Raw genomic sequence first — 62,383 nt, forward strand, 5'->3', positions numbered from 1 at the left:
ATCCAAAACACAGAATGCTGTACTTTCTTCTTCCATATATGTTATGAAATATTTCACACATTTAAAAGAAAGTGTTTCTTCAGAGTCTTGCACAATTATTTCCATATACCTCAGACTAAAATGACAACATATTCTTAAGTTATTTTTTTAGTATGAATTTACAGTGTTTTTATGGAAATTTTTGTTAAAATGTCATTAAGATAAATTTATTTGCACACTCTACGCTTTAACTATTTCCCCATTTGACACTATTGAAAGTTTTTATTCATATCTTATTTATTTTAGTCTGCTAACAAAACTAAAACATCTAAAGAATAAGTTATTTTGAATATGTTTACAAAATATACGCGAAATTTTTATTTAAGTGAAAACGTCTATATACTATTCGAGAATTAATAAATTATCCGAAAAGTTTATGTGCGCTGAATGCCGCGCGTCTATAAAATAAATCTTTAAAAAAACAGCAGACATTCAGCCAGTGTGTGCGATAAACGCGCCAAAATTGGTAGCGCGTTCCCTCCCTCGCCAAGAGAGAAAAGTTGGTGATTCAGCCTGGTTTAGAGGAGCCTTACCCAAAACCAAACGAACTTTATCAAAACATTGTTCAGACAACTCAACCCAAAGCTTTTCTGCGGTAAATAAAAAAAAAAAATCGTTGAAGAATTAGAATGAGTAATTTCTATGAAGATGGTAATTCCTATGAAATTTCTTTTTGATGTGATACTTTATACTTAATTTTCTTATGCATAAATTTTGTTATGAGTTGAAAGCTGTTATCTTTTCTGTTATTTCAATGGCATGTGTGACGTATCCACTGTGTGTAAGGTGATTCATCCTACGTTTAGAAACTTATGTCGGTTTTGGGTGTCTTTTATTTTCAGAGTTACACCGTGTGTTAAGCTGGATACTTAGTTATTACTTCTTTCATTTATGGTAATTTCTATATACTTATTGAATTGTATGTATAAATGTTCTTGTATTTATAAATGTTCATGGACATAATTTAATTAAAACATATTAAAAATATGTCGTTTGCAAATCCAATAAATGGTTGATTAAGTGTCCTGTAATAATTATAAATATGTAAGGTAGAAACGTAATTGTACTTATAGATGTGTGTGTCGTTTAGTAAAAATTTAAGATACTTGTATATCATACTTCTGTAATCATGTTTTAAAGTTTTGATATCTAATTTATTAGTTAAAGTTTCTTCAGAAAAATCTCATGAGTGTAGTTTAAAGCTTTCAACTTTATGGAATTGTCACAAAAATAGGTAATAATGTAGCTCATCTTCTAGATTAGAGATTTTTCAAGCCCTTAATGAGAGCTTTTAATTCAAAAAATTTAAGTGACTTTCATATACTTAAATTTCAAATACTCTCTTTTTGCATCAGTAGGATATTTGTGATGGTCTGGCAACTGTTTGACTGACAGCTATCTTAAATTTTCGGTTGATCTTTACATTATGGTAACTTGGCGATTTTTTGGCGAAAATTTGGCAACCAACTCTCCTACAGCAACCCTCTATTTTTTTTCCCCGCCGCCATTTTGTCTTCACGAAGTAAAGACATGTTTCTTTTCTTTTTATCTACTGAACACTTCTTCCAACAATCTACTAGCCGAATTACACTTATGCTAGAAATTTTATCAAACAAAACTGCTTAATCATGACAAATATTCACTGCAAAATTCGGAAAAAGTGCACAATACCATACACCTTACGCGTTTTTCAAAATAACACATACACATAAACCATGTACATGCCGACTTATTTTTACTTAAAAAAACATCCCAGAATTGCACAAAAATGGCATTGCGCACACTCTTCACTATATCCATGTACACTGCTTTTTTCTCATAAATTAGAAAAATTTCACGAAAATACATGACAATTTTCTCAATCTTTAAACCCGGTAAAAAGAACATATATGAAATTACCTGATCGCGAAAAAGTACTTACCCTTTCCAAATATGAACATTTCCACATATAAAATAAATAAAATATCCAAAAACTTTTACCTCTAAATCATCTATTATATTATAAACGTCACCAACGAATTCATACCGCAACCATTACAAATACTTAGTGTCAGATATTTAAATTATTTCCATGCACGTTTACTTCAACTAAAACGTATACCAAATTCCTACAAACATAAAATTCACAAAATAACTATAATTTCATTAAAATATAATTAAATTCAAAAACACTACTTAAAATATAAATGAGCACATACATTAAATTAATAAAAATTACCTTACAATCCTAATTACTTTAAACTAAATCATTGCTAATAACAATTTTCCCAATAATACCAAATTCCTTTCCACCTTACATTTAGAACAATGCATAAAAATAATATCCTCAAATAATTAAAAATACTAACTTACCTAATCTTCTTCAGAATCTTGATTACGCGGCGGATACACTTTTCTAATTCATTCAATAAAATTATTAAAAGATTTTTTCTGCGAATTTTTCCTCCATACTTCCTCCGCTAAATAAAAAGCAAACTTCTCTTTATCACAATGCCTAAATACCCATTTCGAATTCACTTTACTTAGGGCCATGAGATCCAAAAATTACACAACACTGTTTTACACAACACAGAATAAAGCTAAATACAAAATTTCCACATTTTTTCCCGATTTCCCCCCTTTTCCGATTAAAGAACCGTAATTCGTCCATTAATATCACATGACATATCCCATGATCTCTCATTTCCCTCACGCAAAATAATGCGTAATCGGAACTGAGTACTGCTCACATTATTACCAAAGTCCCAGGTAGTAACCTTTATTGCCTCCAAAATGTCGCCAAACTACCAGTTACCATATTGTAAAGATCAACCAAATTTTCTTTTTTTTTAATCTTGGAATTTCTGTAACCAAAACTGAACTCGTTAAATGGCATTAAAATGTGGGAACCTGCCAGTTGCAATCTTTAGTGATTGTAAACGCTATAATCATATTGGCTGTATATTTGATAAAAAAAGTCAGTGGATAGCTTGGGCATTTTTAATATCTCTCATTGCATACCCAAAATTCTATAAAGTGTTAAAATAACAGAGAAATAAATAAATGATGTGCGTTTAAAGTTAAAACTTTAGATTAGTCTATATTTTAGGGTACCCCTTGGGACTAATCTTTGGATTATGGTAACTTGGCGAAAATTTGGCGACCAACCCTGCTACAGCAACCTGCTAGTTTTGTTTTGGACGCCATTTTGTTTTCACGAAGTAAAGGCATTTTTTTTTTTACTCAAAATTTTTTCTAACAATCTGCTAGCCGAATAACGCTTATACTAGAACTTTTATGGAACAAAAATGCTTAATCATAACGAAGATTAGGTGCGAAATTGAGAGAAAGTGCAGAATTGCCCACGGCTTGCCGCGTTTTTAAGAACTGCACATACACGGTATCATCCATGTACAGGTCGACCTATTTTCACTTAAAAAAAAAAAAAATCCCAGAATTGCACAAAATGGCATTGTGCACACTCTTGACTTTATCCATGTACACTGCTAAAGTCCTAGCTAGTAACTTTTATCGCCTTACCAAAATGACATCCAACTACCTGTTACCATATTCCAAAGATTAGCCCTTTATTTTTCTCAAACCTATTTTTAACAATGGAAGTTTTAACTACATCTCCAGGGTTCATAACCGTCCTTACAAGTGCTTATAAGTCCTTATATTTGAAAATAAAATATAAAGGCCCTTATAGGTGCTTACTTTTTCTAAGTCCTTACTTTTTTGTTTTTAGTGCTTATTTTTTGCCTTTAGTGCTTTTTTTTTAATGAACATGCATTTTTCCTCCCGTACCAAAGCCGAAACAATGCCGTCCAAACAAAAACTGGGAGGTTGCTGTAGCAGGTTTGGTCGCCAAATTTTCGCCAAAAAATCGCCAAGTTACCATAATCCAAAGATTAACCAAATAAAGTAATTTCTGCACCATTCAGGAATTCAACTGGCAGTTCTCAAAATAATACTTCAAAATATGAGCGTAAACCTGTTACACATTTCTCTCAAAATAAAAAAAAAATTGCTGAACACACGAAACATTTTCCGATTACTGTAAGTTTATCTAAGCACGAATCTGCCACTGTTCATAACATATGTACAAAAACTGATTAACATGTCTTTTTTTTTTTTTTTCCTTAAACGATGCAAGTAATAAAAATGTTTGGTAAATCTTTACATTACGGTAACTTGGCGAAAATTTGGCGACTAACCCAGCTAGTTTTGTTTTGGACGCCATTTTGTTTTCACGAAGTAAAGGCATTTTTTTTTTTTTTTTTAAACTCAACATTTTTTCCAACAATCTGCTTGCCAAATTACGCTTATACTAGAACAAAGTGCTTAATTATGACGAAGATTAGGTGCGAAATTGAGAGTGCCTACTTGCCGCGTTTTTAAGAATTGCACATACACGGTATCCATGTACACGTCGACCTATTTTCCCTTAAAAAAAAATCCCAGAATTGCGCAAAAATGGCATTGCGCACACTCTTGACTTTATCTATGTACACATTGACCTATTTCCACTTAAAAAGTCAAAGAAAATAGACAAAAATCCAATTCTTCTTACTCTTGTAAAAAGCGCCAAACAAATAAGTGGGCGGTTCTGCACTTTAGCAGCGAAATTCTTTCTAAGTGCTTATTAGCTAAAATCACGATCAGAATTTTCCGGAAAATGTCACATTACATGTCTCAATCTCTCATTTCTCCGAGACAAAATAATCTGTGATTCGAACTGTGTACTTCTCAGATTATTGCTAAAGTCCTAGCTAGTAACCTTTATCGCTTTACCAAAATGTCGCAAAACTACCTGTTACCATATTCTAAAGATTAGCCAAATGTTTTTTATGTGTAAGGTGTTTTTGTATTGCTTGCATTTAAGAATTAGTAACTATTTAAAGTTAATTCATTATTAAAAACTATATTTTTATCATTTAAAAAGTCTTTTTAACATTGTGAAAAATCTCCTGATTTCTTAAAATAATTTCCTGATTTTTGAGTATCGTAGGTTGGCAAGTATGTATATGTTGTTTTAATGCTTGGCTGATTGTACTCAGAGTTGTATTTTGTGTCATGATCGCTCTATCGTCAGTTTCTCGCCAAACATTTTTGGCGAGAAATTCCACGGTGCCATATTACTATCTAAATTTTTTGTCTACATTTCGAACTTTAAGCCTAAAATGTTTCCAAAAATGTGGTTTTTGCACATGCAAAAACTGTGTTTTGAACACTCAATTTAAGCTAAAAATTCGAAATAAAAAGAAAAATTTAGGTAGCAAAAACGTAAAGTTTCTAACCAAAAATATTTGACAAGAATCTATGTGCACAGTGATATGTTTTAACTTAAAAAAACTTCTATGAATTGTATAATCTAGGCAGTGAAAGAAACTATGAACTAAGCACACTTCGCTTTAATAAATTAACATAACAACAATAAATTTCAAAGAATACCATGTACACAACATTCTGTTTAAACTTAAAAAAACATCTACGAATTGCACAACCTAGGCATTGTGCACAAATCAACAAAATAAACTAAAATGAATTACAAACAATTCAAATAACAACAGAAATTCATAGTAAAAAAAAATGAACATAATCTACGAAATAAAAACAAATAAAGTGCATTTACCATAATACGTGAATAAAATTTCGCCAGTCACACAGCGTCTGTCAACAAAAATGCCACAATTTTGCTATATCACATATCTTTCTGTGATTCAAAATTTCGAAAGTAACGATAAAAACTTCCTCCAAAGATAACTTACTACATGAAAACCACAATCCAAATCTTAAACTCCGCTGACAACCACATACGTTACCAGCAATCATTTGACTGCAAACCCACTCAAGTCTATCAGAAATACCATTCTTCGTCCGAGTTCTCATATCATCTTCGCATTTCGGACATGCCAAACTCTGTTTTAAAAGTCCTGACTCCCACAGAAATTCCAAACATGCACTTCTATCTGCATAAACACACCCATGAACAAAAGACTCGTTTACAACTCCAACATCGTATCTTTTAATACTAAATTTACTTTGCACACAATCTAAAATACGCAACTGAAATCTTGCCGCCATGTCTCTAAGTTTCAACTTCAAAAGGGTTGCCATACAAACAGCATCATCCACCAAACCATCCCACAACACCGAATCGCGCCAAAAACCGGCGCAGAACACGTATGGTGATCTAAGGGCACATATAAGAGTAGAACCAAAGTTATTACCGAATTAAGAGTATCTCGTTCAAAAGTAAAGTTTTCAACATACGTTATTCAATTTAATTCTTTTATTTTGTGTGTGAGTGAGAAAGAGATACAAATTGAAATCTGCTGTGCGACGGGAAGTTTTTCTATTTGTTGCGTTTAGAAAATGAGGTTTCCCATTTTTAATATTGCGATTTTAGAATTGTAAAGATTTTGAGTAAGGTAAAATCATGTCAGGCTTATTCTTAACATACAGAGGAGTAAAGTTTTTTATGTTATTACAGGTTTGAATAATTTGTAAATGTAATTGTATAAGGAAAATTATGTAAAATATTAAAAAAAGTTAAGAAGGGTATTTAATTTCCAGGGTTCGTAGCGGTCCTTACAAGTGCTTATAAGTCCTTAATTTGAAAATGAAATGTATTACTTTTTCTTTAAAGCCCTTATTTTTTTGTTTTTAGTGCTTATTTTTTGCTTTTAGTGCCTTTTTTTTAATCCTTTTTTTTGGTTGATCTTTACATTATGGTAACTTGGCGATTTTTTGGCGAAAATTTGGCAACCAACTCTCCTACAGCAACCCTCTATTTTTTTTTTCCCTGCCGCCATTTTGTCTTCACGAAGTAAAGACATGTTTCTTTTCTTCTTATCTACTGAACACTTCTTCCAACAATCTACTAGCCGAATTACACTTATGCTAGAAATTTTATCAAACAAAACTGCTTAATCATGACAAATATTCACTGCAAAATTGGGAAAAAGTGCACAATACCATACTCCTTACGCGTTTTTCAAAATAACACATACACATAAACCATGTACACGCCGACTTATTTTTACTTAAAAAAACATCCCAGAATTGCACAAGAATGGCATTGCGCACACTCTTCACTATATCCATGTACACTGCTTTTTTCTCATAAATTAGAAAAATTTCACGAAAATACATGACAATTTTCTCAATCTTTAAACCCGGTAAAAAGAACATGTATGAAATTACCTGATCGCGAAAAAGTATTTACCCTTTACAAATATGAACATTTCCACATATAAAATAAATAAAATATCCAAAAACTTTTACCTCTAAATCATCTATTACATTATACACGTCACCAATGAATTCATACCGCAAGTATTACAAATACTTAGTATCAAATATTTAAATTATTTCCATGCACGTTTATTTCAACTTAAACGTATACCAAATTCCTACAAACATAAAATTCACAAAATAACTATAATTTCATTAAAATATAATTAAATTCAAAAACACTACTTAAAATATAAATGAGCACATACATTAAATTAATAAAAATTACCTTACAATCCTAATTACTTTAAACTAAATCATTGCTAATAACAATTTTCCCAATAATACCAAATTCCTTTCCACCTTACATTTAGAACAATGCATAAAAATAATATCCTCAAATAATTAAAAATACTAACTTACCTAATCTTCTTCAGAATCTTGATTACGCGGCGGATACACTTTTCTAATTCATTCAATAAAATTATTAAAAGATTTTTTCTGCGAATTTTTCCTCCATACTTCCTCCGCTAAATAAAAAGCAAACTTCTCTTTATCACAATGCCTAAATACCCATTTCGAATTCACTTTACTTAGGGCCATGAGATCCAAAAATTACACAACACTGTTTTACACAACACAGAATAAAGCTAAATACAAAATTTCCACATTTTTTCCCGATTTCCCCCCTTTTCCGATTAAAGAACCGTAATTCGTCCATTAATATCACATGACATATCCCATGATCTCTCATTTCCCTCACGCAAAATAATGCGTAATCGGAACTGAGTACTGCTCACATTATTACCAAAGTAGTAGTAACAGGTAGTAACCTTTATCGCCTCGAAAATGTCGCCAAACTACCAGTTACCATATTGTAAAGATCAACCCTTTTTTTTAATCAAGAGCATTTTTTTTCCCCCTACCAAAGCCGAAACTAAATAAACAACTTTTCTTCCTTATAAATGCAACGTCAGATGGTGAATCATACTCCCAGAAATTGCTTTCCCCCCTTTCTCTGCATTAACGTAACCTATGGTGCGCGCGAGAGTACAGACAGTTGCACGTCGTTCTTTTGGTCAAAAAATTGCGAAAACCGTAGAAACTTCCAGTACATTCGGTATTCTTTTCTTCCCACCCAAATACTACACACGTTTGAATTTCTATCAAGATTTTAATAACTTGCATTATCGTTCCGCGTGGTCAGTTCATATTCGTGTTTATTATGATGGTTATGCTTATATTATGAGCATATGCATGAATATTTATAATAATATAGTTGCAGTAACTGTTGAAGTATAGATAAACTTCCAAAGAATGGGTGTGTTTTTACACAGATTAGCTTTCTGAGGAATAATATTTGTAATGGCTTAAATAAAAGGAAAGTAATCAAATAGTCAATTTTTTTTTTTCCCCAATACATTATACAATAGGAGGTTGGGAGGTTCTCCCCCTTCTCTCCAAAATCTCTAATATTGTAGCAGCGGACCTTTTTTTGTCACTGTCCAATCTGGATTGAATAGGACTAAAAGTTTTCGTGGTCTACCCAACCCAAGCGAAAATTGATTCTATTCTGGAAATTTACCGCAGTCTGTTGAAAATTAGAATCAGAAACACCCCAGATTAGTAAGTCTCTTTCTTTTCCTTTATTTAGTTCTTTATTCTCCGAATGCCAGCAGCTGTTGATTCCGATTGCGTAATATCACATGTGGAGGAATTACGCCGCACGTATTGCGCAATAATGTTTGCGCACATATTGCGCAATAACGTTTGTGGTATTTTGCAGCGATAATTAATTTTGATCTTCAGTCTGAGATTTCTTTATGAATACTTTTACATTGTTAAGAGTTTTACTGTGCTTTCTAAGCAGAATATTTCTTAGTTCCGTTTTTCTATTTTTATATGATGCACATATCGAAATATCAAAATCATTTATTTAGCCGAGAAATTTAAAGAACGGCTACAATCTCCCCCACTCCTCTTTTTCCAGTTACTATTCGGAATATTCAGGTTAGTTAAGCTTTTACTGTTAAAGGATGACTGCATGAAGCAATTTCCCGTCTTCTGATTTCAGAAATGTGCCTCTTTTTTACTTAAATTACTTTGCTTGGAATATATGTTGAGGGAAAACTGTTAGGCAATGAAAATTTAGAAAATGTTCAGAATTTTGATTTAAGTTAAATTATTTAAATATTAATATGAGTGGAAAAATAAATTGTATTTATTATTAGGTGCCAAACGAATACAATTAATATGGCTTATTATTATTTATTTTCTATATTTTGAACTAAAATTTCATCATTAAATCTCCTAATATCGTTTAGTTTTGCATAGTTTTTTTTTTCTCTCATTGTAAACTAATTCTTTAACTTGAACTGTCATTTAAAATTAAAAAGAAAAAAAAAGTTATTTTCCATGCTTGAGGTAATGCTCATTCTCTTAATAAATATTGCATTGCTCATATTTTAAATTGCAAGTCTAATTTATGTTTAAATATTAAATCCTGTCTAATTACATTATACACAAGGTTATGCAGTTGTGTATAATGTAATTAGACAGGTGCTTAATTTTTTTCTTAAAATGTGCTTGAAAAGTGCTTATAGGTGCTTATTTTTTTTAACTAAAATATGGCTATGAACCCTGCTACAACTTTGATAATACAGTAAAAGCCCTACTATCTGCAATTCCTCTAACCAGAATGCTGAGGTTACCAGAATATTTTTGAATTTTAGAAATGAATTTTCTCAAAAAAATTAAATAAATGAGGGATATGTTATGCCATTATACACCGAAGAACCATTACATTATGATCGCCCTCCATCTATAACAATGGGAAGAACAAAAGCCACTGTGCGTGTGCAGCTGATGTTGGAATATATAAAGTGGCTATGCATTGCCTTTCCAAACATAGCACGATTAGCGACATAATGAGAAAAGAAGCTGATTTATCAGACTTGGATAAAGGTCAAATCGTTATAGCTCAGCAACTGGGAACATCAGTGTCAGAAACGGCGTGTTTCATGGGCTGTTTTACGTTCAGTTGTTATGAGCACATATTGAAAGTGGTGTATGGATGGTGAAACAGCAAGTCGTTGCCCAGCTGTGTGTCGTCGATCGCGGATTGATTGCAGTGAGTGGAGATTGCTACACATTGTTCACCATGATGAAAAGCTACAACAGCCCAAAACACCACCAGCTACAACAGTGGCGACCCAGGCAGTGTTTCTCAACACACTGTTCTTGCGTTTATTGCTGCGTATGGGCCTACACAGACGGATGCCGAAGCATGTCCCTGCACTGATGGCATGTCATCACCAGCTGCGTCTGTAATGGGCCAAGAAACATCAGAATTAGACATTAGAAGAATGGCAGAAAGTTGCATGATCCGATGAATTATGTTTTCTGGTCCATTACATTAACGGGCATGTGCTAATACGCTGATTTCCAAACGAAACCCTGGCTCCCAGATTTAGAGTTGGACGGAGACAATCCAGTGTGTGTTTGGGGGAGGTGTTATGGCTATGTTTTTCATGGAGCACATTCTGACCCATAATCTCCATTGAGCAGTCCCTGATGTCTGTGCGCTACATTGCAGACCAGGTAAACCCATTCATGACAACAGTATTTCCGGCAGGGGATAGTGTTTGCCAGCAGGGAGTAGTTCGAGGAACATTCCAGGGATTTTTAAGTCATGTCTTGGCCTCCAAATTCACCTGACATTAATCCAATAGAGCATTTGTGGTTCCAACTAGAAACCAAATTCGTGCTGCCATGCTACCCCTTCGCAATGTGCGGGAATCGCAGGACCAATTGGTGAGTGCTTGGTACCAGATACCTCAGGCTGTGTATCAATCAGTACCTTGTGGAGTCAATGTTGCACCAGCTGCTGTCAGTTCCAGGTACTAGAGGAGGTCCTACATGCTATTAACTGGGTGGTCATGATGTAGTGGCTCTTCAGTGTAGAGCTTGTAATACTATTAATATGTACACATTGTTGCCAAACAGTGTGATTTAGTACAAGTAATATATAAGCATGAGATCATGATACACATCATAAGAGTTTATTTTTGCTTAATGTAAATTCAATTAATTCTTGATTAGCCAATTTAATTTTTGTAAGGATAGATATAAGTTCTATTTTTTCTTTTCGTTTTGCAAAAATTAATATTTTAGATGTCATGAAGTATTTTTAAAACTATGGTATCTGGGCATCAACAAAAGCCACCATATGCTACTCTGAAAATGCATGAACGATGGCAGTGTAATGTAAAAATTTATGTGATTTAATTTTTTTACTTGCTACATATGTAATTTATATTTCTTTATTATCTAACTAAATAAATAATGATCTACTTATTTAATTAAACTCCTGATGATGATTCTAAAATGATGTGATTGTTTAAACTTTTGCCAGAATGATTGACAATATCTCTGCTAACTTTCACGTTTGGCATTATTTCATAATCTGATCAGATGTTTTACTTTCCTGTTTAAGGCCTATGAAATATGTCAGCTTTGATATCCAATTATCTGGAGCTCTCAGGATAGTCAAGCTTTTGCTCTACCTCACTGCTACTTGTTCTGTAGAAGTCGTCCCAAATTTTAGTCCCACCCCCCCAAAAAAAAAGAAGGTACTTCTTTATTTTAGTGGTCCTAAGATTGAATTGCCAATCAACTAAGATACCTCAGCAAAATCTAGCTGTGTGTTGTTATTCCTTGCCACAGGATCGTATATTAGCACGGGCTGCATGTTCGTATACCTTGTCATGTAATTGTATGTTGGCACTGTGTTACATTTTTGCTCTTGCTGTGTATTCTTATATTATTCATTTTTGATGAGGTTTTCTAATTCACATTGCTCATTTAAAAATATAGTCGTTGCTTTTTTTTTTTTTTTCTTTTTTATGTGTGTGTGAATATGACTTTAACAATCTTTAATTCACCAAGTAATGAAGTAGATGCCATATCATTAAAGAAACTTTTATCTGGCAAACAAGTATGCAATAATGGCCACAACATGAAACTTTATGCTGATGATGAAACCATTTGGAAGTGCAGTGTTAAAAATTGCAAAAGAAGGGCCTCCGTGTTGAAAATTGAGTCCCTGTTCCAGAATATCATTCATCACTGCTATTATATTTATGTATTCTTGGGAAGAGGAGTTGACGTGCATGAAATGATATAACAAACAGCTTAATATATGTGAAAGTGCTGCAGTTCACTGGAACAGTTACATGCAATAAAATAATAATAATAAGGATAAGGAGTCTTAAAAATGATTTTAGGAAATGGCATATGAGTATTGTTATTATTAGCCCAAAGAGCATTAGTCCAGAAATGCTACTAATTTAATTTTGACATTTTGTGTTGATTTACTTTCTGCATTGATTCACTTTTTAAACTGTTGCCACCAAATATTACAGCCCTGTATTATATTTAAAGAAATTAAATAATGAAGAATCTGTATAAATGTATGTTTTTCGCATTGTGATAAAACAACAGAACCTAGAGCCATCAAATTTAATCCTCCACTGAATATGGGCATCTGGAAGCCCTAATTTGGAATTTGTTTTATTATCTATTTCATATTTTGTCAGACATTAAAGAATTTTTTTATTTACAAACTCAAGGATTTCAAAGCTAAGAATGGCAACACTGTACGAAAAAAATTCCCGAGACTGTATATTGGAAATTCTAAAGATATGCTCGTTTTAAAATTATTTTGCAATATTGCTGTTGAATTGAATTTTTTTGGTTTAAACACGAACATGATATTTAACAAATAAAGGTAACACACAAAACTTTAAAAAAAAAAAAAAAAAAAAAAAAAAAAAAAAAAAAAAAGCCTTCTTGGGCATAATGTAATTTTATTAGTTTTGATTGTATTTATATATATTTTAAAATTTGTGCTTTTTGCAAGCTTGGTGAAAATATAGTAGGGATCCTGATGCAAATCTAAAATTGCCAAATATTGTTGGGGGCTGCTATAACAAAGAAGTACCAAAAAGGAAATATTAGTTAATTTTTAACTTCCTTACAAAACCCAATATGGCTTACTCGAGTTTAGGGTTACATAAGACCAAAGCAAAATTCCTTTCACTGTGTTGTGACTTCACATCCATTATTGGCAATAAATTGTGCTGTTTGGTGACATTGTTGAGAATGGTTAATGACAAAGTATCAGAAATTATTATTATCAAAATTCTGTAGCAGTCAAAATATAATACTGGTTTCTTTATTGAAAATTAGTGTATTTCTTCATTTTGTTGCAGTTTTATTAAGAGCTGAATTTTATCTTTTTACTAAATCAGCTCTTTTATTAAAATTTATTAAAATTTGTTTTGGCCATTTCTTTTTTAAAAATATGTTAAAGTTTACTGGTATCTTTTTTTTTCTAGATGAATGATGGGGGGCCCTGATGATGTAGCACTCCATTTTTCAGATGATGTGAATCATATTCCCAAAAAGTTTGTATTGCAGAATATTTTTTTCTTTTAATCAATTCTGTTTTTCTCAAGTAATGCTCTATAGCAAAAATGACCAATTAAAATTGATCTAGAGTTATCAAATTATGAAGGTACTTAAAAAGTTTGTTTTGAGCCATGATGAGATTTTTTTTTCTGAATTTATTTTAAAAAATTGAGTTGTTATCACTTGAATAAAACTTTATTCAGATCCTGTGATTACATCTTATTTTGTAATTTGTACTAACTTTGTGAATTTTTTGAATATGACATGATATATTTGATGGAAGTAGTGATGTTCGTCATAATCTGTAAGTGCTTACTTGATGTCTATTTTTAACCACTTGCGCTAAAAAGACATGCCACGCACGTCGAGATGCTTTTGTCTCAAACCGCAAGCGACGTGAACATCACGTCGATAGGCATTTATCGCAAAAATGAAAATAACGTGGTGCACACGTCGCCTAACAATGAGATTGTTTATTTCTCGAGTTACAGCTCTGGATTGCACTCGCAGACGCAGAGTGTCTTAAATGAGACACTTTATTGCTTGTTATATTGTAGCACATGGCACCGCAACTGTGAAGTTTAGTCGTAGCACAAGTGGTTAATGATTTATGAAGTTGAGGACAGTTTGGATGACATTTTGAGATACTGCAGTCCGGGCACCTGTAATTTATTGACAGCATTTAACTGTTGTAGTCATTTGTGTCATTTTTGTGTTTGTGACACTATAGATCAAGTATGTTCTGTTGGGGAAAGATCAGCTGAAAATGCATGCAAAGGCAGAATCTTAATCTGCAGTGTATTAAATGGGTATCAGACCTTGAGTGCAATGTATTGTTGCATATTGTCACATTAATAGATAGCCAGCGGCCGAGCGATAAAATCGCTGAACACTGGTAGTTCAATCCAAGGTTCGAATCCCGCAAATGGGCTGGCTGCATGGGCGTTTTCGTGGTTTTCCCCATGTGTAACGTGAAAGTCCTCCATGAAGGCATTCCTTCCCTTCGGCAGATAGCCCTCGAGGTTTTGCCATAATCACACAAACACATTAATGGACAGCTCTAGAATACTTTTGAAGATAAGGGAGAACCTCAGGTCTTAATACATCTGTAATATAACTTGTCTAGCTAATCAGAGTGCCAGATATGAATACCAGGCTAATGGAAAGCAATCATATCTCTGGAGTTTTTCATTAGTTTCAAAATAATCTTTTCCTACATTCAGTCTGTGGTTCTAAACAAGTCTGTTGTTGCAGGGCTTCAATTGCTTTGGAGTGAGCACTGCCTGTAATTATTCTAAAGCATTGTTTTGAACTAGTTCCAATTTTTTTCCAAGTTGTTTTAGACCAGTAGCTCAGCTCTGTATTCATTAGCAGGTCTGATGTAGGTCTTAAAAATAGTACAAACCAAGTCTTAAGAAACACTCCATTGCCCCTGCTAACTTCTCTAATAATTTATTTCTGGATGTACCATTCTTCTGTGCCATATAATATCTGCTGTAGCTCAGTATGGAATCCAAAGTGATTCCCAAGTAAGTAACATTTTCAGTTTTATTTACTTGGTTCAACCTGCAGTCATTATTCAGAGTTTTTCAACTCGACTATCAGCAGTTGAGTGCATAATTTAATTTACTTCGATTTTTTTCATTTAAAAAGTGATATTAAGCCATGGACCAGATTAAAACAGGCAGTGGGCCATATTTGACTCTCAGGCTGTAGTTTGGTGACCCCTGGCATAAACAATTGGTAGGAGCTCAAGGAAACAGTTGCCAGCTGACCATTGGCGACTAAGAAATTGCAATTGGTGAGTGAGATGTGATAACCTTTGAAATGTCTGGTTAATATTTCCGTAAATTTTTTTATTTTTTTATTTTTTGTAACAGGCAATGTTCTGTTTATAATCAGGCCATGCTTATGATTCCGAATATAAAATAGATTTCTACATTACATGATTTATGGTTCCTGGCCTCATAAAATGCTTAAGCAATTGGTTTGCAGTTGAAGCTTTGCCATGAGATTTTCAAGAGGCATTTTAATTGTCGCTTGTAGTGTAGGGAATTGTTGGAAACGTAAACAAAAAAAGGTCATTTTGCTGTCCACGTTCCATTGTTGCATGCTGATTACATATGTTTGTGAAGTATTTCATGAACTTCAAAAGTATCTTACCAAATTTTGCAGTAGCCATTTATTGAAATTACAATTGTTTATTTTGCTGCATGAAACTAATGTGGAAATGTATACCTGTATGATGCTTTCAATATGATTGTTGTGACTAGCATGCCATGTGGTACTCCGCTGTTTGAGTTGTGATTAAACATGTTTGCTAGTTGTTCAATAGACAGTAATGGTTCAGCACATCTTACAAAGTTCTGCAATAAAACTAAACGCCACATCTAGATTTCTACATGTGTGCTTTAGCTGTAGTCAGCTTCAATATTCATTCTAGTTTAAAAGAAAATTTATTAGAATAACAAACAAATTATTCTAATCTAGAATCTATTTAACATCCCATCAGCAGCATTCAAGCTGCATCGAACAAATCGAAAGCCAGTTCTAATGTTCAGACTGTTGCCACCTAACGTTCTGCTTCTTCTGATTTTCACATTGCCATTCAGAGACAGAAAAAAGTGTCTATTCAAACCGGAGCACCAGTGAATTCACACAAATCCCTTCCCCCTTCCCAGTGGTCATGGTATCAAGAAATCATAAAAGTATCTTTTTATTTTTCTATGAAGTGGATTTTTCAGAATCTTCTATACAATGTGGCTGTGATCATTCTGAATAGATTGTGCTAAGTGAATGTAAAGGAAGTGATACTGCTATCAGTTGTGATATTGCTAAAAAGGGAGAAAGCAAAAGGGAATTCTGAAAGCAGTGAATTTCAGTGGTTATCATAGTGCAGAGTGTATGCAAAGTATCTTTAAATAGTACATAAACATTTGCAAGTTGTGCAAGATTTCAGTGGGCCATTCAAATTAGAAACATGCAGGTTACTCAATCGATCACAACTGCACAAAGGTTGCTTGTTGAAAGGTATAGTTGTTGAAGCTCCAGAGTCTTCACCATTAGCAGTGTGCAAAAAAATAATAGATGAAAGACTATTTCAGCACATAGAAAAACTATTTAACTAAGCGTATTCAACTGCAAAGCAGAACAAGCCATTTTTAGATTTCATAGAGTTCATCTACTCTATTAAATTTGAAGTAGGTATTTATTTTTTGAGGATGAGGACAAGGGACTGGCAACCAGAATTTTTTTTGGGCTACAGAAGTTTTAAAATTATTTTAAGTCGTGATTACGGATTTTAATTAGGTAAACATGACCAAAAAAGGAGTTTTAAGTAGAGCAGTTGAAAAGCTTTTCATAAAATTTGATATGTATAGGACTGTTACGAATGCTATAGCAAACTATAATCATTGTTTCAATCATATCAGTCTCATATGAGTTAGGAATGTTAATAATTATTTTAAAGTAGTCCTTTTTCTTATTTGTAATGTAGTTTATTTTTCGACATTTAGGCATCCTGTAGCAGTATTATTCCACTTAACATTCCGAGCACTGGCTATTTTGGTTTATTTGATGTGTGGATGGTTCAGCAACAGTTTCATATCATGTTTTGTTACAATTCTTATTTTTCTGTCTCTTGATTTTTGGACTGTAAAAAATGTAACTGGAAGGCTTCTAGTTGGCTTGCGGTGGTGGAATTATGTAGATGATGAAGGCAAAAGTCATTGGGTATTTGAATCAAGAAAGGTAAGCTCTAATTACTATTTATAATTGTCATTCTATCTGAATTTTATGTGTGATTCTGTCTAAGTTTTATGCAATTTGCATATTAACAAATCTTATGTTTTATGAAAAATTATATCATTAATAAAGATAAAAGAGAAATACGACAAAGTAAAACATAAAATTAGCAAAGCTACAACCTTATGTTTGGCATTGATTTTAGTCAAGACTATCAATTTTGAAGGCAAGCAGTTACAATTTCCTTTTCATCAGGAGCAAAGAATTCTGAAATGAAAGTTGTTCCATTTTCCACTGAGTGCTGTGTCTAGCTTGCATATTTGCAAATTGTATATCGGCTATCTTGATGTGGGTGCTCCAAGACTGCTGAGATAAAGAAATGCTGCTGAATAAGTCCGGGAGGACAGGATGGCTGTTGAGAAGGAGCTTGATCACTTGTCACATGAGTTTCAGGAAGACAACTCATTGATCGAGTAGATTCTAGTAATGAAAGCTGAAAAGTCTTGAAAATTACAAAATAAACTACATAAGAAAATTAAAAATAATAATACATAATGCAAAATAAGTCCATAAAGCTCTATACAAAATATTTACATCTATATACAGAGTAGAAATGGCATAGAAAAGTCCTACATATGACATATGTTTAACAGTGTTATGGGACCAGGTAACATGGGAGGTCCTGTGCAAGTATTGACTCTGAGGGTGCTGCTTGACTTTGCTGCAAAACAGAAAATCAAAAGTTGCAATTAAAATAGCATTTCTGTAAAAATATTAAAAACTATACTGTAAAAATATTAAAAATTCGTTATACTGTAATTATACTGTAAAAATATTAAAAATTATACTGTAAAAATATTAAAAATTCGTAGTGAAACACACTGTGTTAGTTCATCAAATCACAGTCCTGGGCATTCTTAAAGTATTGATCATCGAATTTATGAAGATATTTTTCTAATGGTTTGATTTTTAAATCATTATGAAGACATTTGTTTCTCGTGAAGCTGTGGACATTCATAATAATACGTAAATACCTGTTTTGCACTACTTGGGGTTTGTTCATTTCTATTTTCATTGCTGCTGCCCACGCAGGAGAAGCATATATCATTATCGGTCTGATGGTATTTAAATAAATCATTCTTTTCTTGGCTAGGTCGAGTTTTGAATATTTCCCAATAACCGGGAATAGACATTTAATCACTTTTAATGCCTTCTCTCTTATGTGATCAGTGTGATGAGTCCAGGTATGTCTGTCATTAATGATGACCCCCAAATAGGTAGACAATAGGGATTGGTTCTTTAAATAGGAATAGTAATTCTTTGATGTTAATTTTTCATATATATTTGCAGATGATTAGCAGTTGAGATTTGGTAACATTAATTTCCACTTTCCATTTTGCATACCAGTCTTCAGTGTGAGGTTTTGACTGCATGATTCACATTAGCAGACTTTACTGCCAAGGTGGTATCATCTGTATAACATAAAACAAGTGAAGGATGTATCTTAAAATGGAAATTGAATACCACTTTACAAAGTTTGTTCAATGAAGTAGGGTTCATTAACACAAACTTTAAATGCCCTGTCTAGTGAAGGAATGAATGGTGAGCAATAGTTCTCTTGCAGAGTTACAATTAATTTGGTGATGAGACCCTCATGCCAGATGCGGTTGAAAGCTTTCACCACATCTAGCATGAGGATAGCGATAATTAATTTATGAAGTGCCGAGCCAGAAAATTCCATTATACATAATAGCTGCTTAGTAGTTGAGAAGTGCGCATGGAATTTAAATTGTTCTGGTGGAAGCAGAGCTAACTAGGAATACATATGCTTCAGAAGAATTTTTTTATAAATTTTTACCCAACATAAATAGTAAACCATCCTGCTGCTTATGATCCTTTCTTTGTTTCAGGAGGAACATGATTCTTTCGACTTTCCACTATTTAAAATAAGAGTGGAAAATACATGCTTTAAGAATACTGGTGATATTACGCACTTTGCGTCTAGGAAGTTTTTTAATAGCAGTGTTCATAATGCTATCAACATCTGCCACTTTTCTTGGGTTGCAGGTTTTTTGATAAACTGCAAAACTTCAGCTGTATTAGTCAGATTAGTTGAATTACTTGTAGAGGGTGTGTTGAACCAATCACAGACATGCAAAAGTATGTGTAATTCAAAGTATGTGTCGATTGGTCATTCATTTGGATAAAATTGATATTCAAGATGTGAGGCAAATATATTTGCTTTATATTGGTTTGATTTGGCCATACTACTATTAAAATAGAGTGGGCAATTAGTAAAAAAGGTAACTTTAAGATTCTTAGAGTTAAAAAAAAAAAAAAAAAAAAGCACCATTCCTGGTACCCAGCTGAAACATCTCTTCGCTACATAATTCTTCTTTATAAAAGGCAGGAAGGAATGTTGCATTTTGCATAAATAATAGCCTGTAATTTGGGATTTTTAGCCTATGAGACTGCTGAGCACTGAGCACGAGTTTCAGTTATGAGTACAATATCAACGTCAAATTATTTATGAATGGTATTTTTAGGTGCATAATCTTAAGATGAAGTTGGTTTATCTGCACTGAGTTGTTTAAAATGTAATGAAGAGAAGGCCTTGGTTGTATTTATACGTAACAGGATTAAAGTGAATGAGAAGGTAGCACTATCTCTTAATTTGCTTTATCAAGGTAGTGTCATTGTGTAGAAACTTTGTCCCATTTTGCAAAAATTTCCTGTGTCAAAAAACTAGGATCATCTTTTTTTTCTGGTCTTCTTCTTCTAAAGGTATTTCCTTGAATCGCCTTTTGTTGCTACTTTTGAAGTTGTAGTTTTTTCAGTTCAGTTGTTGATCTCATTTTGTGATCTTCTTGTAACTCTGCCACATGTTCATTGTTAACTTCTAAACCTAGAGATGAAATATCATAAGTAAGAAGAAAGGTCCTGTATGTCAAACCCTCAACATAGTTTGGCCATAATTTCCTCCAGGCCAAATACATGTCAGTCACTTTCTGCTGGCTTTGTTAATGAGAAAAATCAAGCAACGGAAAATATTAAAATGATGTTTCAGGAAATTACTGAGTGTTAATTCTTCAACGTAGTTTGCCTCAAGACATATTTGAAAATAAAGTATTGTTTGTTTATGAACTAAATTGTTTATGATGAAAAGTATTTGTGATTTGATATTCCACTGTACATATGTTATTTGGTCACTTTTCAATATCTCAGCATAACCTCTTCAATTTTAGAATTGTATCACAATCAATTCAGTACATCTAAACATATTTAATTACAAACAATTCTTGTAAAACCAAATTTTCAAAGTGGCACACAATGTTTATTAAATTCTAATTTTGTTATGATGCTATCCTCCATTCATTTTCTTAAACTCTTTTACTTTCCTTTTTAGTGAGTGAAGAAATGTAAAACATTCTTATAGAATTCTTGTGCACTCTGCCAAGTCATTCAAATTTACAGTACCTTTTAACTGATTTGAGTAAGCTGTGTGTTATGAAGTGCCAGTATGCGCTTTCTGTTGCTCCTTTTTTTAAATATTTTCATTATTCATTATGGTTTTAGCTTTCATTCACTTTGTTTTACACATGTTTTACTTGATTTTGTTAAGCATTGTAAGAAGAATTATGCACAGATGATTAATTGTGCATATTGCATAATTACATTTTTATGAGAGTAAATGATTCCTTTGGAATTCTGTGTTATCTTAGGTACAATCTATTAATTATTGTTTACATTATTAGTAGTTTTATGAGATAAAATTTTTGCTTTTTTAACTGCTAAAATATGCTGTTTTCCTTATGTTCAGGGAGAAGATGCAGCTGTTACAGATTCAGCCGAAGCACAGGTGTTTTGGTTAGCTCTTGTCCTTACACCTGTAGTATGGTTTCTTTTATTGTTTATTAGCTTTTTTAGGCTAAATGTGAAATGGTTTGTAAGTATTATTTTGCTGTCTTCTGTTTTTCTTTTAAAAATTTCTTGCTTTTCTTTGTTCTATTTTAATTAAGTTTTATAATATGTATGAGTTTAGTATTATTTATAAAATACTTATTATGTAATATATCTGCCATTTAAACTCTTATAAAGTACACATGATAAATAGTGAAAATTAAAACTACAATATTTCTTTAAATAATTTGAGAGGAATTTTGAATAGAGAGTTCTGTTTATGTGCTTTAACCATTTATTAGTGTAGTAAAAATAATTTGTAGATATTCTTTATATTTATAGACTGCTTTTTATAGATTTAGCTGATGGCAGCATTATGTCATACTGTAAAATTTGTTTTGATTACTGTACTTTCTTATTTTGAAAACAACTAACAGAAAATTTTCAATAAAACTTTCTATAATTCAATATTACAGAAGCAACTTTCAAAAAGATATTTACAGATTGTTTATCAATACCACCTTCCAGAATTTCATGTCCTATTTTTTCCTCATCTCGGAAAATTACTTGTTCAGGAAGTTACAAAGTTCAGCATTGAATTATTAAAGCGAAGAAGTTTAATACTTACATTTTACAGAATTCTTAATTACCATCATAAGGTGGCTCAGCCATGGAAATAATTGAACTGAATCAAAACATTGTAACAATCAAAGAAATCAGAGCAATTAAGAGCAACTTAATTGCTCCTGTTCAGTTGAAATCTAAAATCAAACTAACTATGAAGAGGAATACAGTGAGGAATCTTGGGAAGGGAGAAAAAACAGGTCATGTCTAGTGTGTAATAGCACCATTTATCCAAATCAAAACAATATTCCCCATCTGAACTCTGTTAACAGTTCATTTCAGTCTAATGATTATTATGTTTGTAAATCAAATATTAAATCTGTAAAATCGTCAAATTGATTTTATTGAAGTAATAGCAAATATATGTTCAAATTCAAATTGTTCAGTTAATAATTAATACAATCAAATCAATTAATGAATATGCTAAGCTATAATTATGAAATAAATAGTAAATAAATTAAAATGCACAGAAAATGTGTTCAAAACTATAATTCTACTATTATTCTAAATTATGTGAAGATAAATGTTAGTATCAAATATATTTTCAGACACTAATTTAAGAATTTTCTTAGAAAAGACTTACTCTGCTTATTTAGAAAGAATTTTTACTGTTCATATCATATGAAATAAAAATAGTAAAAAATAAACAATTGCATAAAACAAACATGTTTGAATCAATTGTTATTAATGAATATATATATGTAAAATATAAAATATAGGACGGCTTTGCTCTATGCAAACTAGCAACCTTTAATTAACTTTCCACAATTTCAGGATCTTCACCCTAGACCACTACTTTCCAGAACATGCCAGCCTATTACCTATTACATAACCGCTTCTATAAATAGAAAACTTCTATTAAACTGTTCAAACATTTTGCATCAGAGAGAGACCGCTTTCTCCCTTTGCTACTAAGGTCTGTGTTGCTACTTAGTAACTTTCCTTTGTTAGAATACTATGATGCATTGAATTCAATCTTATTTAGTAAAGAGTAATAATATACCTTTTGACTTGAATAAAGATATGGAGCTGAAAATTTAAATCCTGCTGTGTCGTCATTTCATTGCCAAGCTTCACTTATGTGCCTGACTGCCAAAATATTACATATATATGTAGGATTTACTTTCAAAACAGAGAGCACGAATATTGCATTTTTAAATGCTTTTATTTTAATAATAAGAAATAGATAAAAGTAATAAAGGTTAAGTAAAAATAATTGTTGCAGGATTCATGTAATGATGCACAGACACTATTAGTTCCTCCGGCGTTGATAGAATACGTTAGTACACGGCTAGCTTTAAATAGTATAAGCAGCTAAAGGCAGTTAACACACAAAAAGACCAAAGAAGACCGTTTGTCTTCTTTAACTCTTGAAGACCAGCGAGCCGTCTGCTCACATCTCCTACTCTCGTCCACGTCTGGACGCTGTCTGGAATGTTCCGCACTGCGCTGTGCTGGAATGACGTCATGATGCTGGTATTCTAATTCAGCATCGGTCGTCGATGGTCTCCACAGCTTTGGCCAGCCTGAAGGGGCATCGTCCACGATGTCTGTTGAGTGGACATCACTATCATATACCTGCAAAGAGAATGAAAAAAAAAAAAAAAAAAAGAAAAGAAAAGAGAGTATCAGGTCCTTAGGTTTTGAGCTGATACAAACATCAAATCAATTTGACCATGGCCTCATATGGTCAGCCGCAGTAGATGTCAAATTCGGTCCTTCATGGCATCCTACTTTTTCGACTTCATATCTGTCACTTGGTCTAACAGCTATGATTTTATATGGTCCATGAAACTTAAGTCATAGTTTCAAATCAGTCCCATACTGAGTTCTCTGAATGGCTACCACGTCGCCAATCTTGTACAGTTTCGGTTTCTTACGTCTTTTGTTAAATTGCTTACGATTCTCTTCTTGTATTCTCAAAATGTTGTTTTTCGCATCTTCTCTCATTTCATCACGTTCTTGCATCAACTGCTTTATATATTCTTCATTCAATATCTCACTAATTCCTAGATCTTCCTTGTTCTTCATTTTTGTGCCTAGGAGAAGCTCAAACGGTGAATATTTTGTACTTCTCGTAGTTGTGCTGTTGATTATTCTCTGTACATCTGGAACGAACTTAAACCATTTCGTTGAATCCTCATATGATAATTTCGACAAAACAGGAATGAAAATTCTATGGATTCGCTCAATCTGTCTGTTACCTCTTGGAATACCGGTAGTAATTTTGACATGTTCTATGCCTTCTTCTGTACAATAAGCTGAAAATTCTTTCGATGTAAAGGCACTACCTCGATCTGAAATGATTCTGGCCGGATTTCCAAATACCGTCTGTTGTTGCTTCAATTTTGAAATAACTTCTTGTGTAGTTGGTGATTTCACTAGATAGAACCAAGTAAATTTCGTAAAAGCATCGACCACAGTTAGAATGTGTTGGTATCTCCTGTTCGTCGATAGAAGAGGTCCAATGAAGTCGACATGGTACGTACTCAAGGGAACGTTTTCTTTTGGTACAGGATGAAGAAATCCTTCTGCTTTTCCTTGCTTCTTGTTGTACAGTATACATTCTATACAGTTAGCAATTACTTTTTCAACTTTACATTTCAGTCTGGGAATATAGAATTCTTGCTCTACAGCATTCGCAGTTTTCTCTACAGCAAAGTGACCTTTTTTATGTACCTTCTGTATGATTTCGTTCTGTAAGGATTCTGGCACTACTAGCAGATCTTTACCATTTTCAAATTTGTACAGAATATCATTTCTCAGGAACAATCAATTTTCTTCTCCCTTCTCAACTAAATTCTTTATCAACTTCACATGTTCATCTTCATTCTGTTGTTGTGCTAACCGAATCTTCTCAGTTACATCGGATGTGTATGATGTTAAAATTAAAGCATTTCTACTTAGAGCATCAGCATGTTTCATTTGCCTTCCTGAACGATGTACAATTTCGTAATCGAATTCTTCAATAAACATTGCCCATCTCGCAAATTTGGGAGTTAAATCTTTCTTATCTAAAGTTTTCTGAAAAGCACTACAATCAGTAACAATTTTGAATTTAGTCCCTAACAAATAGTTTCAAACTTCTTCAGAGCTCTTCTAACTGCAAGGGCTTCTAATTCGTAACTACAGAGTTTCTCTTGCTGCGGTGAAGTCTTTTTACTCATATACTGGATTGGGTGATAATTACCATCATCAGACAATTGGAGTAATACCGCACCAAAGCCTTGACTACTAGCATCAGTATGAAGTTGTAATGGATATCCTTGCTTAAATATGTGTAGAACAGGTGCTTGAGAGAGAATTTCTTTTAATCTGCAAAATGCTTCCTGTTGTTCGGAATCAAACTTAAAACCAATACCTTTTCTAAGCAAGTCACTAAGAGGTTTAGCTATTTTAGCATAATGAGGAATGAATTTACGAAAATAACCTGTTAGTTCTAAAAAGCTTAGTAGTTGTTTACAGTTACGCGGTTGTGGAAAGTTTCAAACAGCAACAGTTTTGGAAGGTGATGGTCGAATAGTTCCGTTTTCAATTATATGTCCCAAAAATTCAATTTTACGCTTTAAGAATTGGCACTTTTTGAAATTTATTTGTAATCCATATTCCGAAGCAGTTTTGAATACTCTTTCTAATTTGTCTAAACATTCATCTTCATCATTAGCTGGTATGACTATATCATCCATATAAATAATTAGTACACCTTCATTTAACAAGTCACGAAATACTGAATAAATATACCTTTGAAAAACATTACATAAATAGTTTTGGACTAATACATAAACCAAAAGGAGCTTTAAGAAATTCGTAAATACCATTATGCGTTACAAAAGCGGTATATTTGGTGCAATTTTCATCTATGTCTACATGAAAAAAGCCATTTTTCAAATTTAGTGTCGTGAAGACCTTTGACTGTTCTAAACGATCAAGTATTTCCGGAATTAAAGGCAGTGGAAATTTGTCTTTAATAATCTTATTTAATTTCCGATAGTCGATGCATAATCTTTTAGAATTATCACGCTTTTTACACAAAACAATAGGTGCTGCATAGTTAGAGTTGCTAGGTTTTATTATTTTTTCTTTCAGCCATTCCTTAATTTGATCGTCAACAATTTTTTGTTCCGCGAAAGACATGTATCTTCTATTTTGACAGACAGAAATTTCATTCCATAAATTTATTTGCATCTTGAAGTCAGATTGTCTATTTTTCCAAGGCTGGTATTAATTAATTAAATTACTGTCTTTCTTTATGTTCTGCATTCGAAATGTGCGATAAATCAATCTCGTTGACAGAAATAGCATTCACCAGATGTGAAAGGTAATTAATTTTCAAGCCACTTCCGCTTTCGCTTTCGGAGTTTTTGTTTAGATTAACAGAGACGACAGGCGATTGAGAAAGATCATAAACATTTTTCTATGGCACAGCAATATTCAAATTTCCCATAACGCAACGAACGTTAGCATTTCGAGATCACTCAGCAGTTATCAAGTTTACATTACTTTTATTCCGATGAGAAATTATTTGAAGGCCATTCTCGGTAAAGGAAAAGTTAAACTGATTCATTACATCCAAACCTAATACAATTTGATTACATAACGACTTAACCACATAAATTTTCGTACAAAGTGAAAAACTATCAATTGAAATATCAGAAATGAAAAAGCCAATGGGATACGTTTGCTTTGATTCAATTCCGTTTAATGTGATATCGCTACAATTTAAATTTGGAGAACCAATCTGCTTGTGTAACTCTACGCTGCATATCGTCACATCTGAACCAGTGTCAACTAGACTATCAACTAAATGATTATTTATTCCTACTGTCTTCATAATTCTATCCTTATCAGAAATTTGTTGTATTAAAGCTGCTTGTTGTGTCTCGGGGTTCTGGCTTTGATTTATGCCCAAATATTTTACATTTAAAACATTTTATACCCTTCAATTTGTTTACACAGTGCGATGACCGATGCCCAAATTCCTCGCAATTAAAACATTTGACCTTATTAACGTTAGATTGATTTCGGTTTGATGACGCAAGCTTACTTCTATGTTTAACTTGAGTGTCTACTTTCGGTTTCGGATTTTTAAACTTATCATTGTCCGATCTTATTCTATCATAAATTTTTAGCCTTTGTTTAAATTCAGATATTGTTTCACAACCATATAATATAGTTTTCCTCACCACAGAATCATTAATACCATCAATAACATATTTAATTAATGAAGCATCTTCATTGTTACCTCGCGGACACATTTCTTTCATTTTCAAAAAATACTCATCTAAAGATTCATTAGGCATTAATTTTCGCTTACATAACATTTCATGCAATTCAGCAGAATTAAAAGCTTTACCATATTCAGATTTCAAAAGCTTTTTTAACTTACACCAGTCATTAACTTTAGGTTCACTCTGAATAAATAGTTTCGCTTTACCTTTTAATGATCTTTTAGCAAAAACTAATTTATGCAAATCACTCAATTTCAAAGAATTTATAACATCTTCAAATTCATCAATCCATTTATCAACATTTTCATATGCATTACCAGAAAAAGGATTAACAATACTTTCAATATCCGAAAAACTAAGATGAGGTTTAAAATGATCTTGAATTGGAAGCTGCATACTTTTATTTACTTGAGACTCGTTAAAACCAGGATTGTCTCTTTGATTATCATTGAGCATTACTTCAGAAATTTTATTAACAGTTTCATCTTCAATATCACTGTTTTCTTCATGCAAAATATTTTCAAATAATACAGATAAATCATATAGGAAAGAGACAATTCGGATTACGACTTCTGATTTTGAACCCTCTGAATTTATGCACAATACATTGCAAACTTTAATTAACTCATTCAAAGTAAAACTATTCTGCACTGTATCTATTTTCTTACTAAATTCTTCAGAATCTGGTTTAAATATAAAGCCAGAAAATTCACGTAATCTTTTCCGGTTATTTCGATCTCCATCAGTATTAAAAAAAAGCTTATGCAAACTTTTGATTTCAGAACTTTTGCTGTTCTTTAAAGCTGCTTCCAATTCTGGAATTTCTACTAACTTCATATTGGAAAGAAAGTTTTGTACTCACCCGACAGATGATCGCCTTCAATTAGGGTAATCCACACACTTAAACAGTAATCCAATAAATCAAATAACTTGTAAGAATAGTTCACTCAGTACACAGTTCATAATGCCACTCGCACACTTGCACGTTGCCCGACGGTTGGTCGCCAAAGTTTGTAGGATTTACTTTCAAAACAGAGAGCATGAATATTGCATTTTTAAATGCTTTTATTTTAATAATAAAAAATAGATAAAAGTAATAAAGGTTAAGTAAAAATTAATGTTGCAGGATTCATGTAATGATGCGCAGACACTATTAGTTCCTCCGGCGTTGATAGAATACGTTAGTACACTGCTAGCTTTAAATAGTATAATCAGCTAAAGGCAGTTAACACACAAAAAGACCAAAGAAGACCGTTTGTCTTCTTTAACTCTTGAAGACCAGCGAGCCGTCTTCTCACATCTCCTACTCTCGTCCACGTCTGGACGCTGTCTGACGCTGTGCTGGAATGACGTCATGATGCTGGTATTCTGATTCAGCATGGGTCGTCAATGATCTCCACATATATATATATATATTTAAAGTTTTAATGGATATAGTTGAACTGGTCTTCCTATTACTGTTCTTTCAGCAAGTTTTAGTTTGTAAGACCAAACTTTGCCATCACTATTAGGAAAAACTTGTGTGACTGTGCCACACTTCCACAGAAGTTTCCACATATCCTTCTATCAGAATACAATTGTCAACTATTAGATAATCTTAAGAGTCAAAATTCTTTAATTGGTGAGCTCTCCAAATATCTATGAAATATTGTTTTTTTCCTCCTAGTCCATAATTGTTTCACCACTAAATCTTGGTAAATCCTCTTTTTGGTCAGAGAGAATTGAGTATGGATGATGGAGTAAAAATCGATAGATTATGTAGAATCATTTCTTCCGAAATTCAAGAAATTGACTGGTTACAGTAATAAAGATTCCTCATGATCGTTGTATACATAGATCAATGGATGAGAATTCGTACAGCTTTCAAAATTCCAAATCCTTAACAAATAATTCTGTTAAAACCATTAATATTTCTTCAGTTGTTTGCAAAGCTTTACTGAGAATTTTCCTTAACATACTTTCACTGATTTTACTTATCTCTCATAGAAGTCTCCCCATAGTCCTACCTTCTGTTATAAATTTCCAATCGATTCATTCATAGGCCAGAAATATCTTGGAATTGATCATTTGAATAAAGTAAGGAAACTTTCAAATTCCATTTTTTCCTTTTTAAACGTTTTTACACTTTCCGAATAAATTATGTATGGACTGTTTCAGTGAGAATATCATTGTTTGCATTATCTGAATTGGTGATTTTATTTAATTCCATCGCTTTTTTCTTCTCTCTAAATTGCTGTAGTTAGATTTTGTCTTCATATTCTAGTGTAGAGGAAACTTCCATTTGAAATTAATCTAATTTAACTTTCAAATTGCACTGTATTTGAGCATCTAAAATCAAGTAGAGTTTTTGAATTTGCGATTAACTGATCTAAATTTTCTTCCAGTAAGTACACTTGTGCAAATGTCATCTTTAGTTAACTCTGTCTTAATTTTTTTAATATCCTGGACACAGTCCTTACCACCTTATATTTTGATTTCAATTTAGGGACAGGAGCTTCCATCATTGTTGTACATTAAAAAAATAGAAAATTTATTCTTACTTTGGCTGCCTTCACACCCTTACTTTTTGCTAAGTACAAGGTTTTTGTTAGATGCACCACACTGATCAAGAGATTGTGAAGATTGACTTCAATTAATATTTACATTTTTGCATAATTTGTAATTGCATTCATCAGGTGGTTCAGGCATGGAAATAATGGAATTGAATCAAAACATTGTAACAATAAAAGGGATTAAGAGGAACTTAATTGTTTGTATTTAAATGAAATTTAAAATTGAACTAACTAGTATAAAGATGAGTGCGGAGTCTGAAAAGGGAAAAGGCATGTCATGTGTAATGTGGCATACTAGTGCCATCTATCCAAATCAATGCAGTTTCTTTCTCTTAATAAAAGCAGTGTCATCATGGATAGCGGTAAAATTATTATTATTATTATTTTTTTACTCCCATCTCAAATATTTTGTTTTGTAAATTTAAACTGTTTAAATTCATGATTAATAGTTTAGAATGGAATCAAAGAAATAAATCAAGACTTTTATATTTCTATACTTGTTCATGGTTTTACAATTTTTCATTGTTGTCATTTCTCTAAAAATGTGTTTTTATTTGTATGTGTTTTAAGTAATATGTAAGTTTGTTATTAATCTTTTAGAAAATCTTTTACCTTGTGAAAATGTGAGGAAAATAGTATACCTGATTAGTGACACTTGAATAGAAAATGTGTGTTGCATGAATGTGGTTAGTTGCTTGTTTGTTTAATTATGGTAACGCATACCTGAAACTGTGGATATAAAATATATGACGTGTTATTTGTGTAATTTATATTAATGCAGTGAAATTTGATTGATAAATTGTACATTTTAAGGCATTATCAATATCGAGTTGTAACGCAAGTTTCTTACCACTGCAAATATTGTCTGCATAAACAGTTCACGTTGGCATGTTTAATCATATTTTGTCAATTGAAAGAAAGGGATTTGCGCTAGAACACTGTGCTGTGAAATTTGTTTAAAATATCATTGTCTGAAATGGAACTATCACACTACCGAAAACCATCATTTACTTCCAGTTCTGTTGCAAAATGTCAGCTACCAAATGGCATCAAATCATGTGTGCAGCTTAGGTACTAATCTTGTATCATATGCCATTGTGAAGGTTTGGTACCAAAAGTTCAGAAACGAGGATTATGACATTCAACCAGCAAAGGTCGCTGGCCTGCCTACTGATGTTGATGAGGCCTGCCTGCGAGAACTTGTGGAAGATCAGTATGCAACCACTCGAGAGCTTGCTAAGGAGTTGGTCATTAGTGCCATGTCTACTATTCCTACTGTGCATCGCATAAACTTAACGTACAAGTTTAAGTTCAAACGTAACCTACAAGTCCTTATCAAGTCAGCACATGCTGGGTGCCACATGAGCTGACTCGGACAGATAAGACGGATGCATCTGGGCCTGCACTAATCTGCTTGAATATCAATGCAAGGACAAAATTCTGGATTGGATCATCACTTGTAATGAAAAGTGGATTTACTTCAACAATGCAAGCTGAAAAGAGTGTTGGTCTGCACCCAGTGAGCCCATAGGCAAGCATCGCAAAGCACAATTTGACTAACAAAAAGATCATTCTTTGTATCTGGTGGGATTGCCATATTAATAATACACAAAGAGTATCTGGGAGAAAAGTAAAACCCTTGTTAGTAAGGTGTATAGCAAGATGGTAGTCCGTGTTGATGCTGCTATTGAGGAAAAATGTTGAACTGAGTTTCAACGCAAAAAGGTAATTTTCCGTCAAGGTAATGCAAGATGAAATGTGTCTGCATTCACTGGCTGGAATCTATACAGACTCAAATGGAATCTTTTGCCACACCCATCATACAGTTGCTCCTTCAAACTTTTACCTTTTTTCACACCTACAGCTATATCATGCTGGTGTTATCTTCCATTCTGCGCATATGGACTCGTGACCACCAAGTTTCTGGGTAGAAGGCTTTGAAAAACTACCAAAACTTGGCAGAAAATCATAGATTTAGGTGGTGATTATTAGCCGCACTAAAGGTACTGCTTTCGTTTTTTTTTTTTTTTTTTCCCTAACTTTATTAAGAAAATTTTTTGGCAGAGAACTATTGGTACAACCAGATATTGAAGGAAATAATAAATTGTACTGCATGTTGCTGAAACATTTATTTGTTTTACATGTATAAAGGGTTTGGGTATCTAGGGGTTTTCCCAAGCTTAATGCAGAACTTAATGTTCACAATCAGTATCCATTGTGTCACCTTAATGAGTGTGACAACATTCCGAACAGTGTGTTGCTAACTACAGCCCTACTTAAGCCTAGTAAGTTTGTGTGTAAACAAGACCATGTCAAGTAAGAATATATACCAGGTAACATAAAAACATTTGTTTCTTTTTAATACTGCAAACTCAAATAAAAGGTATTGTCCTGGAACGTTTTTCACAAAGGATGTACATACATGAAATATTTGAAAATGTAGCAATAAGCTTTATATTTTTAAACTTATTAAGCTTTACATTTTGAGCTTCTTTTCTGAAATATAAGCTCAATAACAAGATAGGCAATTTAATAAAAATGATTTCATCAGTGTAAAGAAAAATATTCTGTAAACACAAAATCTGACTTTATATATGGCCTCATTTCCATATATAAAGTCAAGAATTCCATTTAGTGAAATGTTTTTACGGTTTAATAAATGTAAAAATTTTGTATATAATGAATTTGTGTTTTCAAAATATGCAAAGGTATGAGTATTTCCTATTTTTATACAGTCAGCTAAAAATTTGTGCTGTTACCAGTATAGGAACCATTTATTACCAAAATAACGTAAGGCTCATCATAGCATCTTCGAGAATTCTCTGCCAACATCCATCTATGTCATGATAGGAAAGTCTTTTTCTTCACGCGTCACACGCAGGATGAGGTTATTAGCCCAGGGTCCTGTTTTCCCCTGAGCCTCCAAATCCACGAACCCATAGAAAGTAACAATATTATAATCTTAGAAAGCATCAAGGATGTAACACACTGACTGTAACAATTTAAACACTCTGAATGATGAACTTTTGTTGTTTGTAGTTTGCTGTTCATAAATGGGTATTTGTAATATGATTCATGTTCATAAATTAGTCCTTGAATATTTTTGCCCTTTGTGTTTATTTAAGTGGCCAAAAATGAACATTTTTACTAGATGGAATTCATGTTCTAGTTAAATTTTATATACATAAGTCTTTTGCACTCAGTATTAAGAGTTTTTACAAAATTATCTACTTTATGAGAAATTACAAAATTATAGTTGCATGTATAGGATCAGTAGTTAAAGAAATAAAACTTGCAGTCATCTTTTAACCCTGTGTGTGTGTTTATTGATTGACAAAAAAGTATAGAGGATGGAAAGTTCTAATTGAAACAACTTTCTGGACTGATTTCTCATATAGAATGGTAAACAGTTTTATTTAATTAATTTATTTAATAATGACAAAGCACTTGAGGGCTATCTGCCTAAGGGATGCCTTAATGAAGGACTTTTTAAGGGAAAGTGGCTTATATTATGAATGGGGAAAACTCATGCAGCCACCCCATTTCCTGGTATTTGAACCCTGGGGCAAACTAGCAATGTTCAGCGACTTTACTGCCCACCCATTCGTGAACCTAAGCAGTTTTAATAAAGATATGACCTGAAATTTTTTGGTTAAATTACAACATTTAGTGGAGCTGTAGCATCGCCAAACTGACATAATAATTTGGCTGCATTAATGTGTAATACTTTCATCATTCAGCGTGTTTAAATTGTTACAGTCAGTGTGTTACATCTTTGATGCTTTCTAAGATTATAATATTGTTACTTTCTATGGGTTCATGGATTTGGAGGCTCAGGGGAAAACAGGACCCTGGGCTAATAACCTCATCCTGCGTGTGACGCATGAAGAAAAAGACTTTCCTATCATGACATAGATGGATGTTGGCAGAGAATTCCAGAAGAGAATGATCCAGAAGATGCTATGATGAGCCTTACGTATAACACATTTGGAGCTACTCCGACTAAGTAAGAAAATTGTCATTTCGCTGCTGTATGGATGGAGGAAGGTAGAAATGGAAACGTGAGATCAAAGAATTTAGCTGCGTGAATTTTCTGCAATCTTATTGGTCCGTTGTAGGAGGGGTGAATGTACTTTTCTAATTTTCTGATTCAGCAAAATTTATGAGGAGCATAGCTGCCTGAAAACCTGTCTAATTTCTCTGCTGAACTTTTCGCAGCTCTGATTTGTTCTATGCACGAAATGATTAAGGTTAGAAATGCATTGATCTCGTCATCTTGAATCCATGCTATACCGTCGTTTATGTCCTTCGGGGGGGGGGGCGTAATTTTACATTTCAGTTTCTCACTATAAGTAGCTTGGGGTGGATTTTACAGCCCAGGGAACTTAGTAGCCTTTGATCTAGGAAAATTTTCCTCCATGAATTCTGGGTCTTTAGGCTGAAGTGGGCTGCTTTTCTTTTCAAATCTCTTTTTGTATTTGCTGCATCCTCTATAGCTACTGATGTGTTGTGGATTTGGAGTGATTGAGGGAGAATCAAAACACAATTTATTCTTCATTACTACACAGGACAGGTCCAAAGACGCATTACACTCATCGAAAAACTATGACAAACACGCTAAAACAATCAGCAACATAGCCTTCAGGCTGTAATGGTTCACAGCAAAGCACTAAAGTACAGCTCTCGACTCGGTCGATCGCTCTCGATCTAATCTCTGAACTCAAGACACTACTACTGAATTAAACATACTCTCGATACTCTATCTCGCATACAGGCAGGGTTTATATAGCCTTTGACCTACCAAATGAGTGATTTCTCGCCTTTTTCTGGCAACCCTAAATCCACTCACCAAAACTCTTGGCAGCTTGGCTATATCTTGCCAAATTAGCAAGCAATTTAACATTTACTCAATGTTAAATATGCTCGTCCCTGTATTCTTTCCTTATTTTCCCAGTACAGCATTATTTCCTTCATCGTTTCACGTTACATTATACAGAAAATAAAAGTTTGCTAAAATGATGATCTGTCTTTTGTTCGGAATTTGTGACAGTATTAATTCCCAGGCATTCAAATTTTTTTATTTTTATTTCAGTCATCCTATTTCAAGTACTTTTTTGTAATTTTAAACCTGTATGTTAAACAGAATTTACCATAGTAGTACTGTATCAACTCTATGATTTATTTATTATGCCTCTGTGATTTTACCTAACATTATCTTATGTGCATGTGTGCATTTGGCTAGAAAAAAATTTGTCTTTTTTCTTGAAATGTTCTGTCTTTTTATCTAACATGCCATATTTACTATAATAATTTATGTTGTAAAATATAATCCTTATTCAGCATGTAGATAATAAACTTTATTTTGTATATAAAATTTTTATTTCTAAATAAACTAATGCTTAGTTCATTAGTGTCTTAAAAGTTGGTCAAAATCACTAAATTTTTATTTTACTGTTAAATATATAAGATAGCTAAGCTAATTATTTTTTCAGGTTGTAGTTCTAATTGCTCTTGTTCTTAATGGTGCCAACTTGTATGGTTATTTACGTTGTAAAGTTGGTGGGTCAGAAAATTTTACATCTGCAGTATCGAATATGATGGGTCGCCAAGTGATAAGTAATGTAAGTATCTGAAAACTGTGAAGAATCATTCCCCCCTTCTCTTACTTCATGTTTTAAACAATCTGTCCTTAAATCTTTGAAAATGTTTGCTTTTATTTTACAAAATAAATTTGTGTAAAAATTATTTTATTCATATTTGTTATATATGAATATTCTATACATGTATGTCTATTGAAACGGTAATGTTCCATAAAATTTTGTTAGTTATTAATAATATTTATAATATTATATGTTATTGTTAGTTATTAATAATATTTATAATATTATTAATAACTAACAAAATTTTATGGAACATTACCGTTTCAATAGACATACATGTATAGAATATTCATATATAACAAATATGAATAAAATAATTTTTTAATAATATTTATAATATTATTAATTGTTAATAATATTTTTTAATTAGCTATTAATTTCATTTTGGCATTTTGTGGTATTTCACTTTTCAAATTGTAGCCTCCAAATATTGTCGCCGTGTATTATATTTAAAGAAATTAAATAAGGAAGAATCTGCATAAATGTATGTATGTTTCTCACATTGTGATAAAACAACGGTACATAGAGCCATCAAATTTTGAATAATGTAGGTCTCTACCCGAGTATGGGCGTCTGAAAGTCCAAATTTGGAATTTGTTTTATTATCTATTTCAAATTTTGTAAAGCATTTATGAGTTTTTGATTGAGAAATTCTATGATTTCAAGGCGAGCAATGGCAACACTGTACAGGTGAGGGGGGGGACATTTTTATCATCAGCACGCTAGACTATATTAGGCTTTTAAAATTATTTTGTGATATTCTGTTGAATTGAATTTTATGTTTTAAGTGCGAAGGACATGATATTTAATGTATAAAGGTAACACACAAATTGTTAAAAAAAGTCCCTTTGGGTGTAATATAAAATCTGAAAACTTTCAGATTTTATTTATATTGCATTTTTGTTAATTAATTGTTTATAATATTAATTAGTTTAATTTTTTCCATCCAAAATTAAGGCAATTCCAGTATTTAAATTCAAAATTTTTGAAATAGAGTATTTAAAAAAGGTGGCAATATGTATTTATTAATTTATTTTCATTTTTATTTATTCATTTTTTCATCATATGTCTGTTAATTTTTATTCTTTCAAGTTTGTTAAAAATTGGGCTTTTGGTATTTTATAATATAATTGAGCCTATAATTATTATTTTTAAATTATTAAGAGGCCATCAAATTTCAAAGATGACCTTTATAATTTTTGCCTAGATAGATTTTGCCAGTAATTTGTTTTTGCCAATTTCAGAATTCAGTATTAATTGCTGAATATACCAAAAAAAAAATTGGTAGCCAGATATGCCAGAAAAGATGAATAATATTTAATTATGAAATATTTAGCACATTAATATAGAAATTATTAATCCTGGAGCAGTTGTTCCAAAATATTTAGTCCATGTAGTTTTTTGTGCTGAAAATTGTTGTAAAGTGAAATAATAATTTATGTATCAAATATTTTATATAAGAAAGAAAAATAGGAAAACATTCTTTTGTATACTGCATATAAAAAGCACAAACAAAAATTCTGCAACATATTTTATAAAATTTAGTTAAGCTTATAAACGTTTGATTATGAATGTACTCTTTAAGACCAGTTATTTGAGTTTTTACTCTTTTTATTAATGCCTTCAGAGAATAAATCTTTGTTATTCTTTGTGATATAATATTCAGGTCCTTTAATGCCATTAGTACCTTTTGCTAAGGAACTGCACACAGATATTTCATTGATGCTTATTGTAATTATGTTTCTGTTCAACCCCCCTCTCCATGTCATAAGTTGTTGGCTAGACCCGCAAAATAAAAATGATATATTTTAGTTTACTCATTTGAGTTGCCTGTTTAATGCACTGGTTAAAGGAAATTTACTCTCATGGTGATGAGTATGGATTCAAATTTCAAATAAAGTATAAATGTTTATATTCTTTCTTGCTCCCTCTCTTTCAATATTGCTTTATCCCAAGCTATCCTGCCACAGATGAAGCATTGAAATGATTGATGTGTTTTGCAGAAATTGTTCATAGAATAGATGGGTAGATTGATAAATATCTGAAAAGATAAATGACAGATTTTGTAAAAAAAAAAAATCATAAAATTGAATGTAATGTGGAATAACGCCACATTAAAGTGAAAGAATTGATGATGATAATTGCCTTTCCCCCCCCAAAAAAAAAACTGCAGATAACAGATAAATGTAGCATATGTAAAGTAATATTAATTAAATTAATTAATAAAAGAAAATGTAAAAATTTGTTCTTGTTTATTATTACTCCTTAGATAACATCTGTCATCCAGTTAAACAGAATGCCTGTAAATCTTTCACAGTAAGCGAAAGGGTATTTCAAGCGAAAAGTTCTTAAAAGTATTCATGGTTAAATTAAATGGTGTACGTGTAAAGAAAGGTATGAGTTACATTGTATGATCCTGTACAGTTACTGCAGGGTTAAATATTATGCAGGTACTAGAGGGAATGAAAAAATGTCTGCTCCAGTAGTATATATGATAACATAAATATAAAATAATTTGATTATTAAACAGGGTTCGTAGCGGCCCTTACAAGTCCTTATATTTGAAAATAAAATACAAAAACCCTTATAGGTGCTTACTTTTTCTCTAAAGCACTTATATTTTGTGCTTTTAGTGCTTTTTTTTTTTTATGAATGGGCATTTTTTTTCCCTGCACCAAAGCCAAAACTAAATAAACAGCTTTTCTTCTTTATATAGAATGTCAAATGGTGAATTATACTCCCAGAAATAGCTGTGATGAACCTGCATTTATCCATGGCGGCCCGTAGAGCTAACACAAAACCATCCGATGGTTAAGTTTTTCTAATGCTATTTATTATTTGTTATATTTACATATTTACAACTGTCCTATTGTTAGGCGGACTACCTTCACAGAAATCATGTTGCCTAATCAAACGATATTTCGTTTCTACTTGCATGCATTACGCTACTGCCAAGCAGCGCCCTCTACTTCTCTCTTTACAACACTCCTCACCTGTGAACTCAAAGTTCACACAAACCGAATACAAATAAACCAGTATTTCTAAATCAAACACAACATTTGAATACTCTATAAACTACATCAAATTACAAATAACAATTAAGTAATGTTTAAACACATTAAATCAACTTATAAAGTAATTACTAAATAAGAAACATTATACTAAATCAAAATTCGCAATAATTATATAAACTAAACTACATTTAGCAACAATCAATAAAGATACTCAGAAGATGACATATGTGCAAACAATAAATTAGATTATTACACAGTAACTCTTTACTACTAATTATGCACTTCAAGGTTGTACAGCAATTGACTGGTCTCTTTAGATTACCTGTTAGAGTTTTTATTAGACAAGAGCGAACCTGACCATCTCTGCCAGGATAAGTTTCTATTATCTTACCTAGTGTCCACAAATTCCTAGGTAAACGGTCGTCATGTACAAGGACTACGTCATTAACATTAAACTGACCAGACACTTTAGTAGGTGGACATAAATTCACAGATCTTAAAGAAAGCAAGTAATCCTTCCTTCACCTATTCCAAAAATGGTTTAACAAGGTTTGTTGATGTTTATACCTTTTGATCAAGGAATGTCTAGACCCAATCAAGTCTTCTCTGCACACTCTTGTAACTGGAAGAGAAAGTAAACGTTTACCAATTAAAAAATGAGCAGGAGTTAGCGGCGAGGGTTCTGAAGGGTCATTGTAGACATACGTTATGGGCCTTCAATTAATTATGGCTTCGATTTCTACGAAGACTGTTTCTAGTGCATTCAAACAGAGACTAGAACGTCCAACTATTTTCCTTAAACAAGTTTTGATCGTTCTAAAATGCCTTTCCCAGAACCCTCCCCACCATGCTCCTTTTTCCACAATAAACTTCCATGTTATACCATGGGAAGAAAACAAATTTTGTACAGATGGATGTTGAATACACTTCCAAATTTTTCGCAACTCTAGATCAGCACATTTGAATGTCTTGGCATTGTCCGAATATATCGTTGAGCACAATCCACGACGAGAAATAAACCTGCGAAACGCAAGCATAAAATTCTCCACGCTCATAGAAGGGACAAGTTCTAGATGTAAAGCTCGAGTTGTAGCACATGTAAACAAAAGCAGATAGTGTTTATTCTTGCTGTCCTTTGTAAAGAAGGGACCAGCATAATCCAGCCCTGTTACAGAAAATGGAGATGATGGAAGAACACGATCAGGTGGTAAAGGAGTGGTTTCCTGTGTACCGGCATGCACTTTGTATCGTTTACACAAAAAGCACTTACTTAACGTGGACTTGACGAATTGGCGTCCTTTTATGATCTAAAACTTTTCTCTAATATCGGCTAAGGTAGCTTCGACTCCAGCATGAAACAGTTTGTTATGAGACTCAAAAATTACTAGTTCACTGTATCTATCTTTATAAGGTAACAGCCATGGGTGTTTTTCTTTGAAAGCAAAGTCTGAGAATTGAAGTCTGCCCTTTAAACGCAGAAGACCATGGGTATCCAACTCTGGGTTAAGTGAATAAATCGACGATGTCTTTTCTAAGCATTTTTCACTTGATAGATCTAGAATCTCTCTCACAAAGTATTTTCGCTGTGTAACTTTTACCCAATAGAGCTCAGCTCGCGAAATCTCAACAGAGCTTAATGGACCTTTGACTTTCACTAAATTTCATTTTATATTGTTGGCAAACCGCATAACATAAGCCGTAATTCGATACACCTTCAGCAGCCTGCTGAATCGCATTAACTCTAGTAATGCTGAAGATTCTACGTCTTGAATAGAAACATGAAGAGATGTTTGCACCCTTGCTTCGTTCTGAACGCTCTCCTCGTCGATGTTGGTCTGTTGATTTACTGGCCAAACACTTTCAGGTTGAGACAGCCAGCTAGGTCCCTGTAACCAAAGGGAACTTCTCACAAGATTAAAGGCATTTTCTCCTCGAGATAAAAGGTCAGCAGGGTTTTCACTCCCACTGCAGTGAAACCAGCATTCAGGATCCGTGAGTGACTGAATATCAGAAACTCGGTTTGATACAAAGGGTTTCCAGTTTCTTGCACATCCGTTTATCCAGTAGATAGTTATTTGGCTATCATTCCAAAGAAACTTTTGATGACACAGTTCAGGAAACAGCTTTGTCAAATACATAGACAATTTGGCGGCTACTAAAACAGCCATCAACTCCAAACGAGGTAGAGTCATAGTCTTGAGTGGAGCTACGCGACCCTTTGCGGTAATGAAACTGGTGCAAATAATATTTTTTGAATCAAGGTATCTAAAGTATGCTACTGTGCTGTACGCTTTAGGGCTAGTGTCAGCAAATACATGAAGGCTAACATTAGATTTTTTACTACTACCAAAATATTTTCTCCTCCAACTTCCTTCCAAGAGAAAATTCCTCCAACATCTTTAATTCAGCTTGCCAGCGACTCCAGTCCTTAATTATTTCTAATGGAAGGGTATCATCCCAGTCCACACCTAATGTCCAAATTTTTTGTAACAGAATTTTCATTTTCATCACAAAAGGTTGGAAAACACCAATTGGATCGTAAATTTTGGCCACCATTTGGAGAATAGTCCTTTTTGTGGCCTCAGCAGTCATGGGATAAATTTCCTAAAAATTCGCAATTCAACCTGATCTTATCTGCTTCAGAGTTCCAGATCATGCCCAACAATTTTGATTCTTTAGCTGGTTCTATGTTATAACCTTTTCCAATTCACCAGGAATTAAGTTCCTCGGAATTTGATCTTAATTTTCTCAAATTCATCTCAGCGTCTTTAAAAATCTTAACCGCATCTGAGGATAATCGACATGCATCTTCAATAGTGTCTGCACCATAGTATAAATCGTCTACATATAATGAGGAATCTAACATTTCATAACTTTCTGGATTTGTGCTTTTATATTTTTTAATGTGGAATTTTATCGCCATCGCTAAAATTGCTGGACTACAGCAAAGTCCGAATGGAGGACGTTTAAACCTTAAAACTTTATATTTTTCCTCACTATTCCCGAACCAAAGAAATTTTAAATATTCCCTATCCTTTTCTAAGATTCCTATCATTAAAAAGGCCTTAGCTAAATCTCCGCTGAAAGCAATTTCATATTTCCGAAATTTTAAAATTATGTCCTAAACCACGGGGATCAAACTAGGTCCAATGTTCTAAAAAATCATTTAAGGACTTTACACCTTTAGTTCTAGAAGAGCTCGCGTCGTAAACAATCCTACACCTTGGGGTTTCTTTAGGTTTTATTATTTCCCTGTGCGGCATAAAATACGATGCCTCCGTTATTTCCTGTGAACACTTCTCAACTATACCCTCCTTCATTTGCTCTTCAAATACGGATTTATACTGCTGATAAATCTCAGGATTTCTAATAAGTCTATTTTTAAGACGTCTCAAATCGTCTTAATGCTGCTCCGAAATTATTTTCTAACTGCCCTGCTTCCGATTTCCATAATAAACTGACATAGTATCTATTACCTTCGACCCGTATTTCCTTTCAAAAGCTCTGAATCATTTCTCTCACCTCGTTAGAAATTGCTGAGTCATCGGTAAGGCCCATCAAATCTAAAGTCCATAACGATCTCAATGAATCAGTTACACAAGAAGAAAGGTTTACTATTGCTGTGTTTTGAGATACTATTTCACTCTCTTTATCTTGAAGGCCAACTGGGACCCATCCAAACATAGTAGAAATCACATAAATTTCCTTTCCTAATTGAAACTTTTCCCCCCTTACCATCTTCCAGTAATAATCTACGTCTATTAGAATTCCAACGCTTCTTTTACATAAACAAGCAATTCGCAATCCGCACTCATACATCATTTTTAGTGTTTGTTTTGACGGCATGGTCATATGCGCAACCGTAATGGTGTCAGTGACGATACAGCTGATTTTTATTTTGTTCTTTTGCTTCGCATCCGGAACACAGAATTCGACAACCTTATATGTTTTAGGTACTGCGTATTTCATTCCGAAAGAATAAATAGACAATGTTTCTATTCCAGCAAATTTTAAGTTTAATTTCTTAACTACACTAATATGAACAAAACTTCGTGTAGCACCACAATCGAAAATTAAATTAGTTAACTCTGACTTTCCCTCATAATGAGCTAACACTGAACAGGTTTGCAATAAAGGATTTTTCTTCAATGATTTATCACAAGGAGCAACAGAAAGCGTGTGTTCTTTCGGGGAGTTTTGTGTTTGATCTACTGAATTATCTCGTAAGCTTTCGCACAATTCTTTTATGTTTTGATTTGAAGCCGTTCGCGCTTTTTTACGATTTGAACTACTCATACATAGTGACTCGTGATGCGACTTAAACCCGCATTTTAAGCAGTTAGTTTTATTCCTACACGATTTCCAAATGTGATATTTTCGAAAACAAATAAAGCATCTATTTTCAGTACGTAACTTACACAATTTTTCTTTAATGCTTTTATCACAAGAAAAGGAATTATGGGACTTTTCGCAGAAGATGCATGCACAATTATCAACAGCATTGAAACTGGCAGCCGTAGGTACATTTCTGTGAATTTTTTAATAATCAGACTTAGCATGTTCGAAACGTGGAGGCAAGGTATTTCTTTTATCTCGCGTCAATAAACTCGACGCTTCACGACATTCAGTTTCCTGGTTTATGAAGTCCAACAAGTCAGATACATTAATTTCTTCATTTGGGTTTTCCTTTGATTAAATTCCAGAATGAACTCTTCTGGAATAGCTTTTAACAACACAGGTATTAATAACTGACCAAATGAACCTTTCGTAACTCCTTGCGCTTCCAAATTCCGAACTGGTATTTCGATTTCATCATATAACCTACATAAAGCTTTAATATTATTTGAATTCCTTACTGGTTCTAAATTTAACAGTTTGTTCATGAATTGACTAATTATTATTTCTTTTTCCCCGAATCTATCCTTTATGCTAAGTTTTTATGCTCTCATCATAATTTTTTGCATTTAATTCTAATGAAGATACTACATTACTCGCGGCACCTGTAAGTAATGTTTTCAAGTATGCAAATTTTTCTATCTTACTAAGACTTTCGTTTTTGTCTATAGTGCTTTCGTAACTGTTCCAAAACTCCGTAAATTTTTCAGGATCACCTGAATATTTCTCTAAAACTAGTTTTGGAAGTTTTACCATACTTTGTACATTTTGCAGTCTAACCAGGTTTTGTTCAGGATCTTTAATACTTATTTTATCCTCTTCCAACATTCGATTAATTCGTTTAATAGCTCGAGAACATTTTTCCTGATATTCCTCAGAACTAACTACATCCGCTTCTAGAGAATCTATCTCAATTACGGAATGAATTGCCTCATCTAATTCTTTCAAATTACTTTTCTTTTCTATTAATAATTCATGCACTTCGCACAATTCATCTGTATCTTTCTTTGCTAAGCTATCCTCAACTTTCTTTAATAGTTTAGATACTATCGTTCTCAATGCAGTTCTCTTTCGTTTTAATCTATCTAGTTCTGCCATTATTTCGTGTTAATACCTAAATGTACCTAAGACTGCTAATGATCAAAATTCAAATCAAACACATTCAAAATTTAATAATAATCATGCTCTTACCTAGGGCATGGTCTGGACACATACTTCCTCGTGAAGTTCACTTTAACAAATCCAAACTTTCCGTAAGATGCACCATTATGGCGAACCTGCATTTATCCATGGCGGATCGTAGAGCTAACACAAAACCATCCGATGGTTCAGTTTTCCTAATGCTATTTACTATTCGTTATATTTACATATTTACAACTGTCCTATTGTTAGGCGGACTACCTTCACAGAAATCATGTTGCCTAATCAAACGATATTTCGTTTCTACTTGCATGCATTACGCTACTGCCAAGCAGCGCCCTCTACTTCTCCCTTTACAACAATAGTTTTTCGCCCCTTTTTCTGCATTAACGTAATCTTTGATGTGTGCGAGTTCAGACAGATGCACATTGTTCTATTGGTCAAAGAATTGCGAAAATGGTAGAAAATTCTGGTACATTTGGTATTCTTTTTTTTCCATCTAAATACTACACACGTTTGAATTTCTATCAAGATTTTAATAATTTACATTCTCGTTCCACATGGTCAGTTCATATTCGCGCTATTATGATCGGTATGCTTAGAGTAGAAGGGATTTAATTTTATTTTTTATCTGAAACAACTTGAATATGAATATAATGTACTGATCGATTTTTTTTTTTTTTTTTTTTTTTTTTTTTTAATGTTTCATTTTCAGTTCAGATTTTCATGCTTTATTGGTCTTTGATGTTGCTTCTTCAGCTTATGTTTCATTCCAAATTTAATATCCTTTTCTGATCATAGTTATATGTTACAAAAGGAATTTTATTCAAAATTCATATTTTTAATAATTTTGGTGTGAAATAAAGTATTATAAAATGTAAAATCAAATGAATTACTTAGTAGATTGTGTTATGGATGCAATAACCTATAGATACATATATATGTGTAAATAGAAATGTGAAATCTATGAAAAGAAATATGAGATCAAAGTAAACTTATCCCAAAGGATGATAATTCAAATATTACAGAATCAATTAACTCTTATTTTTCCTTTAACATCACCATTTCTGAATAAGCATTAAAGATAAAATAAGAAAATAGTAGCCAGACAGACACACATAGGTCTTAAACAACATCACACCCGGAGCACGTAACACATGTAATGCACATTACTGAAATAACGTTGAACTCAAAATTAAAGTCAATCTTCTTCCATCTGTACAAATCAAAGTTCTGGTGAAAAAGGAACGATCAAAATATAATGGCAGTAAATAACTATACTTGGTGAACAATGTTTTTTTTTTTTTCTTCTTTTTCTTATATCTAGAAAAGAGGAAACACGTACTCATGAAGACTTCTCAAAAAGATAAAGTGGTTGAATAAAAATTATTAACCGCAGCCATATTCTACGAATCTGGAGAAATCTCTTTTTTTTTTTTTTTTTTTTTTGTGCATTGAACCTTTATTTTAAAATTTTACAAAAAGGAATTCCACAGGGTTAACAGACAGCATTCAAGGTAGAAGCAAACGAGAAAAAAAATCGGCACATCGCATCGGCAGGAAAGGAACAGCCTACACCTCCAAACTCTAGCAGCAGAAACCAGTTGTTCCATTCTTTTTCGCCTTGTCATTTTGCTGTTGCAGTAAGCATACCTGATGCATAATAATGTGGAGGCTTGCCTGCACAGTATAACTCTTTTTTTTTTTTTTTTTTCTCTCAATATAAGCATCAATTTTTAACATGCATATGGTAAAGACTTTTGTTCAAAGCCAGTTAATTATTTTTATTTTGAATACTCTTCTTGTATTTCATACTTGTCGTTTTATATAAGAACTTGTGTGTGTACATTGTAGAGTTGTTAGTATAATGACATAAATTTAGGTTGGTTTTTTATCTGCAGATTTATTCTAGTTTATATTTACTTGGTTTTGAGTCACTTTTTCCCCCCTTTACTTATAGATGTTCAGTTCTTTGTGGAAGAAACCTGAGCAGGCACCTCCACCAAACAGAGGATTTACAAATACTGTTTAATGCTTTTTGTATGTATGTAAGCACATCTAATTTGTTGCACATTGTCTTTTCATCATGTATGCCATTAAATGTATTCCAATATTGATTTCTTTCTTTCATAACAAAATAAATATTTTACAATAATTATGTATTTACATTCATTCATGAAGTGAATGTTCATCATGCGTAAAATTCATTTAAAATTGTAGAAATGTTTGAATTTTTACTTCTTATAATGGTAAAGGTAATATATGTATAAATCAGCTGATGCACATTATAACTACCACTCATTAAAGTGAGCATTCCATTACAGGGACCTAAGTAGAAAATTCTTCAATTAATAAGAATATATATTAAATTGATTTTTGCTGTAGCACTGATCGTTCTAATTTCTTATTTTGTAGGACATGAAGGATTAAAACTCTTAATGGAAAATCCTGAAAAGTCAGAGAAAATATAAACTTTCTTAAAAAGTCAGAAGAGTTAAAGTATGGATCCATAATATTCAATAGCAAAAAGTAGATCTAATAATCAGTAAACAAAAATTATCCTTCCTCATAGGAAAGCAGACAAAAGAATTAATGTAACCTTACTATTCATAGAACTGTTTGTAATGAGGTGGCAGCATTAAGAGTTGTTACATATTAAAAGATGTAATTCTTTAAAACTTTATAGCAGCAATACATGGTTGATTTGAAAGGAAAACTTGTTGCATGGCCTGAATAAAATAAAAAATGTGGTAAGAAACACAGACAAAAATAATAAAGAAATAAAAAGTGCTGAAAATGTTATTAAAAAGATATAGAATTAAAACAAGGACTGTTAGCCTAAGATGTATAAATTTTGAAAAAGTCAACATATTAGTTTATTCTTAAACCAAATTTTTTTAACCAGTACTTCCCACATTTTTGAAAAAATAAATAGCATAGTTTAGAAGTCACTCTATTGTGTGGTTGTATATTGTAATAGACACCCATCATCTTGATATAATTTTTTTAAGAGCTCTGTTTTTTGAATGCTTCGGATATGTATTTACTCTCTGTATATATATCTAGCATTCATTAACGTAACAACAATGTGTAAATAAATTTTTATAATGTTCATAATTATTTTATTGTGTTTTTTAGTTATGAGTAAAATTCTACAATTATTCATTATTTATTTATTAATTCATCATATTTGGTCAAAGAACTTGTTTAGTTTGGTCATAGAAAACCAGGAAAATGAAGAATTAAATTTCTGTCAGAATCCTATAAGCATCAGTTGTCTACATTTATATATGTCTAAAATGGCCAGACGGCAGCTTGAAAGCAACATGTGGCTCTTCCATACCTTAACTCAATCTATGCTCATGAGCTACTTGCAGATTTTTGGCCTATTAAATGTGACTTGTTGTGAACAAGCAGTAGTTTAGTTTCTGACATATAAATGCATTTTGAAATAGAAATCATGCACTGACACATTTCTTTATTAATCACTAATTTACTAAATAATGTATGTAATAATTTAATCTCTTTTCTAACTGTCCACCGCATGCTTATCATTAGAGTAACAAACAAAACTTCAAATAGTTCCATTCTGCCAATTCTTGTTGTAACTCGGTTACATTGAGAGCAAATAATGGCCATTGGAATAGCACAATGTAGGAGAATGAAGGTAATTTTTTTCCTTAGGTTAAATTTATTTCAGGGAGTTTATCCTTACATTTTTTCTGTGTAAAAGTCTTTGTTTGTCTCCTTTCTTGGAAGGCTTTGTTTTGGGTGTTCATTGTAGTTTTATTCAGTTCTTGAATAGCTTGGTTAACTATGGAATGAACCTTTTTCATGGAGGAAAATTGCTGTACATGTGGTTATAGTTTAGGGAAGAATTTGAAATCTCTGCATTTTATGGTTAGTAAAGTAATTCTTCTGACTTGTCTTTGATTAGGAGATTTGTTGGATGGATAGAAAACTAATTTTCTATCCATAAGCAAGTCGGGTAACATATTTATGCAATTTTCATGATCACTGACGGTAAAGTTATGCAGTTACATTTTGTACATGAAATTCTGCATCTTTCGAAAATTCTAGGCAAAGATGGTCATTTACCAAGAGAAAAGAGAAGCACGCCAAGAAATAAAGTAGCCAATTATCCAAAGCAATAACCTTGTGGTTGGTGTAGATTTTAACCAAGACAATTGATTTCGTGGGCAAACAGATACAGGTTCCAGAATTTCTTTGCTCTTGATGAAGAGGGACTTGTACCTGTTCGCCAAAATCGATAGTGTCTTGGTTAAAATTTATGCCAAACTGAAGGTTGTTTCTTTGATTATAATTGGATGATCATCATTTACGTTATTACCAATCATCGAGCATTTTGAAATTTTTAGGGTAAGGGAAGAATGGGCTTCTTCACTTGCTGACGTATAATTTCAAGTTTTTAATTCATGGTCTCTCAGTTGCCGTCATTTTTGATAGAAATTTTTCATCATCATCATCAAATCTCTGTTTCAGTAACATTGCATAAATTTATGAGGGATCAGTTGGACACAAACCTCTCTCTTCTACGAAACTTTTGTCAAACTATGTCATATTGATAGTATTGAAATCACTGTAGTCTGTGATTTTTTCTCTTGTGTAGCATAAAGAATTTCTTTCTTTATAACCCACCACAAATATTGCATTGGGTCACAGCCGGTGCTAGGGTTTTTCCACCAGTCACTACTAAAATTTATCATGCCTTAATTCTGCCACCCAATGCAGCTGCACCAGTTGACAGGGTTCTGATGTCTACTCTACACTTCTCTCATATTTTTGTTCTTAATCTTTGATCTTCTTGTACATCTTCACAAAAGCCTAGTAGCCCAATGGAATGGTAAACTATTATCCACTCACTGCCTGATTAGTAAGCATTTCTGCAGTTTGCTGTTGGAATTTTGCCCTACATGATTTGATAACCATTTTGTTTTGAAGTGTGATCTTTCTTTCCCTAAGGAAAGTCACAATATTCTCAAACACATACAAACTCCATTTCAAACTGTTGTTTTTTCAAAATGCCGTTCTTGAAATAATTCACACTTCAGACCTTTAGCTTCCTTTAACTCAAATATATGTAAAACCCTTATCACACTTGGCTACTGTCCCGACTAAACAGGACTTTTCTGAGAAACGAGATTCTGGAGGCACTGATTTAACCGGAAGGATTCCTAGAAAAAAGAGCTCCGCCTGAAGCGAAGTCCCGCCTAGCTACGGAAGCGGTGTTCCGGCTACGAGAGATTTTTTCAAACCTGACCGAAAATGTCCCGGGTAGAATCAACCAATTAGACGAAAGTTCTGCTTCTGTTCACGAGATCACGGTTAACTTCCAATATGGCGATGGCGGGAACAGTATGATCGTGGACGGTGGAAATAGAAGCCAATTTTATTGACGAAATTCAAAAGAAGCCACATTTTTGGGATAAAGGAGAAAGAGCTTTCTGCTTCTCCTAAAGGAAAAAAGTATAATCATCAGTAATAAATATAAAATATATCTACAAAATGTCTTATTATGAATATATTTTCAATAAATAATAGTTTAATGTTATATAACTTACGCTTCTATCATAAGGAATTCTAAATTTATACATTTATCTTTAATTAAATCTGATAATTCTTTACACCTGCACCAATATATATTTATATATTTAATTACAAAACAATTTAAAAAAAAATAATGCCTAGTATTTTTGCATATTAAACTGATGGAAAATTATCATACAGTAAATCTGCCCTTTATGCTACTGTATATGAACAATTCAGTCTTTTTAGTAAAAAAAACGCAGAGGTACTAGAGGAAACAGCAAGAAAGGTAAGGCTTTTCTTCATACTAATATCGTACAGTCGAAATTTCAAGATTTATCTAAAGAGCCAAATTTCAAGAAAAATATTCTTAACTAACTTCATTCACTACCTCACAGACATCTTATAATCATTCACAATTTTGTCAAAGATAAATTCAAAGGCAATAATCTCATCAAAGATTGTTTTGGTTTTAATATTTATTAAATTCCTTTTATGTATTTATAGGAATATTTGAAATTTATTACTTATGAATTTCAATTTTTGGGATTTGTGAAAAATTGGTTCTAAATTTCTTACTTTATGTTTTTGCTGATAATTTTCAGCAGCTTAATGCACGAAATTGCTAGATATGATTACATTAGATTTTAAAAAATTGTATTGTAATTAAATATAATTAAATCTGATAATTCTTTATAACAATATATATATATTAATAGCTAGGTAACTGAATGACATGCAGATATATAAATTACCTATACTTGTGGCCAAAAGGCTAAGAGTGACAGCTAATCTTTCTCCTGGTGGAATTGCGGTTAATCTTTGGATTGTGGTAACTTGGCGATTTTTTGGCGACCAACCCTGCTACAGCAACCTGCTAGTTTTTGTTTGGACGCCATTTTGTTTTCACGAAGTAAAGGACTTTTTTTTTTCACTCAACATTTCCAACATTTTTTTCCAACAATCTGCTAGCCGAATTACGCTTATGCTAGGACTTTTATGGAACAAAAGTGCTTAATCATGACGAAGATTAGGGGCGAAATTGGGACAAAGTGCAGAATCGCCCACTGTTCGCCGCGTTTTTACGAATTGCACATACACGGTATCATCCATGTACACGTCGACCTATTTTCACTTAAAAAAAATCACAGAATTGCACAAAAATGGCATTGCGCACACTCTTGACTATATCCATGTACACTGCTAAAGTCCTAGCCAGTAACCTTTATCGCCTTACCAAAATGTCGCCAAACTACCTGTTACCATATTCCAAAGATTAGCCGGAATTACTTCTCTAAATCTGGTATTATTTTTTGGCAATTTGGCTAGATATGCTATTGTGTAAAATCTCAAATGCACAGATATCCATGCTAATCTATCTTCGATATCCCTCTGAAACCTAAAAATATATGCAACTTTTTAGATAGCAAAATAAGATGTTAAGAAAGTTATTTATAATAAATTACTGGAATAATTGAATTTTGTTGGTATTAAATGCAGATGGGCATCATGTAGATGGAGTGCAAGCTTTGCTTAAATTTTTAAATCATAAACAACCAGAGTATTGATTGGAAACATTAAAATTTCATTTAAACATATGTAACATTTAAGTAATTTTATGTCACTATCCATCCAGCCTTGGGATAATTAACTATATACAGTTAAAAGTCTGTAATCCGCATGCGTCGGGACTTCGGCGATTCTGGATTATCGGTTTTTCCGGATTGTAGATCATCAGTTTAAATCTGATAAGATGGCATGCAGAAATTATAAAATTAAACCATAATTTATGAAATAAAGAGCAATTATGATCTAAAGAGTATCAAAATTTACAAAACAAAAGCTTAATATTTATTTGTCTACTTTATTAAACATTTCTTTCAACACGCGCATACGTAAAGCATACATTACGCATAGTCAAAATTGCAACCAGAAAACTATTTCATATGTATTCGTGATATTTATAATGACGAGGAATTTGATTTAAATTATATTAAAGACATCTGCCCTGAAGATAAGGATAGTGCTGACAGGTCAACTTCCAGTTCATTGGGCGCCGCGACGTTAACCCCCCCCCTTCCGTAGAATAACGTGAAATTGATAAACAGATTTCGGAATGGTTAGAGAAACAATGGATATGCCTTTACCCATTTTTTGCAGTAATTCCACTTTTTGTTTGATGGACATCGAAACATGCTTTCGCTTTGTAGATCCTTTGGCAGCTCCAGAATCGGAAATTCTTTTTGACATAATCGACAGTTCAAGCTTACTTTTATAAAATTGCTCTAACAGTCTACAAAAAAAGAGGCCGAATTCAATTAGAAGATTAAGGAACAACACAATCTGAAACATTAACTGAAATAGATAATTAGGTAATTTTAGCCAAGCATATACCATCTGTTATACATTAAACGTGCATGCGTAAATGTGTTATGCTTTTTTAGCTTTGAGGTCTGGATGGCTCCTTTTGAAATTTGCATATTTGTGATAAGCAATAATAATGCCAAATAATTTTAGCTTAGCTTATACCGTCTGTTACATATTAAATGTGCATGGATAAACGCTTCTGCGCGTTTGTTGCTTTGAGGTCCGGATTGTAGATCATTCTGGATTATGGACGTCCGGATTAAAGACTTTTAACCGTATAAGCTTAATTTTCAACTATAAACAAATTGATATAATAACATACTTACAGTTGAAACTTAACACCCACACACGCATACACATATTTATACACACACCAAGTATTTAAAATTAAATAAGTTCAGATGAAAAGCAAATATATGCATAAAATTACGTGTTTCTCATACTTAAAATTTAGGATTTAATTCTGCTCAATAGTAACATTATTATTAAAAATAAATGTTAATTACATAATACATAATTAGAATTTATTATAATCTTGAAACATGATTGCTTAGTACAAACATTTTTTAATTAGATTACATAAAAGACAGTTCATAATATTGAAATTTATAAAAAACGTTTAACAAATAGTAAATTTTGAAATACAAGTTTATAAAAATGTTGAAAAATATAAATAAAATATTCTTACCTCCAGTGCTAACTCTTTTGAGCAAACACTGCTTCATGTCTTTGCTGCATGTTTCTTCTCTTTAGCTTTCTCTTTAGCCAGTGTCGAGATCAAACTGATCAACTTAATAGCCACCACCTTTCTATTATCTTAAATAATAACAAACAAGTTTAAAATGTCAAAAAGAAATGACTGAAATGCTTCTGTAACAGCGATACAGCATGGAATTTGAAAACAAACGTCTCTTTCGCCAATCTGAGCTGATTAGTTTGGCGTTCAGGGTCTGTTTAGTAAGTGAAAATGGTAACCTCGTTACGTAGGTTTTTCCGGGAATGCGGGTTCCAAGAAATGTCCCGTTCGACATTCAGTCCCGCCTAGCCGACACATAATGTGATACGGACATAACTTGTCTCGCCATTAAAATATTAATGTAGGACTTTGTATAGTAAATGCGAAGAGTATTTATCAAAATTATGCAGAAGTGCGCTATCAAAGTTAGCTTGTCTACCGTCAAACAGACTTATCCAGAAAAATACAACGTAATTTAGGAAAGCTGCATAAAAGAAAATGAGTTTGAAATGCAGAAATAAAATTCAAGTATTATGTACAAACATCAGAATGTATGTAAGATTCACAAACTGCTAGATACTTAATTACATTAGATAAAAATGTGAGATTAGGATAATTGATTAAGGTAAAATAACATGATGAGTATCTGCCAATGGGGATGGATGCCTACGTGGACGTTTTTCTAAGAGAAACTGGCTCATATACACATTACACATGGGGAAAACCACGTAAACCAACCATGCAGTCAAACCATTTGCCGGGATTCAATGTTAGGTCAAACTACCAGTGTTCAGCAAATTTACTGCCTGGCCTCTGGTGGGCTGACTTTGAAATAGAGTGAATTCCTGAATAATATCAATAGCATCGTCATCCCACATATTTTGTGTATATCTACACTGTGCAAAAACCAAACAAACAAAAAAGGGCGCCCAGTTCTATATCTCCCGTTCTACTGGGTCAATTGACGAAATTCAACTTGCATTTTTCATGTCATGAAAGCGCGACTTAGGATATGTATTAGATTTATAGATAGCATTGTTCTAATACAGGTATTTTAACACAAAATCTGACTTATTTCTGAAGAGACACGCCATAATTGTTTCCCATATTTTGATTCTACGACTCAAACTATGCCAATCTGTCATGTTTTGTAAAAATTGCACGAGTAGTTTTTAAAAAATTAGCTCTCAAAATTTTAGGTCCTCAATGTATCAAATTCAATTAGAATTTGATATATATTTATTAATATATCTTTTTTTATTAAACTTACTTGATTTTTCTTTTCATATTTCGAAATTTAGGTTCATCGTAAATAAAAATTCCCTATTTTTGTGATTTATTTTTAAAATTTGTATTTTTAAGTAATTTTTATAAACTTTTTAAAAAACATTTTGTATTATAACCTATAAAAGTTTTGCCATCTTTTTAAAATAGATGTGTTTCTAAGCATACCTGCAAAAAATTAGAGTTTTTTATTCTGACTTTCCTAAGATATACGTGAATTTACATTTTGGCAAGCTTTGAAATTTGGCATATTTATTATTAACGATACTAATGAAAATGTGGTTTGCACTTTGTTAAAATTATTTGAAAGTATGAACGATTTTTTTTTTTTCACTCGTGGACAGTGAAGAAAAAGGAAAATAGGTTGCTATAAATTAAGAAGTTCACCAAGTGAATTATTCTTGCCACAAACTGAAAAAAATCGCCAAGATAAATTTTTTACTTTTTCCATAAATTTCTCACCAAAAATTACAATATTTAATATCTAGCCATAATTTCAGTTGTAGAATCGAAATTTGGAAAAAATTGGTATGTCATTTCAGAAAAAGTCTGATTTTATGTCAAAATAGATATGTTACAAGAATGCTATATATAAATCTAATACATATCCCAAGTTGAGCTATAGAACTGTCATGCAAAAAAAAAAGGGGGGGGCGACAATTCTATATTTTCCGTTCTACTGGGCCGATTGATGAAATTCAAATTGCGTTTTTCGTGTTTCGAAAGCACGACTTATATATATGTATTAGATTTAGTTATAGCATTGTTCTAACATAGATATTTTGACACAAAATCGGAATTTTTCTGAAATGATTTGCCAACTTTTTTTTTTTATATTCTGATTCTACGACTCATTTATGCCAAACTGCCAAGTTTTGTACCTCAGTGTTAATTGAATTTGATATATATTTATTAATCTCTCTTTTTTTTTTATTAAACTTACTTGATTCCTTTTTCCAGAATTTAAAATTTAGGCTTAATCCAAATATAATTTGCCCATTTTTATGATTTATTTAGAAATATTTTTAATAATTTTTTCGAAAAAAATTGTATAATAAGCTATAAAATTTTTAACATCATCTTAAAGTATTTCTAGGCGCACCTGAAAAAAATTAGTTCTTTATTCAAAATTTCCTAAGATACAGTACAAAGTCTTTAATCCAGACTCGTCGGGACTTCGGCGATTCCGGATTAGGGGTTTTTCTGGATTATAGATTATCAATTTAAGTCTGGTTAAGATGGCATGCAGAAATTATAAAATTAAACCATAATTTATGAAATAAAGAGCAATTATGATCTAAAGGGTATCAAAATTTACAAAAAAAAAAAAAAAAAAAAGCTTAATATTTATTTGTTTACTTTATTAAACATTTCTGTCAATGCGCGCATGCGTAAAGCATATATCACGCAAGTAGTTAGGATTTGAGTATCCCTGCACCCCGGAAGTGCAGTCGTCCATGACCTTCAAAAGTACTTGGATGAGCTAATGTAGTAGTAGGCGGTAATGTAGGCGAGACTGTTTGTCATATACTATGTTTTTCTAAAATAGTGCGTCTAATGTAATGAGGGAGGAAAAAGGTTAAATGAAGGGTGAGAAGCTTGTTAAAAAAAAAAAAAAAAAAAAAAAAAAAAAAAAAAACAGTAAATGATTTAATTAAAATTCACGAGTCGAATGTAATATGCGCATTTGAAAGGGTTGATTTCAGTTGAGTGGGCTGGGATAATATTCTTCATTGCTAAATTAGGAACGAGATGGTCGCTTTTCCTTGAGAAAGGTTAGATCAAGGTTAAGATTTTGAGGAGGAGGGGAAAGTAGTATTTGATGAAATACGTGTTTTCAAAGAGTAAAAATCCTGTAAGCGCACAAGGAGAGACTTGTGAAACTCTCACTTGATCATTACATTTCGAAGCGGTGTGGTTGGTGCTATCATCCTCCATAAGGATTACAATGGAAGCTCGTAATGGTGACTGAAACGTAATTTTTTTTTTTTTTTTTTTTTTTTTTTTTGTGTGTGTGTGTTATTGTTTTTTTATTGTTAAATAATTTCTGCGATAAATGTTAAGCATAAAATTATAATTAAAATTAGTTTATTTTAGAACGCAAACGTAGATGTGTTGACACGTTGAGGGATGTGCAGCCGTCGAAAGATCTTATTTTAAACCTCGCTCCCGAGAAAGGCGAAACCTTCCGCAAAAAACTCAAAAAAATTAAAATATACATTGGAAAAAATGTTTCAATAGAAACTTGTGACTTCAAAAATGTCAATTATGTTTCATTTGTAAGGGTGTATCCCGAAACCGCCGCCACCCCCAAAAGATTTAATATAAATATGAATTGTATTGATCGTATAATCGAAGCTTTGGGGGTGATTAAGAGTCACTGTATGTAAAATAATAAAAAAAAAAAAAAAAAGATATCAAAATGCTAAGTTTGCTGGAAAGCGGTAGTGGAATTGAGTAAATTAATATGAATTTTATATAATATTGTAAACAAAAAAGTTCCATTATTTATTTATTTATTTTTTTTTTTCAAATGATGAATTTTATTCAGTTAGCGCAAGCCCACCGAGGCTATTTGCGCACTTTAAGAACAACATTCGATGCTTAGAAAGATCCGTATGAGATATTCAGAACGACACGCCCTGCCATATACAACATTTTAAATACTAGATCGAGTTTAAGACTCAGGATTTTAATATGTTTGAAAATATGTTTTGAGAAACTGGGGGAAGATGAAAAAGAAATTAATCAGTGTTTTTATTTTTGTTCTCATTGCGAAAGGATTTTATCCTCTAACCAAATCTACGAAAGCATTGACAGATGCTTTAAAAAGATTTTTAATTTGATAGATAATTTTGTGCGTAATGGAAGCGGGTAGAAAATAAAAAAGTTAGAGTACCTTGACTTACACGTTGGAAACTATCGGGAAAATCGCGGTGGTTGTAAAAACATCGCTTTACCGACGGGATTAAAAAATAGAAAAGCGTTGTTAAATATCAAATGTGGTGACGACAATTGTTTTTTATATTCTGTTGCCGCAAGTGATTTTCCGAAATCCTCAGAAGGCTTACTTGTATAAAAAGGATATATCACGTTTTAAATTAGGATCCCTCAAATTTCCCTTAGCGTTAGGCGATGTAAAAATGTTTGAAAACCTGAACGATGTATCCATAAACGTGTATGGATATGAGGAAAATGAAATATTACCTTTGCAATTAAGTGAAAAGCGAAATGCGACAAAAACAGTAGATTTGCTATATTTTCAAAAACATTTCTTTTGTATTCGAAATTTTAATCGTCTATTACACGCAAACGAAAAACGACTAAATTTTTTTTGTAAAACTTATTTAAGTATGTTTCAGAGAAGGGAAACGTTAGAGTATCACAAAACTCTTTGCAATGAAAACAAACCGCAGAAAGTTAGCATTCCTAAAAACACACTTCTTAAATTTACAAAATTAATGAAAATGCATTATCATCCTTTTTGTGTCTTTACCGATTTTGAATGCCTCACGCGCAAGATTCAAACTGCGTTTCCTTCTCCGCAACAGTCATACTACCCCAATTGAACAGCACATTCCTATTAGTTATACCCTAATGGTTACTGACGTGGAAGACAAGATTATTTTTCATGAATATTTTTGCGGAGAGAATGTAATGGAACATTTTTTCACAACGTTTAGCGAAATCAAATCTAAAATTTTGCAAAAGATGAAAGAGTGTTTACCGATGCAGGAGACGTCGGAAAGGAGTTACGATTCAAATATATGTCATATATGTTACGATTCAAATATATGTCATTGAATCCTTTCTTAGAAGGCGATGTTCGGGTCAGAGATCACTGCCACTGGAGTGATGGGCATGTGAGAGGTCTTGCACATCGCTCCTGTAATTTGAATTTTAAAGTGTCAAACTACATTCCGGTGGTAATTCATAATTTCAGGAATTATGATAGTCACCTGTTACTAAAACACATGCCGAAAATGTATGCAAATAAAGTTAACATTATTCCGATGAATTTTTTTCCGGTGAATTTGGAAATGAAATTTATTGATTAGTTTCAATTTTTAGATGCGTCTTTGGACACTTTGGTGTCGAATTTGAAAACGCCACAACATGAATTTAAGTTGTTTAATGCATTTTTTGAGAAAAATCCTCAACGAGATATTGCGGAAAGGCGTATTTCCTTACTCATATTTTACGTCAGCATCGGTGTTGGATGATGAAACTTCGCTTCCACCGCAGAGCGCGTTGTAATACTTCTTTGGCGAAATGAAGCAACTCCAATGATGGAACACAGCAATAACTTTTATTTAACACTAAAAAAAATAGCGACATACAAACAAGAAGAGAAAAACATATTCTAAAAACTTATTTAAAAAAAATAATTACATGCTTCGTGCGAGAAAATGCATGCAGCTCTCGAGCCTGCATTTCAATATTGCCAGTAATCTGTACATTATTTAATATTCATCTATTTCAAATGCACGAGAGATTAATAACGATATTAAAGCTGTTACAACCTCTTCCCCAACGGAGAGACTTTTTCCGAAGGGAAAAGTTCTGTAAAATTTGACAGTTTAATAAGCTCGGCTTGCTCATTTGCTTAAACAGAAAAGGTAACTTCTCTGATAAATTTCCAAACTTCAGGCCAAAATTTTTAAGTTTTAAACAAATATTTTTACACCACATTTAAATAGGAAGAAAAAAAAATGGAGAACGTTCAAATACATCAGTTGAGTATACATTAAATAAATAAATAAATCCTGAACGGGGTTACATACACTAAGAGTTATTACATTACTTAATTCTACTCAGAACATCTACGTTCTTGTGCAAAGATCCTTTGCGATGAATGACCTTAAAATTACAAGGTTGTAATGAAAGTGCCCAGCGCATCAATCTAGAGTTACATTTGGCGTTGGATTGTAGCCAGACCAAAGGATTATGATCAGTTTGAATCAAGAATTCTTGCTGACCATCCAGATAAAAATGCAGGTTCTTGATAGCGTAGATGATAGCAGCGCACTCCTTTTCAGTAGTACAATAATTCTTTTCAAACTTAGTAAATTTTTTGCTTATATACAAGATAGGATGTTCACGTTGTTCATCATCTAATTGGCATAGTACTATACCCATGCCATTGTCTGAGGCATCGGTTTGTATAATAAACCTTTTATCAAAGTCGGGAGCATACAGAATTGGTTTCTTACATAGCAACTCTTTTAAATTTTTAAAAGCTTTGTCACATATTTCAGACCATTGTATATTTCCTTTTTTTGTTACCCCTTTCAAAGCGTCCGTGAGGGGTGAAGCAATTTCCGAAAATCTCGGTATGTACTGGCGATAATACCCTACCAGTCCTAAGAAAGCACGTACTTCTGTTTTGGTTTTAGGTGTAGGATACTCCTTTACAGCCAGGATCTTTACTTCATCCGGGGTTCGTTGTCCTTGTCCCACAACATGGCCTAGGTATCTCACTTGATCTTGTGCAAATTTACATTTTAATGGTTTTAGTCGTAAATTTGCTTTCTGTATTCTCTCTAGAACAGAAGTTAAGTTTTTAAGGTGCTCTCCCCAGTTTTCTGAGTAAATGGCAATGTCATCCAGGTATGGTACAGCGAAACCTTCGCATCCAGCCAGGACTCTAGTCATAACTTTGCTAAAAAAATATGGGGCATTTTTTAATCCAAAGGGTAAACGTAGAGGCCTGAAACTTCCAAAACTAGTTACAAATGTTGCATATCTTTGGGCTCTTTCTGTTAACGGAATTTGCCAGTAGCCTCTAGATAAATCTAATAGGGTAATAATATATTTTGCTTTTGCTACAGTTTCGATACGTTCTTCAATATTAGGCAAAGGATAGTATTCAGTTTTAGTAACAGCATTGAGTTTACGATAATCAATACAAGGCCGAGGATCCTTTGATGAAGATTCTATCAAAATCATGGGAGATGTATAGTCCGATTCTCCCGGCTCTATAATTTTAAGATCGAGCATTTTCTGGATTTCCTTTTTGAGAATTTCAGTCTGTCGGGGTGACAGTCTGTATGGCTTTATTTGTATTGGTTCGTTATTTAATAGCTCAATATCGTGACAAACTAAGTTTGTTAGTCCAGGATTATTTGAAAAACAACCAGAATATTTCCATAAAATCTTTCGTAAATCTTCTATTTGCTCGGATTTCAACCTTTTCTCGAGTTCGTTCTCCTCTATGATGTCCGAAAAATTTAATATACTTGGATTGGAATGTAAACGAGGAATGTCCATTTCTGGGTCTCCTTCCACTTCAGTTATCATATTAATAATTTCTGGTCTTTTGTAATATGGTTTAAGCATGTTAATGTGATATACTTGATTTGGCTCATTTTGTTCCTCGAAACTTACAATATAATTGGTTTCTGAAATTTTCTGCTCTATTTTTCCAGGTCCTTTCCACTGTACTAGTCTATTTTGACGATTCGTTGATAAAACAAGAACTAAATCTCCTCTAGCAAATTCTCTTTTCACTGCGTTTCGATCGTACCATGTTTTCCTCCGTTGTTGAGCTTCTTTCATGTTTTCCACGGCAAGTTCTTGGCATTTCTTCATTCGATTAATAAGTTCGAAAACGTAACTGAAAACATTATTACTTTCTTCAATCGGTTCTAGCCACTGCTCATAAAGTAAAGTGACTGGCGTTCGTAGGTTTTTGCCATGAACTAATTCTGCTGGTGTAAAACCAGTGCTTTCGTGTGTGACTGTTCTGAGAGCAAAAAGAACTGATGGTAGATAATTCTCCCAATCCGAAGTCGCTCCTATACATACGACTCTTAACACCCTTTTTAGCGTTCTATGGAATCGCTCAACGGGATTACTCTGCGGGTGATACACAGAGCTTCTTACATGTTTAATGCCGAAACGCTCCAAAAATTCCTCTGTCAAAGCACTGACGAAAGAGGTCCCCTGATCTGTTTGGATCACTTTTGGAGCCTTCTTTTTGTCATTTCCTTTTCCAGCGCGCTGACAAGCATCACAGGTTCTTACAAAATCTTCAATTTCTTTGTAACACCTCGTCCAGTAAAAATATCTAGCAAGTCTGTCTTTGGTCTTTTTGACACCCAAATGACCAGAAGCTCCTTCGTGGCACATCTTTATAATTGACGGCTTGAGTTTTTCAGGTATAACGACAAGCTGTCTTTCAAAGCCCATTTTATCCGTCGTTTTTTTTTAACTAAAAGTTCTTTTCCTGTCAGACTATAGTTCTCATTTTTTCATATACCTTCTTTAACTTCTTGGATGATTTTAGACAGTTCCTTATCAGCAAGCTGAAGTTGTGCAATTTCTTCTGAGTCAATTTTTACCAGTTTCATTAGAGTTTCATCTTCCGGATTTAGCTCCGGTAAATTATCTTCTTCTTCAAAAACATCTCTGGATGCTTTATTTTCTTCCTTCATCGGTTCCAAGATCTTCTCTTCGGCTATTTCTCTTTTCTTTTGAGCTCTAGTAGAGACAGCATTAACCTGGTGAGGACAACTATCAGGTTCCTTTCCTTGTTTATTCAACAGTGCAAAAGTTCGATTGCCTAATAAATACCTTCCTTCGTCGAGTTCATTTCTAATAATGGCAGCCTTAGTTATTACTCGCCCAAGATCGCAATTTAGTTCGATCTCAGCCAATGGTAAACAGGTTGGATTCAAATCTAATGGCTGTTGCACCCACACATTTTCACCTGTCAGCATTTCCGGCGTGATGTATTTGCGACAAACTATATCAATACTAGCACCTGAATCCCTTAATATTGGAATTCTATGACCATTTACGTAACCCATACTAGTATAAGGTAATAGAAATTTATCCTCTGATTTTGCACTAATTCTGTTAAGATTAGCAGGAGATTCAGTACTATTCTTAAGTTTTGGACATTGGGGTCTTAAATGTTGATAGGACCCACACTGATAGCATTGTGGCGTTTTTCATTTTTCATATTTATCATCTGGACGTGGACTTCTAGGTCTATGAAACCAGCTTTGCGAATTAAATCCTGATGACAATTTTTTTTTCATTTTTATTTTTATTATCTGAACTCAATTTACCTTGAGTTAGTGCATTGTATCTTTCTTTCTGCCGATCCACTACAGACCTTTTTTGAAAGTTTCCGCAAACGTTTTCATAGGCATCAAGTTTTTCAGCTAATTTTTTAGATGAAATCATCTCTACCCATTCATCAAGAAAATGAGTTGGTCAAGCACCATCAAATCTAGCAACTGATCAAAAGCCTTAACTCCTAGACCAGTCACTCATTCTTTGCAATAATTTTCTATTTCATAATTGAAATCCACCCATGTGGATTCGATACTTTTTTGATGTTTTATAAATTTCTGCCTAAACTTTTCCGGGCTTAGTTTAAACCGTCTTAACAATAAATTTTTCACGTGTTCATAGTCTTTAGCTTTATCGGAGGGTTCTCCAGCTATTAACTGGG

General features: G+C 32.8%; 1 protein-coding gene across 2 annotated transcripts; it reads left to right on the forward strand.

Moving 5' to 3' along the window:
* The first annotated feature begins 604 nt into the window (after window positions 1–604).
* On the forward strand, window positions 605–46,140 carry LOC118196969 (Golgi apparatus membrane protein TVP23 homolog B). 2 transcript variants are annotated; one of them, XM_035368443.2, is made up of 6 exons: window positions 605–690; window positions 13,656–13,724; window positions 17,244–17,478; window positions 21,293–21,418; window positions 35,269–35,397; window positions 45,946–46,140. In XM_035368443.2, the coding sequence occupies exons 2-6, from the start codon at window positions 13,660–13,662 to the stop codon at window positions 46,015–46,017; spliced, it is 627 nt and encodes a 208-aa protein (XP_035224334.1). In that variant the 5' UTR covers window positions 605–690; window positions 13,656–13,659; the 3' UTR covers window positions 46,018–46,140. The 2 variants fall into 2 exon arrangements, with proteins under 2 accessions (XP_035224334.1, XP_035224332.1); XM_035368441.2 differs by lacking the exon at window positions 605–690 and adding an exon at window positions 784–933.
* The last annotated feature ends 16,243 nt before the right edge of the window (window positions 46,141–62,383 follow it).

The sequence above is a fragment of the Stegodyphus dumicola genome, chromosome 2, assembly GCF_044657685.1.
Source record: "Stegodyphus dumicola isolate Sdum_Otavi_A_Nest chromosome 2, ASM4465768v1".
NCBI lineage: Eukaryota > Metazoa > Arthropoda > Arachnida > Araneae > Eresidae > Stegodyphus > Stegodyphus dumicola.

Excerpts from the sequence above, each read along its gene's own strand:
- LOC118196969 (XM_035368443.2), top strand. The coding sequence starts at position 13,660 with ATGATGGGGGGCCCTGATGATGTAGCACTCCATTTTTCAGATGATGTG. Across the intron at positions 13,725-17,243 it reads GTGAATCATATTCCCAAAAA|GCATCCTGTAGCAGTATTAT; the intron begins GTTTGTATTGCA and ends TTCGACATTTAG. Across the intron at positions 17,479-21,292 it reads GGGTATTTGAATCAAGAAAG|GGAGAAGATGCAGCTGTTAC; the intron begins GTAAGCTCTAAT and ends CCTTATGTTCAG.